Genomic DNA, 72,089 nt, shown 5'->3' on the forward strand with positions numbered 1-72,089 from the left:
TATCCGCGACTGGTCCAAATTTGCCAAATTTTGACCAAAATGATTTTTCCAAATTTGCCCCCGAAACCCCCCCCCCAAATCAGCCGTCTTCGCACCGTGGGGTCTTCTAACATCCAAACGCATCAATATTTAGAAGATAAAGACGACCCGTTGAGATTTAGTTTTTCGCCCTATCCGCGACTGGTCCAAATTTGCCAAATTATGACCAAAATGATTTTCCAAATTTGCTCCGAAACCCCCCCCCCAAATCAGCCGTCTTCGCTCCGTGGGGTCTTCTAACATCCAAACGCATCAATATTCAGAAGATAAAGAAGATCTGTTGAGATTTAGTTTTTCGCCCTATCCGTGACTGGTCCAAATTTGTCAAATTATGATCAAAATGATTTTTCCAAATTTGCCCCCGAACCCCCCCCCAAATCAGCCGTCTTCGCTCCGTGGGGTCTTTTAACATCCAAACGCATCAATATATAGACGATAAAGAAGATCCGTTGAGATTTAGTTTTTCGCCCTATCTGCGACTGGTCCAAATTTTACCAAATTATGACCAAAATTATTTTTCCAAAATTGCCCCTGAAACCCCCCCCAAATCAGCCGTCTTCGGTCCGTGGGGTCTTCTAACATCCAAACGCATCAATATATAGAAGATAAAGAAGATCCGTTGAGATTTAGTTTTTCGCCCTATCCGCGACTGGTCCAAATTTGTCAAATTATGACCAAAATGATTTTTCCAAATTTGCCCCCGAATCCCCCCCCCAAAATCAGCCGTCTTCCCTCCGTGGGGTCTTCTAACATCCAAACGCATCAATATTCAGAAGATAAAGAAAATCCGTTGAGATTTGGTTTTTCGCCCTATCCGCGACTGGTCCAAATTTGCCAAATTTTGACCAAAATGATTTTTCCAAATTTGCCCCCGAAACCCCCCCCCCAAATCAGCCGTCTTTGCACCGTGGGGTCTTCTAACATCCAAACGCATCAATATTTAGAAGATAAAGACGACCCGTTGAGATTTAGTTTTTCGCCCTATCCGCGACTGGTCCAAATTTGCCAAATTATGACCAAAATGATTTTCCAAATTTGCCCCGAAACCCCCCCCCCAAATCAGCCGTCTTTGCTCCGTGGGGTCTTCTAACATCCAAACGCATCAATATTCAGAAGATAAAGAAGATCTGTTGAGATTTAGTTTTTCGCCCTATCCGTGACTGGTCCAAATTTGCCAAATTATGACCAAAATGATTTTTGCAAAATTGCCCCTGAAACCCCCCCCCCCCCAAATCAGCCGTCTTCGGTCCTTGGGGTCTTCTAACATCCAAACACATCAATATATAGAAGATAAAGAAGATCCGTTGAGATTTAGTTTTTCGCCCTATCCGCGACTGGTCCAAATTTGTCAAATTATGACCAAAATGATTTTTCCAAATTTGCCCCCGAACCCCCCCCCAAATCAGCCGTCTTTGCTCCGTAGGATCTTCTAACATCCAAACGCATCAATATATAGAAGATAAAGAAGATCCGTTGAGATTTGGTTTTTCGCCCTATCCGCGACTGGTCCAAATTTGCCAAATTTTGACCAAAATGATTTTTCCAAATTTGCCCCCGAACCCCCCCCCCAAATCAGCCGTCTTTGCTCCGTGGGATCTTCTAACATCCAAACGCATCAATATATAGAAGATAAAGAAGATCCGTTGAGATTTGGTTTTTCGCCCTATCCGCGACTGGTCCAAATTTGCCAAATTTTGACCAAAATGATTTTTCCAAATTTGCCCCCGAAACCCCCCCCCCAAATCAGCCGTCTTCGCACCGTGGGGTCTTCTAACATCCAAACGCCTCAATATTTAGAAGATAAAGACGACCCGTTGAGATTGAGTTTTTCGCCCTATCCGCGACTGGTCCAAATTTGCCAAATTATGACCAAAATGATTTTTCCAAATTTGCCCCCGAAACCCCCCCCCCAAATCAGCCGTCTTCGCACCGTGGGGTCTTCTAACATCCAAACGCATCAATATTTAGAAGATAAAGACGACCCGTTGAGATTTAGTTTTTCGCCCTATCTGCGACTGGTCCAAATTTGCCAAATTATGACTTTTGCAAAATTGCCCCTGAACCCCCCCCCCCAAAATCAGCCGTCTTCGCTCCGTGGGGTCTTCTAACATCCAAACGCATCAATATTCAGAAGATAAAGAAGATCCGTTGAGATTTGGTTTTTCGCCCTATCCGCGACTGGTCCAAATTTGCCAAATTTTGACCAAAATGATTTTTCCAAATTTGCCCCCGAAACCCCCCCCCCCCAAATCAGCCGTCTTCGCACCGTGGGGTCTTCTAACATCCAAACGCATCAATATTTAGAAGATAAAGACGACCCGTTGAGATTTAGTTTTTCGCCCTATCCGCGACTGGTCCAAATTTGCCAAATTATGACCAAAATGATTTTCCAAATTTGCCCCGAAACCCCCCCCCCAAATCAGCCGTCTTCGCTCCGTGGGGTCTTCTAACATCCAAACGCATCAATATTCAGAAGATAAAGAAGATCTGTTGAGATTTAGTTTTTCGCCCTATCCGTGACTGGTCCAAATTTGTCAAATTATGATCAAAATGATTTTTCCAAATTTGCCCCCGAACCCCCCCCCAAATCAGCCGTCTTCGCTCCGTGGGGTCTTCTAACATCCAAACGCATCAATATATAGACGATAAAGAAGATCCGTTGAGATTAAGTTTTTCGCCCTATCTGCGACTGGTCCAAATTTTACCAAATTATGACCAAAATTATTTTTCCAAAATTGCCCCTGAAACCCCCCCCCCCCAAATCAGCCGTCTTCGGTCCGTGGGGTCTTCTAACATCCAAACGCATCAATATATAGAAGATAAAGAAGATCCGTTGAGATTTAGTTTTTCGCCCTATCCGCGACTGGTCCAAATTTGTCAAATTATGACCAAAATGATTTTTCCAAATTTGCCCCCGAACCCCCCCCCCAAATCAGCCGTCTTCGCTCCGTGGGGTCTTCTAACATCCAAACGCATCAATATTCAGAAGATAAAGAAGATCCGTTGAGATTTGGTTTTTCGCCCTATCCGCGACTGGTCCAAATTTGCCAAATTTTGACCAAAATGATTTTTCCAAATTTGCCCCCGAAACCCCCCCCCCAAATCAGCCGTCTTCGCACCGTGGGGTCTTCTAACATCCAAACGCATCAATATTTAGAAGATAAAGACGACCCGTTGAGATTTAGTTTTTCGCCCTATCCGCGACTGGTCCAAATTTGCCAAATTATGACCAAAATGATTTTCCAAATTTGCTCCGAAACCCCCCCCCCCCAAATCAGCCGTCTTCGCTCCGTGGGGTCTTCTAACATCCAAACGCATCAATATTCAGAAGATAAAGAAGATCTGTTGAGATTTAGTTTTTCGCCCTATCCGTGACTGGTCCAAATTTGTCAAATTATGATCAAAATGATTTTTCCAAATTTGCCCCCGAACCCCCCCCCAAATTAGCCGTCTTCGCTCCGTGGGGTCTTTTAACATCCAAACGCATCAATATATAGACGATAAAGAAGATCCGTTGAGATTTAGTTTTTCGCCCTATCTGCGACTGGTCCAAATTTTACCAAATTATGACCAAAATTATTTTTCCAAAATTGCCCCTGAAACCCCCCCCAAATCAGCCGTCTTCGGTCCGTGGGGTCTTCTAACATCCAAACGCATCAATATATAGAAGATAAAGAAGATCCGTTGAGATTTAGTTTTTCGCCCTATCCGCGACTGGTCCAAATTTGTCAAATTATGACCAAAATGATTTTTCCAAATTTGCCCCCGAATCCCCCCCCCCAAAATCAGCCGTCTTCCCTCCGTGGGGTCTTCTAACATCCAAACGCATCAATATTCAGAAGATAAAGAAAATCCGTTGAGATTTGGTTTTTCGCCCTATCCGCGACTGGTCCAAATTTGCCAAATTTTGACCAAAATGATTTTTCCAAATTTGCCCCCGAAACCCCCCCCCAAATCAGCCGTCTTTGCACCGTGGGGTCTTCTAACATCCAAACGCATCAATATTTAGAAGATAAAGACGACCCGTTGAGATTTAGTTTTTCGCCCTATCCGCGACTGGTCCAAATTTGCCAAATTATGACCAAAATGATTTTCCAAATTTGCCCCGAAACCCCCCCCCCAAATCAGCCGTCTTCGCTCCGTGGGGTCTTCTAACATCCAAACGCATCAATATTCAGAAGATAAAGAAGATCTGTTGAGATTTAGTTTTTCGCCCTATCCGTGACTGGTCCAAATTTGCCAAATTATGACCAAAATGATTTTTGCAAAATTGCCCCTGAAACCCCCCCCCCCCAAATCAGCCGTCTTCGGTCCTTGGGGTCTTCTAACATCCAAACACATCAATATATAGAAGATAAAGAAGATCCGTTGAGATTTAGTTTTTCGCCCTATCCGCGACTGGTCCAAATTTGTCAAATTATGACCAAAATGATTTTTCCAAATTTGCCCCCGAACCCCCCCCCAAATCAGCCGTCTTTGCTCCGTGGGATCTTCTAACATCCAAACGCATCAATATATAGAAGATAAAGAAGATCCGTTGAGATTTGGTTTTTCGCCCTATCCGCGACTGGTCCAAATTTGCCAAATTTTGACCAAAATGATTTTTCCAAATTTGCCCCCGAACCCCCCCCCCAAATCAGCCGTCTTTGCTCCGTGGGATCTTCTAACATCCAAACGCATCAATATATAGAAGATAAAGAAGATCCGTTGAGATTTGGTTTTTCGCCCTATCCGCGACTGGTCCAAATTTGCCAAATTTTGACCAAAATGATTTTTCCAAATTTGCCCCCGAAACCCCCCCCCCAAATCAGCCGTCTTCGCACCGTGGGGTCTTCTAACATCCAAACGCCTCAATATTTAGAAGATAAAGACGACCCGTTGAGATTTAGTTTTTCGCCCTATCCGCGACTGGTCCAAATTTGCCGAATTATGACCAAAATGATTTTTCCAAATTTGCCCCCGAAACCCCCCCCCCCAAATCAGCCGTCTTCGCACCGTGGGGTCTTCTAACATCCAAACGCATCAATATTTAGAAGATAAAGACGACCCGTTGAGATTTAGTTTTTCGCCCTATCTGCGACTGGTCCAAATTTGCCAAATTATGACTTTTGCAAAATTGCCCCTGAACCCCCCCCCCAAAATCAGCCGTCTTCGCTCCGTGGGGTCTTCTAACATCCAAACGCATCAATATTCAGAAGATAAAGAAGATCCGTTGAGATTTGGTTTTTCGCCCTATCCGCGACTGGTCCAAATTTGCCAAATTTTGACCAAAATGATTTTTCCAAATTTGCCCCCGAAACCCCCCCCCCAAATCAGCCGTCTTCGCACCGTGGGGTCTTCTAACATCCAAACGCATCAATATTTAGAAGATAAAGACGACCCGTTGAGATTTAGTTTTTCGCCCTATCCGCGACTGGTCCAAATTTGCCAAATTATGACCAAAATGATTTTCCAAATTTGCCCCGAAACCCCCCCCCCAAATCAGCCGTCTTCGCTCCGTGGGGTCTTCTAACATCCAAACGCATCAATATTCAGAAGATAAAGAAGATCTGTTGAGATTTAGTTTTTCGCCCTATCCGTGACTGGTCCAAATTTGTCAAATTATGATCAAAATGATTTTTCCAAATTTGCCCCCGAACCCCCCCCCCAAATCAGCCGTCTTCGCTCCGTGGGGTCTTCTAACATCCAAACGCATCAATATATAGACGATAAAGAAGATCCGTTGAGATTAAGTTTTTCGCCCTATCTGCGACTGGTCCAAATTTTACCGAATTATGACCAAAATTATTTTTCCAAAATTGCCCCTGAAACCCCCCCCCCAAATCAGCCGTCTTCGGTCCGTGGGGTCTTCTAACATCCAAACGCATCAATATATAGAAGATAAAGAAGATCCGTTGAGATTTAGTTTTTCGCCCTATCCGCGACTGGTCCAAATTTGTCAAATTATGACCAAAATGATTTTTCCAAATTTGCCCCCGAACCCCCCCCCCCAAATCAGCCGTCTTCGCTCCGTGGGGTCTTCTAACATCCAAACGCATCAATATTCAGAAGATAAAGAAGATCCGTTGAGATTTGGTTTTTCGCCCTATCCGCGACTGGTCCAAATTTGCCAAATTTTGACCAAAATGATTTTTCCAAATTTGCCCCCGAAACCCCCCCCCAAATCAGCCGTCTTCGCACCGTGGGGTCTTCTAACATCCAAACGCATCAATATTTAGAAGATAAAGACGACCCGTTGAGATTTAGTTTTTCGCCCTATCCGCGACTGGTCCAAATTTGCCAAATTATGACCAAAATGATTTTCCAAATTTGCTCCGAAACCCCCCCCCCCCAAATCAGCCGTCTTCGCTCCGTGGGGTCTTCTAACATCCAAACGCATCAATATTCAGAAGATAAAGAAGATCTGTTGAGATTTAGTTTTTCGCCCTATCCGTGACTGGTCCAAATTTGTCAAATTATGATCAAAATGATTTTTCCAAATTTGCCCCCGAACCCCCCCCAATCAGCCGTCTTCGCTCCGTGGGGTCTTTTAACATCCAAACGCATCAATATATAGACGATAAAGAAGATCCGTTGAGATTTAGTTTTTCGCCCTATCTGCGACTGGTCCAAATTTTACCAAATTATGACCAAAATTATTTTTCCAAAATTGCCCCTGAAACCCCCCCCAAATCAGCCGTCTTCGGTCCGTGGGGTCTTCTAACATCCAAACGCATCAATATATAGAAGATAAAGAAGATCCGTTGAGATTTAGTTTTTCGCCCTATCCGCGACTGGTCCAAATTTGTCAAATTATGACCAAAATGATTTTTCCAAATTTGCCCCCGAACTCCCCCCCCCAAAATCAGCCGTCTTCCCTCCGTGGGGTCTTCTAACATCCAAACGCATCAATATTCAGAAGATAAAGAAAATCCGTTGAGATTTGGTTTTTCGCCCTATCCGCGACTGGTCCAAATTTGCCAAATTTTGACCAAAATGATTTTTCCAAATTTGCCCCCGAAACCCCCCCCCCAAATCAGCCGTCTTTGCACCGTGGGGTCTTCTAACATCCAAACGCATCAATATTTAGAAGATAAAGACGACCCGTTGAGATTTAGTTTTTCGCCCTATCCGCGACTGGTCCAAATTTGCCAAATTATGACCAAAATGATTTTCCAAATTTGCCCCGAAACCCCCCCCCCCAAATCAGCCGTCTTCGCTCCGTGGGGTCTTCTAACATCCAAACGCATCAATATTCAGAAGATAAAGAAGATCTGTTGAGATTTAGTTTTTCGCCCTATCCGTGACTGGTCCAAATTTGCCAAATTATGACCAAAATGATTTTTGCAAAATTGCCCCTGAAACCCCCCCCCCCCAAATCAGCCGTCTTCGGTCCTTGGGGTCTTCTAACATCCAAACACATCAATATATAGAAGATAAAGAAGATCCGTTGAGATTTAGTTTTTCGCCCTATCCGCGACTGGTCCAAATTTGTCAAATTATGACCAAAATGATTTTTCCAAATTTGCCCCCGAACCCCCCCCCAAATCAGCCGTCTTTGCTCCGTGCGATCTTCTAACATCCAAACGCATCAATATATAGAAGATAAAGAAGATCCGTTGAGATTTGGTTTTTCGCCCTATCCGCGACTGGTCCAAATTTGCCAAATTTTGACCAAAATGATTTTTCCAAATTTGCCCCCGAAACCCCCCCCCAAATCAGCCGTCTTCGCACCGTGGGGTCTTCTAACATCCAAACGCCTCAATATTTAGAAGATAAAGACGACCCGTTGAGATTTAGTTTTTCGCCCTATCCGCGACTGGTCCAAATTTGCCAAATTATGACCAAAATGATTTTTCCAAATTTGCCCCCGAAACCCCCCCCCCCAAATCAGCCGTCTTCGCACCGTGGGGTCTTCTAACATCCAAACGCATCAATATTTAGAAGATAAAGACGACCCGTTGAGATTTAGTTTTTCGCCCTATCTGCGACTGGTCCAAATTTGCCAAATTATGACTTTTGCAAAATTGCCCCTGAAACCCCCCCCCAAAATCAGCCGTCTTCGCTCCGTGGGGTCTTCTAACATCCAAACGCATCAATATTCAGAAGATAAAGAAGATCCGTTGAGATTTGGTTTTTCGCCCTATCCGCGACTGGTCCAAATTTGCCAAATTTTGACCAAAATGATTTTTCCAAATTTGCCCCCGAAACCCCCCCCCCCCAAATCAGCCGTCTTCGCACCGTGGGGTCTTCTAACATCCAAACGCATCAATATTTAGAAGATAAAGACGACCCGTTGAGATTTAGTTTTTCGCCCTATCCGCGACTGGTCCAAATTTGCCAAATTATGACCAAAATGATTTTCCAAATTTGCCCCGAAACCCCCCCCCCCCAAATCAGCCGTCTTCGCTCCGTGGGGTCTTCTAACATCCAAACGCATCAATATTCAGAAGATAAAGAAGATCTGTTGAGATTTAGTTTTTCGCCCTATCCGTGACTGGTCCAAATTTGTCAAATTATGATCAAAATGATTTTTCCAAATTTGCCCCCGAACCCCCCCCCAAATCAGCCGTCTTCGCTCCGTGGGGTCTTCTAACATCCAAACGCATCAATATATAGACGATAAAGAAGATCCGTTGAGATTTAGTTTTTCGCCCTATCTGCGACTGGTCCAAATTTTACCAAATTATGACCAAAATTATTTTTCCAAAATTGCCCCTGAAACCCCCCCCCCCAAATCAGCCGTCTTCGGTCCGTGGGGTCTTCTAACATCCAAACGCATCAATATATAGAAGATAAAGAAGATCCGTTGAGATTTAGTTTTTCGCCCTATCCGCGACTGGTCCAAATTTGTCAAATTATGACCAAAATGATTTTTCCAAATTTGCCCCCGAACCCCCCCCCCAAATCAGCCGTCTTCGCTCCGTGGGGTCTTCTAACATCCAAACGCATCAATATTCAGAAGATAAAGAAGATCCGTTGAGATTTAGTTTTTCGCCCTATCCGTGACTGGTCCAAATTTGCCAAATTATGACCAAAATGATTTTTGCAAAATTGCCCCTGAAACCCCCCCCCCCCAAATCAGCCGTCTTCGGTCCTTGGGGTCTTCTAACATCCAAACACATCAATATATAGAAGATAAAGAAGATCCGTTGAGATTTAGTTTTTCGCCCTATCCGCGACTGGTCCAAATTTGTCAAATTATGACCAAAATGATTTTTCCAAATTTGCCCCCGAACCCCCCCCCAAATCAGCCGTCTTCGCACCGTGGGGTCTTCTAACATCCAAACGCCTCAATATTTAGAAGATAAAGACGACCCGTTGAGATTTAGTTTTTCGCCCTATCCGCGACTGGTCCAAATTTGCCAAATTTTGACCAAAATGATTTTTCCAAATTTGCCCCCGAAACCCCCCCCCAAATCAGCCGTCTTCGCACCGTGGGGTCTTCTAACATCCAAACGCCTCAATATTTAGAAGATAAAGACGACCCGTTGAGATTTAGTTTTTCGCCCTATCCGCGACTGGTCCAAATTTGCCAAATTATGACCAAAATGATTTTTCCAAATTTTCCCCCGAAACCCCCCCCAAATCAGCCGTCTTCGCACCGTGGGGTCTTCTAACATCCAAACGCATCAATATTTAGAAGATAAAGACGACCCGTTGAGATTTAGTTTTTCGCCCTATCTGCGACTGGTCCAAATTTGCCAAATTATGACTTTTGCAAAATTGCCCCTGAAACCCCCCCCCCAAAATCAGCCGTCTTCGCTCCGTGGGGTCTTCTAACATCCAAACGCATCAATATTCAGAAGATAAAGAAGATCCGTTGAGATTTGGTTTTTCGCCCTATCCGCGACTGGTCCAAATTTGCCAAATTTTGACCAAAATGATTTTTCCAAATTTGCCCCCGAAACCCCCCCCCCCCAAATCAGCCGTCTTCGCACCGTGGGGTCTTCTAACATCCAAACGCATCAATATTTAGAAGATAAAGACGACCCGTTGAGATTTAGTTTTTCGCCCTATCCGCGACTGGTCCAAATTTGCCAAATTATGACCAAAATGATTTTCCAAATTTGCCCCGAAACCCCCCCCCCCCAAATCAGCCGTCTTCGCTCCGTGGGGTCTTCTAACATCCAAACGCATCAATATTCAGAAGATAAAGAAGATCTGTTGAGATTTAGTTTTTCGCCCTATCCGTGACTGGTCCAAATTTGTCAAATTATGATCAAAATGATTTTTCCAAATTTGCCCCCGAACCCCCCCCCCAAATCAGCCGTCTTCGCTCCGTGGGGTCTTCTAACATCCAAACGCATCAATATATAGACGATAAAGAAGATCCGTTGAGATTTAGTTTTTCGCCCTATCTGCGACTGGTCCAAATTTTACCAAATTATGACCAAAATTATTTTTCCAAAATTGCCCCTGAAACCCCCCCCCCCCAAATCAGCCGTCTTCGGTCCGTGGGGTCTTCTAACATCCAAACGCATCAATATATAGAAGATAAAGAAGATCCGTTGAGATTTAGTTTTTCGCCCTATCCGCGACTGGTCCAAATTTGTCAAATTATGACCAAAATGATTTTTCCAAATTTGCCCCCGAACCCCCCCCCCAAATCAGCCGTCTTCGCTCCGTGGGGTCTTCTAACATCCAAACGCATCAATATATAGAAGATAAAGAAGATCCGTTGAGATTTAGTTTTTCGCCCTATCTGCGACTGGTCCAAATTTGCCAAATTATGACCAAAATGATTTTTCCAAATTTGCCCCTGAAACCCCCCCCCAAAAATCAGCCGTCTTCGCTCCGTGGGGTCTTCTAACATCCAAACGCATCAATATTCAGAAGATAAAGAAGATCCGTTGAGATTTAGTTTTTCGCCCTATCCGCGACTGGTCCAAATTTGCCAAATTATGACCAAAATGATTTTTCCAAATTTGCCCCCGAAACCCCCCCCCCCAAATCAGCCGTCTTCGCTCCGTGGGGTCTTCTAACATTCAAACGCATCAATATTCAGAAGATAAAGAAGATCCGTTGAGATTTAGTTTTTCGCCCTATCCGCGACTGGTCCAAATTTACCAAATTATGACCAAAATGATTTTTCCAAATTTGCCCCCGAAACCCCCCCCCCCAAATCAGCCGTCTTCGCTCCGTGGGGTCTTCTAACATCCAAACACATCAATATTCAGAAGATAAAGAAGATCTGTTGAGATTTAGTTTTTCGCCCTATCCGTGACTGGTCCAAATTTGTCAAATTATGATCAAAATGATTTTTCCAAATTTGCCCCCGAACCCCCCCCCAAATCAGCCGTCTTCGCTCCGTGGGGTCTTCTAACATCCAAACGCATCAATATATAGAAGATAAAGAAGATCCGTTGAGATTTAGTTTTTCGCCCTATCTGCGACTGGTCCAAATTTTACCAAATTATGACCAAAATTATTTTTCCAAAATTGCCCCTGAAACCCCCCCCCAAATCAGCCGTCTTCGGTCCGTGGGGTCTTCTAACATCCAAACGCATCAATATATAGAAGATAAAGAAGATCCGTTGAGATTTAGTTTTTCGCCCTATCCGCGACTGGTCCAAATTTGTCAAATAATGACCAAAATGATTTTTCCAAATTTGCCCCCGAACGCCCCCCCCCCCAAATCAGCCGTCTTCGCTCCGTGGGGTCTTCTAACATCCAAACGCATCAATATATAGAAGATAAAGAAGATCCGTTGAGATTTAGTTTTTCGCCCAATCTGCGACTGGTCCAAATTTGCCAAATTATGACCAAAATGATTTTTCCAAATTTGCCCCTGAAACCCCCCCCCCCCAAAATCAGTTGTCTTCGCTTCGTGGGGTCTTCTAACATCCAAACGCATCAATATTCAGAAGATAAAGAAGATCCGTTGAGATTTAGTTTTACGCCCTATCCGCGACTGGTCCAAATTTGCCAAATTATGACCAAAATTATTTTTCCAAAATTGCCCCCGAAACCCCCCCCCAAATCAGCCGTCTTCGGTCCGTGGGGTCTTCTAACATCCAAACGCATCAATATATAGAAGATAAAGAAGATCGGTTGAGATTTAGTTTTTCGCCCTATCCGCGACTGGTCCAAATTTGTCAAATTATGACCAAAATGATTTTTCCAAATTTGCCCCCGAAACCCCCCCCCCCAAATCAGCCGTCTTCGCTCCGTGGGGTCTTCTAACATCCAAACGCAACAATATATAGAAGATAAAGAAGATCCGTTGAGATTTAGTTTTTCGCCCAATCTGCGACTGGTCCAAATTTGCCAAATTATGACCAAAATGATTTTTACAAAATTGCCCCTGAAACCCCCCCCCCAAAATCAGCCGTCTTCGCTCCGTGGGGTCTTCTAACATCCAAACGCATCAATATTCAGAAGATAAAGAAGATCCGTTGAGATTTAGTTTTTCGCCCTATCCGCGACTGGTCCAAATTTGTCAAATTATGACCAAAATGATTTTTCCAAATTTGCCCCCGAACCCCCCCCCCCCCCAAATCAGCCGTCTTCGCTCCGTGGGGTCTTCTAACATCCAAACGCATCAATATATAGAAGATAAAGAAGATCCGTTGAGATTTAGTTTTTCGCCCTATCTGCGACTGGTCCAAATTTGCCAAATTATGACCAAAATGATTTTTCCAAATTTGCCCCTGAAACCCCCCCCCCCAAAATCAGCCGTCTTCGCTCCGTGGGGTCTTCTAACATCCAAACGCATCAATATTCAGAAGATAAAGAAGATCTGTTGAGATTTAGTTTTTCGCCCTATCCGTGACTGGTCCAAATTTGTCAAATTATGATCAAAATGATTTTTCCAAATTTGCCCCCGAACCCCCCCCCAAATCAGCCGTCTTCGCTCCGTGGGGTCTTCTAACATCCAAACGCATCAATATATAGACGATAAAGAAGATCCGTTGAGATTTAGTTTTTCGCCCTATCTGCGACTGGTCCAAATTTTACCAAATTATGACCAAAATTATTTTTCCAAAATTGCCCCTGAAACCCCCCCCCCCCAAATCAGCCGTCTTCGGTCCGTGGGGTCTTCTAACATCCAAACGCATCAATATATAGAAGATAAAGAAGATCCGTTGAGATTTAGTTTTTCGCCCTATCCGCGACTGGTCCAAATTTGTCAAATTATGACCAAAATGATTTTTCCAAATTTGCCCCCGAACCCCCCCCCCAAATCAGCCGTCTTTGCTCCGTGGGGTCTTCTAACATCCAAACGCATCAATATATAGAAGATAAAGAAGATCCGTTGAGATTTAGTTTTTCGCCCTATCTGCGACTGGTCCAAATTTGCCAAATTATGACCAAAATGATTTTTCCAAATTTGCCCCTGAAACCCCCCCCCAAAAATCAGCCGTCTTCGCTCCGTGGGGTCTTCTAACATCCAAACGCATCAATATTCAGAAGATAAAGAAGATCCGTTGAGATTTAGTTTTTCGCCCTATCCGCGACTGGTCCAAATTTGCCAAATTATGACCAAAATGATTTTTCCAAATTTGCCCCCGAAACCCCCCCCCCCAAATCAGCCGTCTTCGCTCCGTGGGGTCTTCTAACATTCAAACGCATCAATATTCAGAAGATAAAGAAGATCCGTTGAGATTTAGTTTTTCGCCCTATCCGCGACTGGTCCAAATTTACCAAATTATGACCAAAATGATTTTTCCAAATTTGCCCCCGAAACCCCCCCCCCAAATCAGCCGTCTTCGCTCCGTGGGGTCTTCTAACATCCAAACACATCAATATTCAGAAGATAAAGAAGATCTGTTGAGATTTAGTTTTTCGCCCTATCCGTGACTGGTCCAAATTTGTCAAATTATGATCAAAATGATTTTTCCAAATTTGCCCCCGAACCCCCCCCCAAATCAGCCGTCTTCGCTCCGTGGGGTCTTCTAACATCCAAACGCATCAATATATAGAAGATAAAGAAGATCCGTTGAGATTTAGTTTTTCGCCCTATCTGCGACTGGTCCAAATTTTACCAAATTATGACCAAAATTATTTTTCCAAAATTGCCCCTGAAACCCCCCCCCCAAATCAGCCGTCTTCGGTCCGTGGGGTCTTCTAACATCCAAACGCATCAATATATAGAAGATAAAGAAGATCCGTTGAGATTTAGTTTTTCGCCCTATCCGCGACTGGTCCAAATTTGTCAAATAATGACCAAAATGATTTTTCCAAATTTGCCCCCGAACGCCCCCCCCCCCAAATCAGCCGTCTTCGCTCCGTGGGGTCTTCTAACATCCAAACGCATCAATATATAGAAGATAAAGAAGATCCGTTGAGATTTAGTTTTTCGCCCAATCTGCGACTGGTCCAAATTTGCCAAATTATGACCAAAATGATTTTTCCAAATTTGCCCCTGAAACCCCCCCCCCCCAAAATCAGCCGTCTTCGCTTCGTGGGGTCTTCTAACATCCAAACGCATCAATATTCAGAAGATAAAGAAGATCCGTTGAGATTTAGTTTTACGCCCTATCCGCGACTGGTCCAAATTTGCCAAATTATGACCAAAATGATTTTTCCAAATTTGCCCCCGAAACCCCCCCCCAAATCAGCCGTCTTCGCTCCGTGGGGTCTTCTAACATTCAAACGCATCAATATTCAGAAGATAAAGAAGATCCGTTGAGATTTAGTTTTTCGCCCTATCCGCGACTGGTCCAAATTTACCAAATTATGACCAAAATGATTTTTCCAAATTTGCCCCCGAAACCCCCCCCCCCCAAATCAGCCGTCTTTGCTCCGTGGGGTCTTCTAACATCCAAACGCATCAATATTCAGAAGATAAAGAAGATCTGTTGAAATTTAGTTTTTCGCCCTATCCGTGACTGGTCCAAATTTGTCAAATTATGATCAAAATGATTTTTCCAAATTTGCCCCCGAACCCCCCCCCCTAAATCAGTCGTCTTCGCTCCGTGGGGTCTTCTAACATCCAAACGCATCAATATATAGAAGATAAAGAAGATCCGTTAAGATTTAGTTTTTCGCCCTATCTGCGACTGGTCCAAATTTTACCAAATTATGACCAAAATTATTTTTCCAAAATTGCCCCTGACACCCCCCACCCCAAATCAGCCGTCTTCGGTCCGTGGGGTCTTCTAACATCCAAACGCATCAATATATAGAAGATAAAGAAGATCGGTTGAGATTTAGTTTTTCGCCCTATCCGCGACTGGTCCAAATTTGTCAAATTATGACCAAAATGATTTTTCCAAATTTGCCCCCGAAACCCCCCCCCCCAAATCAGCCGTCTTCGCTCCGTGGGGTCTTCTAACATCCAAACGCATCAATATATAGAAGATAAAGAAGATCCGTTGAGATTTAGTTTTTCGCCCAATCTGCGACTGGTCCAAATTTGCCAAATTATGACCAAAATGATTTTTACAAAATTGCCCCTGAAACCCCCCCCCCAAAATCAGCCGTCTTCGCTCCGTGGGGTCTTCTAACATCCAAACGCATCAATATTCAGAAGATAAAGAAGATCCGTTGAGATTTAGTTTTTCGCCCTATCCGCGACTGGTCCAAATTTGTCAAATTATGACCAAAATGATTTTTCCAAATTTGCCCCCGAACCCCCCCCCCCCCAAATCAGCCGTCTTCGCTCCGTGGGGTCTTCTAACATCCAAACGCATCAATATATAGAAGATAAAGAAGATCCGTTGAGATTTAGTTTTTCGCCCTATCTGCGACTGGTCCAAATTTGCCAAATTATGACCAAAATGATTTTTCCAAATTTGCCCCTGAAACCCCCCCCCCCAAAATCAGCCGTCTTCGCTCCGTGGGGTCTTCTAACATCCAAACGCATCAATATTCAGAAGATAAAGAAGATCCGTTGAGATTTAGTTTTTCGCCCTATCCGCGACTGGTCCAAATTTACCAAATTATGACCAAAATGATTTTTCCAAATTTCCCCCGAAACCCCCCCCCCCCCCATCAGCCGTCTTCGCTCCGTGGGGTCTTTTAACATCCAAACGCATCAATATTCAGAAGATAAAGAAGATCCGTTGAGATTTAGTTTTTCGCCCTATCCGCGACTGGTCCAAATTTGCCAAATTATGACCAAAATGATTTTTCCAAATTTGCCCCCGAAACCCCCCCAAATCAACCGTCTTCGCTCCGTGGGGTCTTCTAACATCGAAACGCATCAATATTCAGAAGATAAAGAAGATCCGCTGAGATTTAGTTTTCGCCCTATCCGCGACTGGTCCAAATTTGCCAAATTATGACCAAAATGATTTTTCCAAACTTGCCCCTGAAACCCCCCCCCCAAATCAGCCGTCTTCGCACCGTGGGGTCTTCTAACATCCAAACGCATCAATATTTAGAAGATAAAGACGACCCGTTGAGATTTAGTTTTTCGCCCTATCCGCGACTGGTCCAAATTTGCCAAATTATGACCAAAATGATTTTTTCAAATTTGCCCCCGAACCCCCCCCCCAAATCAGCCGCCTTTGCTCCGTGGGGTCTTCTAACATCCAAACGCATCAATATTCAGAAAATAAAGAAGATCCGCTGAGATTTAGTTTTCGCCCTATCCGCGACTGGTCCAAATTTGCCAAATTATGACCAAAATGATTTTTCCAAACTTGCCCCTGAAACCCCCCCCCCAAATCAGCCGTCTTCGCACCGTGGGGTCTTCTAACATCCAAACGCATCAATATTTAGAAGATAAAGACGACCCGTTGAGATTTAGTTTTTCGCCCTATCCGCGACTGGTCCAAATTTGCCAAATTATGACCAAAATGATTTTTTCAAATTTGCCCCCGAACCCCCCCCCCAAATCAGCCGCCTTTGCTCCGTGGGGTCTTCTAACATCCAAACGCATCAATATTCAGAAAATAAAGAAGATCCGTTGAGATTTAGTTTTTTGCCCTATCCGCGACTGGTCCAAATTTGCCAAATTATGACCAAAACGATTTTTCCAAATTTGCCCCCGAACCCCCCCCCCAAATCAGCCGTCTTTGCTCCGTGGGATCTTCTAACATCCAAACGCATCAATATTCAGAAGATAAAGAAGATCCGTTGAGATTTAGTTTTTCGCCCTATCCGTGACTGGTCCAAATTTGCCAAATTATGACCAAAATGATTTTTCCAAATTTGCCCCTGAAACCCCCCCCCCAAATTAGCCGTCTTCGCTCCGTGGGGTCTTCTAACATCCAAACGCATCAATATTCAGAAGATAAAGAAGATCCGTTGAGATTTAGTTTTTTGCCCTTTCCGCGACTGGTCCAAATTTGCCAAATTATGACCAAAATGATTTTTCGAAATTTGCCCCCGAAACCCCCCCCCCCCCAAATCAGCCGTCTTCGCTCCGTGGGGTCTTCTAACATCCAAACGCATCAATATTCAGAAGATAAAGAAGATCCGTTGAGATTTAGTTTTTCGCCCTATCCGCGACTGGTCCAAATTTACCAAATTATGACCAAAATGATTTTTCCAAATTTGCCCCCGAAACCCCCCCCCCCCATCAGCCGTCTTCGCTCCGTGGGGTCTTCTAACATCCAAACGCATCAATATTCAGAAGATAAAGAAGATCCGTTGAGATTTAGTTTTTCGCCCTATCCGCGACTGGTCCAAATTTGCCAAATTATGACCAAAATGATTTTTCGAAATTTGCCCCCGAAACCCCCCCAAATCAACCGTCTTCGCTCCGTGGGGTCTTCTAACATCGAAACGCATCAATATTCAGAAGATAAAGAAGATCCGCTGAAATTTAGTTTTCGCCCTATCCGCGACTGGTCCAAATTTGCCAAATTATGACCAAAATGATTTTTCCAAACTTGCCCCTGAAACCCCCCCCCCAAATCAGCCGTCTTCGCACCGTGGGGTCTTCTAACATCCAAACGCATCAATATTCAGAAGATAAAGAAGATCCGTTGAGATTTAGTTTTTCGCCCTATCCGCGACTGGTCCAAATTTGCCAAATTATGACCAAAATGATTTTTCCAAATTTGCCCCCGAAACCCCCCCCCAAAATCAGCCGTCTTCGCTCCGTGGGGTCTTCTAACATTCAAACGCATCAATATTCAGAAGATAAAGAAGATCCGTTGAGATTTAGTTTTTCGCCCTATCCGCGACTGGTCCAAATTTGTCAAATTATGACCAAAATGATTTTTCCAAATTTGCCCCCGAACCCCCCCCCCCAAATCAGCCGTCTTCGCTCCGTGGGGTCTTCTAACATCCAAACGCATCAATATATAGAAGATAAAGAAGATCCGTTGAGATTTAGTTTTTCGCCCTATCTGCGACTGGTCCAAATTTGCCAAATTATGACCAAAATGATTTTTCCAAATTTGCCCCTGAAACCCCCCCCCCCAAAATCAGCCGTCTTCGCTCCGTGGGGTCTTCTAACATCCAAACGCATCAATATTCAGAAGATAAAGAAGATCCGTTGAGATTTATTTTTTTGCCCTTTCCGCGACTGGTCCAAATTTGCCAAATTATGATTAAAATGATTTTTTCAAATTTCCCCCAAACCCCCCCCCCAAATCAGCCGTCTTTGCTCCGTGGGGTCTTCTTACATCCAAACGCATCAATATTCAGAAGATAAAGAAGATCCGTTGAGATTTAGTTTTTCGCCCTATCCGTGACTGGTCCAAATTTGCCAAATTATGACCAAAATGATTTTTCCAAATTTGCCCCTGAAACCCCCCCCCCCAAATTAGCCGTCTTCGCTCCGTGGGGTCTTCTAACATCCAAACGCATCAATATTCAGAAGATAAAGAAGATCCGTTGAGATTTAGTTTTTTGCCCTTTCCGCGACCGGTCCAAATTTGCCAAATTATGACCAAAATGATTTTTCGAAATTTGCCCCCGAAACCCCCCCCCCCCAAATCAGCCGTCTTCGCTCCGTGGGGTCTTCTAACATCCAAACGCATCAATATTCAGAAGATAAAGAAGATCCGTTGAGATTTAGTTTTTCGCCCTATCCGCGACTGGTCCAAATTTACCAAATTATGACCAAAATGATTTTTCCAAATTTCCCCCGAAACCCCCCCCCCCCCATCAGCCGTCTTCGCTCCGTGGGGTCTTTTAACATCCAAACGCATCAATATTCAGAAGATAAAGAAGATCCGTTGAGATTTAGTTTTTCGCCCTATCCGCGACTGGTCCAAATTTGCCAAATTATGACCAAAATGATTTTTCCAAATTTGCCCCCGAAACCCCCCCAAATCAACCGTCTTCGCTCCGTGGGGTCTTCTAACATCGAAACGCATCAATATTCAGAAGATAAAGAAGATCCGCTGAGATTTAGTTTTCGCCCTATCCGCGACTGGTCCAAATTTGCCAAATTATGACCAAAATGATTTTTCCAAACTTGCCCCTGAAACCCCCCCCCCAAATCAGCCGTCTTCGCACCGTGGGGTCTTCTAACATCCAAACGCATCAATATTTAGAAGATAAAGACGACCCGTTGAGATTTAGTTTTTCGCCCTATCCGCGACTGGTCCAAATTTGCCAAATTATGACCAAAATGATTTTTTCAAATTTGCCCCCGAACCCCCCCCCCAAATCAGCCGCCTTTGCTCCGTGGGGTCTTCTAACATCCAAACGCATCAATATTCAGAAAATAAAGAAGATCCGTTGAGATTTAGTTTTTTGCCCTATCCGCGACTGGTCCAAATTTGCCAAATTATGACCAAAACGATTTTTCCAAATTTGCCCCCGAACCCCCCCCCCAAATCAGCCGTCTTTGCTCCGTGGGATCTTCTAACATCCAAACGCATCAATATTCAGAAGATAAAGAAGATCCGTTGAGATTTAGTTTTTCGCCCTATCCGCGACTGGTCCAAATTTGCCAAATTACGACCAAAATAATTTTCCAAATTTGCCCCCGAAACCCCCCCCCCCCAAATCACCCGTCTTCGCTCCGTGGGGTCTTCTAACATGCAAACGCATCAATATTCAGAAGATAAAGAAGATCTGTTGAGATTTAGTTTTTCGCCCTATCGGCGACTGGTCCAAATTTGCCAAATTATGACCAAAATGATTTTTCCAAATTTGCCCCCGAACCCCCCCCCCAAATCAGCCGTCTTTGCTCCGTGGGATCTTCTAACATCCAAATGCTTCAATATTCAGAAGATAAAGAAGATCCGTTGAGATTTAGTTGTTCGCCCTATCCGCGACTGGTCCAAATTTGCCAAATTATGACCAAAATGATTTTTCCAAATTTGCCCCTGAAACCCCCCCCCCCAAAATCAGCCGTCTTCGCTCCGTGGGGTCTTCTAACATCCAAACGCATCAATATTCAGAAGATAAAGAAGATCCGTTGAGATTTATTTTTTTGCCCTTTCCGCGACTGGTCCAAATTTGCCAAATTATGATTAAAATGATTTTTTCAAATTTCCCCCAAACCCCCCCCCCAAATCAGCCGTCTTTGCTCCGTGGGGTCTTCTTACATCCAAACGCATCAATATTCAGAAGATAAAGAAGATCCGTTGAGATTTAGTTTTTCGCCCTATCCGTGACTGGTCCAAATTTGCCAAATTATGACCAAAATGATTTTTCCAAATTTGCCCCTGAAACCCCCCCCCCCAAATTAGCCGTCTTCGCTCCGTGGGGTCTTCTAACATCCAAACGCATCAATATTCAGAAGATAAAGAAGATCCGTTGAGATTTAGTTTTTTGCCCTTTCCGCGACCGGTCCAAATTTGCCAAATTATGACCAAAATGATTTTTCGAAATTTGCCCCCGAAACCCCCCCCCCCAAATCAGCCGTCTTCGCTCCGTGGGGTCTTCTAACATCCAAACGCATCAATATTCAGAAGATAAAGAAGATCCGTTGAGATTTAGTTTTTCGCCCTATCCGCGACTGGTCCAAATTTACCAAATTATGACCAAAATGATTTTTCCAAATTTCCCCCGAAACCCCCCCCCCCCATCAGCCGTCTTCGCTCCGTGGGGTCTTTTAACATCCAAACGCATCAATATTCAGAAGATAAAGAAGATCCGTTGAGATTTAGTTTTTCGCCCTATCCGCGACTGGTCCAAATTTGCCAAATTATGACCAAAATGATTTTTCCAAATTTGCCCCCGAAACCCCCCCAAATCAACCGTCTTCGCTCCGTGGGGTCTTCTAACATCGAAACGCATCAATATTCAGAAGATAAAGAAGATCCGCTGAGATTTAGTTTTCGCCCTATCCGCGACTGGTCCAAATTTGCCAAATTATGACCAAAATGATTTTTCCAAACTTGCCCCTGAAACCCCCCCCCCAAATCAGCCGTCTTCGCACCGTGGGGTCTTCTAACATCCAAACGCATCAATATTTAGAAGATAAAGACGACCCGTTGAGATTTAGTTTTTCGCCCTATCCGCGACTGGTCCAAATTTGCCAAATTATGACCAAAATGATTTTTTCAAATTTGCCCCCGAACCCCCCCCCCAAATCAGCCGCCTTTGCTCCGTGGGGTCTTCTAACATCCAAACGCATCAATATTCAGAAAATAAAGAAGATCCGTTGAGATTTAGTTTTTTGCCCTATCCGCGACTGGTCCAAATTTGCCAAATTATGACCAAAACGATTTTTCCAAATTTGCCCCCGAACCCCCCCCCCAAATCAGCCGTCTTTGCTCCGTGGGATCTTCTAACATCCAAACGCATCAATATTCAGAAGATAAAGAAGATCCGTTGAGATTTAGTTTTTCGCCCTATCCGCGACTGGTCCAAATTTGCCAAATTACGACCAAAATAATTTTCCAAATTTGCCCCCGAAACCCCCCCCCCCCAAATCACCCGTCTTCGCTCCGTGGGGTCTTCTAACATGCAAACGCATCAATATTCAGAAGATAAAGAAGATCTGTTGAGATTTAGTTTTTCGCCCTATCGGCGACTGGTCCAAATTTGCCAAATTATGACCAAAATGATTTTTCCAAATTTGCCCCCGAACCCCCCCCCCAAATCAGCCGTCTTTGCTCCGTGGGATCTTCTAACATCCAAATGCTTCAATATTCAGAAGATAAAGAAGATCCGTTGAGATTTAGTTGTTCGCCCTATCCGCGACTGGTCCAAATTTGCCAAATTATGACCAAAATGATTTTCCAAATTTGCCCCCGAACCCCCCCCCAAATCAGCCGTCTTCGCTCCGTTGGGTCTTCTAACATTCAAACGCATCAATATATAGAAGATAAAGAAGATCCGTTGAGATTTAGTTTTTCGCCCTATCTGCGACTGGTCCAAATTTTACCAAATTATGACCAAAATTATTTTTCCAAAATTGCCCCTGAAACCCCCCCCCCAAATCAGCAGTCTTCGGTCCGTGGGGTCTTCTAACATCCAAACGCGTCAATATATAGAAGATAAAGAAGATCCGTTGAGATTTAGTTTTTCGCCCTATCCGCGACTGGTCCAAATTTGTCAAATTATGACCAAAATGATTTTTCCAAATTTGCCCCCGAACCCCCCCCCCCAAATCAGCCGTCTTCGCACTGTGGGGTCTTCTAACATCCAAACGCATCAATATTTAGAAGATAAAGACGACCCGTTGAGATTTAGTTTTTCGCCCTATCTGCGACTGGTCCAAATTTGCCAAATTATGACCAAAATGATTTTTCCAAATTTGCCCCTGAAACCCCCCCCCCCCCAAATCAGCCGTCTTCGCTCCGTGGGGTCTTCTAACATCCAAACGCATCAATATTCAGAAGATAAAGAAGATCCGTTGAGATTTAGTTTTTCGCCCTATCCGCGACTGGTCCGAATTTGCCAAATTATGACCAAAATGATTTTTCCAAATTTGCCCCCGAAACCCCCCCCCCCAAATCAGCCGTCTTCGCTCCGTGGGGTCTTCTAACATTCAAACGCATCAATATTCAGAAGATAAAGAAGATCCGTTGAGATTTAGTTTTTCGCCCTATCCGCGACTGGTCCAAATTTGTCAAATTATGACCAAAATGATTTTTCCAAATTTGCCCCCGAACCCCCCCCCCAAATCAGCCGTCTTCGCTCCGTGGGGTCTTCTAACATCCAAACGCATCAATATATAGAAGATAAAGAAGATCCGTTGAGATTTAGTTTTTCGCCCTATCTGCGACTGGTCCAAATTTGCCAAATTATGACCAAAATGATTTTTCCAAATTTGCCCCTGAAACCCCCCCCCAAAATCAGCCGTCTTCGCTCCGTGGGGTCTTCTAACATCCAAACGCATCAATATTCGGAAGATTAAGAAGATCCGTTGAGATTTAGTTTTTTGCCCTTTCCGCGACTGGTCCAAATTTGCCAAATTATGACCAAAATGATTTTTTCAAATTTCCCCCAAACCCCCCCCCCAAATCAGCCGTCTTTGCTCCGTGGGGTCTTCTTACATCCAAACGCATCAATATTCAGAAGATAAAGAAGATCCGTTGAGATTTAGTTTTTTGCCCTATCCGTGACTGGTCCAAATTTGCCAAATTATGACCAAAATGATTTTTCCAAATTTGCCCCTGAAACCCCCCCCCCAAATTAGCCGTCTTCGCTCCGTGGGGTCTTCTAACATCCAAACGCATCAATATTCAGAAGATAAAGAAGATCCGTTGAGATTTAGTTTTTTGCCCTTTCCGCGACTGGTCCAAATTTGCCAAATTATGACCAAAATGATTTTTCGAAATTTGCCCCCGAAACCCCCCCCCCCAAATCAGCCGTCTTCGCTCCGTGGGGTCTTCTAACATCGAAACGCATCAATATTCAGAAGATAAAGAAGATCCGCTGAAATTTAGTTTTCGCCCTATCCGCGACTGGTCCAAATTTGCCAAATTATGACCAAAATGATTTTTCCAAACTTGCCCCTGAAACCCCCCCCCAAATCAGCCGTCTTCGCACCGTGGGGTCTTCTAACATCCAAACGCATCAATATTCAGAAGATAAAGAAGATCCGTTGAGATTTAGTTTTTCGCCCTATCCGCGACTGGTCCAAATTTGCCAAATTATGACCAAAATGATTTTTCCAAATTTGCCCCCGAAACCCCCCCCCCAAATCAGCCGTCTTCGCTCCGTGGGGTCTTCTAACATTCAAACGCATCAATATTCAGAAGATAAAGAAGATCCGTTGAGATTTAGTTTTTCGCCCTATCCGCGACTGGTCCAAATTTGTCAAATTATGACCAAAATGATTTTTCCAAATTTGCCCCCGAACCCCCCCCCCCCAAATCAGCCGTCTTCGCTCCGTGGGGTCTTCTAACATCCAAACGCATCAATATATAGAAGATAAAGAAGATCCGTTGAGATTTAGTTTTTCGCCCTATCTGCGACTGGTCCAAATTTGCCAAATTATGACCAAAATGATTTTTCCAAATTTGCCCCTGAAACCCCCCCAAAAAATCAGCCGTCTTCGCTCCGTGGGGTCTTCTAACATCCAAACGCATCAATATTCAGAAGATAAAGAAGATCCGTTGAGATTTATTTTTTTGCCCTTTCCGCGACTGGTCCAAATTTGCCAAATTATGACCAAAATGATTTTTTCAAATTTCCCCCCAACCCCCCCCCCAAATCAGCCGTCTTTGCTCCGTGGGGTCTTCTTACATCCAAACGCATCAATATTCAGAAGATAAAGAAGATCCGTTGAGATTTAGTTTTTCGCCCTATCCGTGACTGGTCCAAATTTGCCAAATTATGACCAAAATTATTTTTCCAAATTTGCCCCTGAAACCCCCCCCCCAAATTAGCCGTCTTCGCTCCGTGGGGTCTTCTAACATCCAAACGCATCAATATTCAGAAGATAAAGAAGATCCGTTGAGATTTAGTTTTTCGCCCTATCCGCGACTGGTCCAAATTTGTCAAATTATGACCAAAATGATTTTTCCAAATTTGCCCCCGAACCCCCCCCCCCAAATCAGCCGTCTTCGCTCCGTGGGGTCTTCTAACATCCAAACGCATCAATATATAGAAGATAAAGAAGATCCGTTGAGATTTAGTTTTTCGCCCTATCTGCGACTGGTCCAAATTTGCCAAATTATGACCAAAATGATTTTTCCAAATTTGCCCCTGAAACCCCCCCCCCCAAATCAGCCGTCTTCGCTCCGTGGGGTCTTCTAACATCCAAACGCATCAATATTCAGAAGATAAAGAAGATCCGTTGAGATTTATTTTTTTGCCCTTTCCGCGACTGGTCCAAATTTGCCAAATTATGACCAAAATGATTTTTTCAAATTTCCCCCAAACCCCCCCCCCCAAATCAGCCGTCTTTGCTCCGTGGGGTCTTCTTACATCCAAACGCATCAATATTCAGAAGATAAAGAAGATCCGTTGAGATTTAGTTTTTCGCCCTATCCGTGACTGGTCCAAATTTGCCAAATTATGACCAAAATGATTTTTCCAAATTTGCCCCTGAAACCCCCCCCCAAATTAGCCGTCTTCGCTCCGTGGGGTCTTCTAACATCCAAACGCATCAATATTCAGAAGATAAAGAAGATCCGTTGAGATTTAGTTTTTTGCCCTTTCCGCGACTGGTCCAAATTTGCCAAATTATGACCAAAATGATTTTTCGAAATTTGCCCCCGAAACCCCCCCCCCCCCCGAAATCAGCCGTCTTCGCTCCGTGGGGTCTTCTAACATCCAAACGCATCAATATTCAGAAGATAAAGAAGATCCGTTGAGATTTAGTTTTTCGCCCTATCCGCGACTGGTCCAAATTTACCAAATTATGACCAAAATGATTTTTCCAAATTTGCCCCCGAAACCCCCACCCCCCATCAGCCGTCTTCGCTCCGTGGGGTCTTTTAACATCCAAACGCATCAATATTCAGAAGATAAAGAAGATCCGTTGAGATTTAGTTTTTCGCCCTATCCGCGACTGGTCCAAATTTGCCAAATTATGACCAAAATGATTTTTCCAAATTTGCCCCCGAACCCCCCCCCAAATCAGCCGTCTTTGCTCCGTGGGATCTTCTAACATCCAAACGCATCAATATTCAGAAGATAAAGAAGATCCGTTGAGATTTAGTTTTTCGCCCTATCCGCGACTGGTCCAAATTTGCCAAATTACGACCAAAATGATTTTCCAAATTTGCCCCCGAAACCCCCCCCCCCAAATCACCCGTCTTCGCTCCGTGGGGTCTTCTAACATCCAAACGCATCAATATTTAGAAGATAAAGAAGATCTGTTGAGATTTAGTTTTTCGCCCTATCGGCGACTGGTCCAAATTTGCCAAATTATGACCAAAATGATTTTTCCAAATTTGCCCCCGAACCCCCCCCCCCAAATCAGCCGTCTTTGCTCCGTGGGATCTTCTAACATCCAAATGCATCAATATTCAGAAGATAAAGAAGATCCGTTGAGATTTAGTTGTTCGCCCTATCCGCGACTGGTCCAAATTTGCCAAATTTTGACCAAAATGATTTTTCCAAATTTGCCCCCGAAACCCCCCCCCCAAATCAGCCGTCTTCGCACCGTGGGGTCTTCTAACATCCAAACGCATCAATATTTAGAAGATAAAGACGACCCGTTGAGATTTAGTTTTTCGCCCTATCCGCGACTGGTCCAAATTTGCCAAATTATGACCAAAATGATTTTCCAAATTTGCCCCAAAACCCACCCCCAAATCAGCCGTCTTCGCTCCGTGGGGTCTTCTAACATCCAAACGCATCAATATTCAGAAGATAAAGAAGATCTGTTGAGATTTAGTTTTTCGCCCTATCCGTGACTGGTCCAAATTTGTCAAATTATGATCAAAATGATTTTTCCAAATTTGCCCCCGAACCCCCCCCCCCAAATCAGCCGTCTTCGCTCCGTGGGGTCTTCTAACATCTAAACGCATCAATATATAGAAGATAAAGAAGATCCGTTGAGATTTAGTTTTTCGCCCTATCTGCGACTGGTCCAAATTTTACCAAATTATGACCAAAATTATTTTTCCAAAATTGCCCCTGAAACCCCCCCCCCCAAATCAGCCGTCTTCGGTCCGTGGGGTCTTCTAACATCCAAACGCATCAATATATAGAAGATAAAGAAGATCCGTTGAGATTTAGTTTTTCGCCCTATCCGCGACTGGTCCAAATTTGTCAAATTATGACCAAAATGATTTTTCCAAATTTGCCCCCGAACCCCCCCCCCAAATCAGCCGTCTTTGCTCCGTGGGATCTTCTAACATCCAAACGCATCAATATATAGAAGATAAAGAAGATCCGTTGAGATTTAGTTTTTCGCCCTATCTGCGACTGGTCCAAATTTGCCAAATTATGACCAAAATTATTTTTGCAAATTTGCCCCTGAAACCCCCCCCCCCAAAATCAGCCGTCTTCGCTCCGTGGGGTCTTCTAACATCCAAACGCATCAATATTCAGAAGATAAAGAAGATCCGTTGAGATTTGGTTTTTCGCCCTATCCGCGACTGGTCCAAATTTGCCAAATTTTGACCAAAATGATTTTTCCAAATTTGCCCCCGAAACCCCCCCCCCCCAAATCAGCCGTCTTCGCACTGTGGGGTCTTCTAACATCCAAACGCATCAATATTTAGAAGACAAAGACGACCCGTTGAGATTTAGTTTTTCGCCCTATCCGTGACTGGTCCAAATTTGCCAAATTATGACCAAAATGATTTTCCAAATTTGCCCCGAAACCCCCCCCCCAAATCAGCCGTCTTCGCTCCGTGGGGTCTTCTAACATCCAAACGCATCAATATTCAGAAGATAAAGAAGATCTGTTGAGATTTAGTTTTTCGCCCTATCTGCGACTGGTCCAAATTTTACCAAATTATGACCAAAATTATTTTTCCAAAATTGCCCCTGAAACCCCCCCCCAAATCAGCCGTCTTCGGTCCGTGGGGTCTTCTAACATCCAAACGCGTCAATATATAGAAGATAAAGAAGATCCGTTGAGATTTAGTTTTTCGCCCTATCTGCGACTGGTCCAAATTTTACCAAATTATGACCAAAATTATTTTTCCAAAATTGCCCCTGAAACCCCCCCCCAAATCAGCCGTCTTCGGTCCGTGGGGTCTTCTAACATCCAAACGCGTCAATATATAGAAGATAAAGAAGATCCGTTGAGATTTAGTTTTTCGCCCTATCTGCGACTGGTCCAAATTTGCCAAATTATGACCAAAATGATTTTTGCAAAATTGCCCCGAAACCCCCCCCCCAAAATCAGCCGTCTTCGCTCCGTGGGGTCTTCTAACATCCAAACGCATCAATATTCAGAAGATAAAGAAGATCCGTTGAGATTTGGTTTTTCGCCCTATCCGCGACTGGTCCAAATTTGCCAAATTTTGACCAAAATGATTTTTCCAAATTTGCCCCCGAAACCCCCCCCCCAAATCAGCCGTCTTCGCACCGTGGGGTCTTCTAACATCCAAACGCATCAATATTTAGAAGATAAAGACGACCCGTTGAGATTTAGTTTTTCGCCCTATCCGCGACTGGTCCAAATTTGCCAAATTATGACCAAAATGATTTTCCAAATTTGCCCCAAAACCCCCCCCCAAATCAGCCGTCTTCGCTCCGTGGGGTCTTCTAACATCCAAACGCATCAATATTCAGAAGATAAAGAAGATCTGTTGAGATTTAGTTTTTCGCCCTATCCGTGACTGGTCCAAATTTGTCAAATTATGATCAAAATGATTTTTCCAAATTTGCCCCCGAACCCTCCCCCCCCAAATCAGCCGTCTTCGCTCCGTGGGGTCTTCTAACATCTAAACGCATCAATATATAGAAGATAAAGAAGATCCGTTGAGATTTAGTTTTTCGCCCTATCTGCGACTGGTCCAAATTTTACCAAATTATGACCAAAATTATTTTTCCAAAATTGCCCCAAAACCCCCCCCCCAAATCAGCCGTCTTCGCTCCGTGGGGTCTTCTAACATCCAAACGCATCAATATTCAGAAGATAAAGAAGATCTGTTGAGATTTAGTTTTTCGCCCTATCCGTGACTGGTCCAAATTTGTCAAATTATGATCAAAATGATTTTTCCAAATTTGCCCCCGAACCCCCCCCCCCCAAATCAGCCGTCTTCGCTCCGTGGGGTCTTCTAACATCTAAACGCATCAATATATAGAAGATAAAGAAGATCCGTTGAGATTTAGTTTTTCGCCCTATCTGCGACTGGTCCAAATTTGCCAAATTGTGACCAAAATGATTTTTCCAAATTTGCCCCTGAAACCCCCCCCCCCAAAATCAGCCGTCTTCGCTCCGTGGGGTCTTCTAACATCCAAACGCATCAATATTCAAAAGATAAAGAAGATCCGTTGAGATTTAGTTTTTCGCCCTATCCGCGACTGGTCCAAATTTGCCAAATTATGACCAAAATGATTTTTCCAAATTTGCCCCCGAAACCCCCCCCCCCAAATCAGCCGTCTTCGCTCCGTGGGGTCTTCTAACATTCAAACGCATCAATATTCAGAAGATAAAGAAGATCCGTTGAGATTTAGTTTTTTGCCCTATCCGCGACTGGTCCAAATTTACCAAATTATGACCAAAATGATTTTTCCAAATTTGCCCCCGAAACCCCCCCCCCCCCAAATCAGCCGTCTTCGCTCCGTGGGGTCTTCTAACATCCAAACGCATCAATATTCAGAAGATAAAGAAGATCTGTTGAGATTTAGTTTTTCGCCCTATCCGTGACTGGTCCAAATTTGTCAAATTATGATCAAAATGATTTTTCCAAATTTGCCCCCGAACCCCCCCCCCAAATCAGCCGTCTTCGCTCCGTGGGGTCTTCTAACATCCAAACGCATCAATATATAGAAGATAAAGAAGATCCGTTGAGATTTAGTTTTTCGCCCTATCTGCGACTGGTCCAAATTTTACCAAATTATGACCAAAATGATTTTTCCAAATTTGCCCCCCGAAACCCCCCCCCCAAAATCAGCCGTCTTTGCTCTGTGGGGTCTTGTAACATCCAAACGCATCAATATTCAGAAGATAAAGAAGATCCGTTGAGATTTAGTTTTTCGCCCTATCCGAGACTGGTCCAAATTTGTCAAATTATGACCAAAATGATTTTTCAAAATTTGCCCCCGAAACCCCCCCAAAATCAGCCGTCTTCGCTCCGTGGGGTCTTCTAACATCCAAACGCATCAATATTCAGAAGATAAAAAAGATCCGTTGAGATTTAGTTTTTCTCCCTATCCGCGACTGGTCCAAATTTGCCAAATTATGACCAAAATGATTTTTCCAAATTTGCCCCTGAAACCCCCCCCCCCCAAATCAGCCGTCTTCGCTCCGTGGGGTCTTCTAACATCCAAACGCATCAATATTCAGAAGATAAAGAAGATCCGTTGAGATTTAGTTTTTCTCCCTATCCGCGACTGGTCCAAATTTGCCAAATTATGACCAAAATGATTTTTCCAAATTTGCCCCCCGAATCAGCCGTCTTCGCTCCGTGGGGTCTTCTAACATCCAAACGCATCAATATTCAGAAGACACAGAAGATCCGTTGAGATTTAGTTTTTCGCCCTATCCGCGACTGGTCCAAATTTGCCAAATTATGACCAAAATGATTTTTCCAAATTTGCCCCCGAAACCCCCCCCCCCCCAAATCAGCCGTCTTCGCTCCGTGGGGTCTTCTAACATCCAAACGCATCAATATTCAGAAGATAAAGAAGATCCGTTGAGATTTAGTTTTTCGCCCTATCCGCGACTGGTCCAAATTTACCAAATTATGACCAAAATGATTTTTCCAAATTTGCCCCCCGAAACCCCCCCCCCCAAATCAGCCGTCTTTGCTCTGTGGGGTCTTGTAACATCCAAACGCATCAATATTCAGAAGATAAAGAAGATCCGTTGAGATTTAGTTTTTCGCCCTATCCGAGACTGGTCCAAATTTGTCAAATTATGACCAAAATGATTTTTCCAAATTTGCCCCCGAAACCCCCCCCAAATCAGCCGTCTTCGCTCCGTGGGGTCTTCTAACATCCAAACGCATCAATATTCAGAAGATAAAGAAGATCCGTTGAGATTTAGTTTTTCTCCCTATCCGCGACTGGTCCAAATTTGCCAAATTATGACCAAAATGATTTTTCCAAATTTGCCCCCCGAAACCCCCTCCCCAAAATCTGCCGTCTTTGTTCTGTGGGGTCTTCTAACATCCAAACGCATCAATATTCAGAAGATAAAGAAGATCCGTTGAGATTTAGTTTTTCGCCCTATCCGCGACTGGTCCAAATTTGCCAAATTATGACCAAAATGATTTTTCCAAATTTGCCCCCGAAACCCCCCCCCCCCCCAATCAGCCGTCTTCGCTCCGTGGGGTCTTCTAACATCCAAACGCATCAATATTCAGAAGATAAAAAAGATCCGTTGAGATTTAGTTTTTCGCCCTATCCGCGACTGGTCCAAATTTGCCAAATTATGACCAAAATGATTTTTCCAAATTTGCCCCTGAACCCCCCCCCCCCAAAATCAGCAGTCTTCGCTCCGTGGGGTCTTCTAACATTCAAACGCATCAATATTCAGAAGATAAAAAAGATCCGTTGAGATTTAGTTTTTCGCCCTATCCGCGACTGGTCCAAATTTGCCAAATTATGACCAAAATGATTTTTCCAAATTTGCCCCCAAAACCCCCCCCCCCAAATCGGCCGTCTTCGCTCCGTGGGGTCTTCTAACATCCAAACGCATCAATATTCAGAAGATAAAGAAAATCCGTTGAGATTTAGTTTTTCGCCCTATCCGCGACTGGTCCAAATTTACCAAATTATGACCAAAATGATTTTTCCAAATTTGCCCCCCGAAACCCCCTCCCCAAAATCTGCCGTCTTTGCTCTGTGGGGTCTTCTAACATCCAAACGCATCAATATTCAGAAGATAAAGAAGATCCGTTGAGATTTAGTTTTTCGCCCTATCCGCGACTGGTCCAAATTTGTCAAATTATGACCAAAATGATTTTTCAAAATTTGCCCCCGAACCCCCCCCCCCAAATCAGCCGTCTTCGCTCCGTGGGGTCTTCTAACATCCAAACGCATCAATATTCAGAAGATAAAGAAGATCTGTTGAGATTTAGTTTTTCGCCCTATCCGTGACTGGTCCAAATTTGTCAAATTATGATCAAAATGATTTTTCCAAATTTGCCCCCGAACCCCCCCCCCAAATCAGCCGTCTTTGCTCCGTGGGGTCTTCTAACATCCAAACGCATCAATATATAGAAGATAAAGAAGATCCGTTGAGATTTAGTTTTTCGCCCTATCTGCGACTGGTCCAAATTTTACCAAATTATGACCAAAATGATTTTTCCAAATTTGCCCCCCGAAACCCCCCCCCCCCAAAATCAGCCGTCTTTGCTCTGTGGGGTCTTGTAACATCCAAACGCATCAATATTCAGAAGATAAAGAAGATCCGTTGAGATTTAGTTTTTCGCCCTATCCGAGACTGGTCCAAATTTGTCAAATTATGACCAAAATGATTTTTCAAAATTTGCCCCCGAAACCCCCCCAAAATCAGCCGTCTTCGCTCCGTGGGGTCTTCTAACATCCAAACGCATCAATATTCAGAAGATAAAAAAGATCCGTTGAGATTTAGTTTTTCTCCCTATCCGCGACTGGTCCAAATTTGCCAAATTATGACCAAAATGATTTTTCCAAATTTGCCCCTGAAACCCCCCCCCCCAAATCAGCCGTCTTCGCTCCGTGGGGTCTTCTAACATCCAAACGCATCAATATTCAGAAGATAAAGAAGATCCGTTGAGATTTAGTTTTTCTCCCTATCCGCGACTGGTCCAAATTTGCCAAATTATGACCAAAATGATTTTTCCAAATTTGCCCCCCGAATCAGCCGTCTTCGCTCCGTGGGGTCTTCTAACATCCAAACGCATCAATATTCAGAAGACACAGAAGATCCGTTGAGATTTAGTTTTTCGCCCTATCCGCGACTGGTCCAAATTTGCCAAATTATGACCAAAATGATTTTTCCAAATTTGCCCCCGAAACCCCCCCCCCCCAAATCAGCCGTCTTCGCTCCGTGGGGTCTTCTAACATCCAAACGCATCAATATTCAGAAGATAAAGAAGATCCGTTGAGATTTAGTTTTTCGCCCTATCCGCGACTGGTCCAAATTTACCAAATTATGACCAAAATGATTTTTCCAAATTTGCCCCCCGAAACCCCCCCCCCCCCCAAATCAGCCGTCTTTGCTCTGTGGGGTCTTGTAACATCCAAACGCATCAATATTCAGAAGATAAAGAAGATCCGTTGAGATTTAGTTTTTCGCCCTATCCGAGACTGGTCCAAATTTGTCAAATTATGACCAAAATGATTTTTCCAAATTTGCCCCCGAAACCCCCCCCAAATCAGCCGTCTTCGCTCCGTGGGGTCTTCTAACATCCAAACGCATCAATATTCAGAAGATAAAGAAGATCCGTTGAGATTTAGTTTTTCTCCCTATCCGCGACTGGTCCAAATTTGCCAAATTATGACCAAAATGATTTTTCCAAATTTGCCCCCCGAAACCCCCTCCCCAAAATCTGCCGTCTTTGTTCTGTGGGGTCTTCTAACATCCAAACGCATCAATATTCAGAAGATAAAGAAGATCCGTTGAGATTTAGTTTTTCGCCCTATCCGCGACTGGTCCAAATTTGCCAAATTATGACCAAAATGATTTTTCCAAATTTGCCCCCGAAACCCCCCCCCCCCCAATCAGCCGTCTTCGCTCCGTGGGGTCTTCTAACATCCAAACGCATCAATATTCAGAAGATAAAAAAGATCCGTTGAGATTTAGTTTTTCGCCCTATCCGCGACTGGTCCAAATTTGCCAAATTATGACCAAAATGATTTTTCCAAATTTGCCCCTGAACCCCCCCCCCCAAAATTAGCAGTCTTCGCTCCGTGGGGTCTTCTAACATTCAAACGCATCAATATTCAGAAGATAAAAAAAATCCGTTGAGATTTAGTTTTTCGCCCTATCCGCGACTGGTCCAAATTTGCCAAATTATGACCAAAATGATTTTTCCAAATTTGCCCCCAAAACCCCCCCCCCCAAATCGGCCGTCTTCGCTCCGTGGGGTCTTCTAACATCCAAACGCATCAATATTCAGAAGATAAAGAAAATCCGTTGAGATTTAGTTTTTCGCCCTATCCGCGACTGGTCCAAATTTACCAAATTATGACCAAAATGATTTTTCCAAATTTGCCCCCCGAAACCCCCTCCCCAAAATCTGCCGTCTTTGCTCCGTGGGGTCTTCTAACATCCAAACGCATCAATATTCAGAAGATAAAGAAGATCCGTTGAGATTTAGTTTTTCGCCCTATCCGCGACTGGTCCAAATTTGTCAAATTATGACCAAAATGATTTTTCAAAATTTGCCCCCGAACCCCCCCCCCCCAAATCAGCCGTCTTCGCTCCGTGGGGTCTTCTAACATCCAAACGCATCAATATTCTAAAGATAAAGAAGATCCGTTAAGATTTAGTTTTTCGCCCTATCCGCGACTTGTCCAAATTCGTCAAATTATGACCAAAATGGTTTTTCCAAATTTGCCCCCGAACCCCCTCCCCAAATCAACCGTCTTCGCTCCGTGGGGTCTTCTAACATCCAAACGCATCAATATTCAGAAGATAAAAAAGATCCGTTGAGATTTAGTTTTTCGCCCTATCCGCGACTGGTCCAAATTTGCCAAATTATGACCAAAATGATTTTTCCAAATTTGCCCCTGAAACCCCCCCCCCCCAAATCAGCCGTCTTCGCTCCGTGGGGTCTTCTAACATCCAAACGCATCAATATTCAGAAGATAAAGAAGATCCGTTGAGATTTAGTTTTTCTCCCTATCCGCGACTGGTCCAAATTTGCCAAATTATGACCAAAATGATTTTTCCAAATTTGCCCCCCGAAACCCCCCCCCCCGAATCAGCCGTCTTCGCTCCGTGGGGTCTTCTAACATCCAAACGCATTAATATTCAGAAGACACAGAAGATCCGTTGAGATTTAGTTTTTCGCCCTATCCGCGACTGGTCCAAATTTGCCAAATTATGACCAAAATGATTTTTCAAAATTTGCCCCCGAAACCCCCCCCCCAAAATCAGCCGTCTTCGCTCCGTGGGGTCTTCTAACATCCAAACGCATCAATATTCAGAAGATAAAGAAGATCCGTTGAGATTTAGTTTTTCGCCCTATCCGCGACTGGTCCAAATTTACCAAATTATGACCAAAATGATTTTTCCAAATTTGCCCCCGAAACCCCCACCCCCCATCAGCCGTCTTCGCTCCGTGGGGTCTTTTAACATCCAAACGCATCAATATTCAGAAGATAAAGAAGATCCGTTGAGATTTAGTTTTTCGCCCTATCCGCGACTGGTCCAAATTTGCCAAATTATGACCAAAATGATTTTTCCAAATTTGCCCCCGAACCCCCCCCCAAATCAGCCGTCTTTGCTCCGTGGGATCTTCTAACATCCAAACGCATCAATATTCAGAAGATAAAGAAGATCCGTTGAGATTTAGTTTTTCGCCCTATCCGCGACTGGTCCAAATTTGCCAAATTACGACCAAAATGATTTTCCAAATTTGCCCCCGAAACCCCCCCCCCCAAATCACCCGTCTTCGCTCCGTGGGGTCTTCTAACATCCAAACGCATCAATATTTAGAAGATAAAGAAGATCTGTTGAGATTTAGTTTTTCGCCCTATCGGCGACTGGTCCAAATTTGCCAAATTATGACCAAAATGATTTTTCCAAATTTGCCCCCGAACCCCCCCCCCCAAATCAGCCGTCTTTGCTCCGTGGGATCTTCTAACATCCAAATGCATCAATATTCAGAAGATAAAGAAGATCCGTTGAGATTTAGTTGTTCGCCCTATCCGCGACTGGTCCAAATTTGCCAAATTTTGACCAAAATGATTTTTCCAAATTTGCCCCCGAAACCCCCCCCCCAAATCAGCCGTCTTCGCACCGTGGGGTCTTCTAACATCCAAACGCATCAATATTTAGAAGATAAAGACGACCCGTTGAGATTTAGTTTTTCGCCCTATCCGCGACTGGTCCAAATTTGCCAAATTATGACCAAAATGATTTTCCAAATTTGCCCCAAAACCCACCCCCAAATCAGCCGTCTTCGCTCCGTGGGGTCTTCTAACATCCAAACGCATCAATATTCAGAAGATAAAGAAGATCTGTTGAGATTTAGTTTTTCGCCCTATCCGTGACTGGTCCAAATTTGTCAAATTATGATCAAAATGATTTTTCCAAATTTGCCCCCGAACCCCCCCCCCCAAATCAGCCGTCTTCGCTCCGTGGGGTCTTCTAACATCTAAACGCATCAATATATAGAAGATAAAGAAGATCCGTTGAGATTTAGTTTTTCGCCCTATCTGCGACTGGTCCAAATTTTACCAAATTATGACCAAAATTATTTTTCCAAAATTGCCCCTGAAACCCCCCCCCCCAAATCAGCCGTCTTCGGTCCGTGGGGTCTTCTAACATCCAAACGCATCAATATATAGAAGATAAAGAAGATCCGTTGAGATTTAGTTTTTCGCCCTATCCGCGACTGGTCCAAATTTGTCAAATTATGACCAAAATGATTTTTCCAAATTTGCCCCCGAACCCCCCCCCCAAATCAGCCGTCTTTGCTCCGTGGGATCTTCTAACATCCAAACGCATCAATATATAGAAGATAAAGAAGATCCGTTGAGATTTAGTTTTTCGCCCTATCTGCGACTGGTCCAAATTTGCCAAATTATGACCAAAATTATTTTTGCAAATTTGCCCCTGAAACCCCCCCCCCAAAATCAGCCGTCTTCGCTCCGTGGGGTCTTCTAACATCCAAACGCATCAATATTCAGAAGATAAAGAAGATCCGTTGAGATTTGGTTTTTCGCCCTATCCGCGACTGGTCCAAATTTGCCAAATTTTGACCAAAATGATTTTTCCAAATTTGCCCCCGAAACCCCCCCCCCCCAAATCAGCCGTCTTCGCACTGTGGGGTCTTCTAACATCCAAACGCATCAATATTTAGAAGACAAAGACGACCCGTTGAGATTTAGTTTTTCGCCCTATCCGTGACTGGTCCAAATTTGCCAAATTATGACCAAAATGATTTTCCAAATTTGCCCCGAAACCCCCCCCCCAAATCAGCCGTCTTCGCTCCGTGGGGTCTTCTAACATCCAAACGCATCAATATTCAGAAGATAAAGAAGATCTGTTGAGATTTAGTTTTTCGCCCTATCTGCGACTGGTCCAAATTTTACCAAATTATGACCAAAATTATTTTTCCAAAATTGCCCCTGAAACCCCCCCCCAAATCAGCCGTCTTCGGTCCGTGGGGTCTTCTAACATCCAAACGCGTCAATATATAGAAGATAAAGAAGATCCGTTGAGATTTAGTTTTTCGCCCTATCTGCGACTGGTCCAAATTTTACCAAATTATGACCAAAATTATTTTTCCAAAATTGCCCCTGAAACCCCCCCCCAAATCAGCCGTCTTCGGTCCGTGGGGTCTTCTAACATCCAAACGCGTCAATATATAGAAGATAAAGAAGATCCGTTGAGATTTAGTTTTTCGCCCTATCTGCGACTGGTCCAAATTTGCCAAATTATGACCAAAATGATTTTTGCAAAATTGCCCCGAAACCCCCCCCCCAAAATCAGCCGTCTTCGCTCCGTGGGGTCTTCTAACATCCAAACGCATCAATATTCAGAAGATAAAGAAGATCCGTTGAGATTTGGTTTTTCGCCCTATCCGCGACTGGTCCAAATTTGCCAAATTTTGACCAAAATGATTTTTCCAAATTTGCCCCCGAAACCCCCCCCCCAAATCAGCCGTCTTCGCACCGTGGGGTCTTCTAACATCCAAACGCATCAATATTTAGAAGATAAAGACGACCCGTTGAGATTTAGTTTTTCGCCCTATCCGCGACTGGTCCAAATTTGCCAAATTATGACCAAAATGATTTTCCAAATTTGCCCCAAAACCCCCCCCCAAATCAGCCGTCTTCGCTCCGTGGGGTCTTCTAACATCCAAACGCATCAATATTCAGAAGATAAAGAAGATCTGTTGAGATTTAGTTTTTCGCCCTATCCGTGACTGGTCCAAATTTGTCAAATTATGATCAAAATGATTATTCCAAATTTGCCCCCGAACCCTCCCCCCCCAAATCAGCCGTCTTCGCTCCGTGGGGTCTTCTAACATCTAAACGCATCAATATATAGAAGATAAAGAAGATCCGTTGAGATTTAGTTTTTCGCCCTATCTGCGACTGGTCCAAATTTTACCAAATTATGACCAAAATTATTTTTCCAAAATTGCCCCAAAACCCCCCCCCCAAATCAGCCGTCTTCGCTCCGTGGGGTCTTCTAACATCCAAACGCATCAATATTCAGAAGATAAAGAAGATCTGTTGAGATTTAGTTTTTCGCCCTATCCGTGACTGGTCCAAATTTGTCAAATTATGATCAAAATGATTTTTCCAAATTTGCCCCCGAACCCCCCCCCCCCAAATCAGCCGTCTTCGCTCCGTGGGGTCTTCTAACATCTAAACGCATCAATATATAGAAGATAAAGAAGATCCGTTGAGATTTAGTTTTTCGCCCTATCTGCGACTGGTCCAAATTTGCCAAATTGTGACCAAAATGATTTTTCCAAATTTGCCCCTGAAACCCCCCCCCCCAAAATCAGCCGTCTTCGCTCCGTGGGGTCTTCTAACATCCAAACGCATCAATATTCAAAAGATAAAGAAGATCCGTTGAGATTTAGTTTTTCGCCCTATCCGCGACTGGTCCAAATTTGCCAAATTATGACCAAAATGATTTTTCCAAATTTGCCCCCGAAACCCCCCCCCCAAATCAGCCGTCTTCGCTCCGTGGGGTCTTCTAACATTCAAACGCATCAATATTCAGAAGATAAAGAAGATCCGTTGAGATTTAGTTTTTTGCCCTATCCGCGACTGGTCCAAATTTACCAAATTATGACCAAAATGATTTTTCCAAATTTGCCCCCGAAACCCCCCCCCCCCAAATCAGCCGTCTTCGCTCCGTGGGGTCTTCTAACATCCAAACGCATCAATATTCAGAAGATAAAGAAGATCTGTTGAGATTTAGTTTTTCGCCCTATCCGTGACTGGTCCAAATTTGTCAAATTATGATCAAAATGATTTTTCCAAATTTGCCCCCGAACCCCCCCCCCCAAATCAGCCGTCTTCGCTCCGTGGGGTCTTCTAACATCCAAACGCATCAATATATAGAAGATAAAGAAGATCCGTTGAGATTTAGTTTTTCGCCCTATCTGCGACTGGTCCAAATTTTACCAAATTATGACCAAAATGATTTTTCCAAATTTGCCCCCCGAAACCCCCCCCCCAAAATCAGCCGTCTTTGCTCTGTGGGGTCTTGTAACATCCAAACGCATCAATATTCAGAAGATAAAGAAGATCCGTTGAGATTTAGTTTTTCGCCCTATCCGAGACTGGTCCAAATTTGTCAAATTATGACCAAAATGATTTTTCAAAATTTGCCCCCGAAACCCCCCCAAAATCAGCCGTCTTCGCTCCGTGGGGTCTTCTAACATCCAAACGCATCAATATTCAGAAGATAAAAAAGATCCGTTGAGATTTAGTTTTTCTCCCTATCCGCGACTGGTCCAAATTTGCCAAATTATGACCAAAATGATTTTTCCAAATTTGCCCCTGAAACCCCCCCCCCCCAAATCAGCCGTCTTCGCTCCGTGGGGTCTTCTAACATCCAAACGCATCAATATTCAGAAGATAAAGAAGATCCGTTGAGATTTAGTTTTTCTCCCTATCCGCGACTGGTCCAAATTTGCCAAATTATGACCAAAATGATTTTTCCAAATTTGCCCCCCGAATCAGCCGTCTTCGCTCCGTGGGGTCTTCTAACATCCAAACGCATCAATATTTAGAAGATAAAGACGACCCGTTGAGATTTAGTTTTTCGCCCTATCCGCGACTGGTCCAAATTTGCCAAATTATGACCAAAATGATTTTCCAAATTTGCCCCAAAACCCACCCCCAAATCAGCCGTCTTCGCTCCGTGGGGTCTTCTAACATCCAAACGCATCAATATTCAGAAGATAAAGAAGATCTGTTGAGATTTAGTTTTTCGCCCTATCCGTGACTGGTCCAAATTTGTCAAATTATGATCAAAATGATTTTTCCAAATTTGCCCCCGAACCCCCCCCCCCAAATCAGCCGTCTTCGCTCCGTGGGGTCTTCTAACATCTAAACGCATCAATATATAGAAGATAAAGAAGATCCGTTGAGATTTAGTTTTTCGCCCTATCTGCGACTGGTCCAAATTTTACCAAATTATGACCAAAATTATTTTTCCAAAATTGCCCCTGAAACCCCCCCCCCCAAATCAGCCGTCTTCGGTCCGTGGGGTCTTCTAACATCCAAACGCATCAATATATAGAAGATAAAGAAGATCCGTTGAGATTTAGTTTTTCGCCCTATCCGCGACTGGTCCAAATTTGTCAAATTATGACCAAAATGATTTTTCCAAATTTGCCCCCGAACCCCCCCCCCAAATCAGCCGTCTTTGCTCCGTGGGATCTTCTAACATCCAAACGCATCAATATATAGAAGATAAAGAAGATCCGTTGAGATTTAGTTTTTCGCCCTATCTGCGACTGGTCCAAATTTGCCAAATTATGACCAAAATTATTTTTGCAAATTTGCCCCTGAAACCCCCCCCCCAAAATCAGCCGTCTTCGCTCCGTGGGGTCTTCTAACATCCAAACGCATCAATATTCAGAAGATAAAGAAGATCCGTTGAGATTTGGTTTTTCGCCCTATCCGCGACTGGTCCAAATTTGCCAAATTTTGACCAAAATGATTTTTCCAAATTTGCCCCCGAAACCCCCCCCCCCCAAATCAGCCGTCTTCGCACTGTGGGGTCTTCTAACATCCAAACGCATCAATATTTAGAAGACAAAGACGACCCGTTGAGATTTAGTTTTTCGCCCTATCCGTGACTGGTCCAAATTTGCCAAATTATGACCAAAATGATTTTCCAAATTTGCCCCGAAACCCCCCCCCCAAATCAGCCGTCTTCGCTCCGTGGGGTCTTCTAACATCCAAACGCATCAATATTCAGAAGATAAAGAAGATCTGTTGAGATTTAGTTTTTCGCCCTATCTGCGACTGGTCCAAATTTTACCAAATTATGACCAAAATTATTTTTCCAAAATTGCCCCTGAAACCCCCCCCCAAATCAGCCGTCTTCGGTCCGTGGGGTCTTCTAACATCCAAACGCGTCAATATATAGAAGATAAAGAAGATCCGTTGAGATTTAGTTTTTCGCCCTATCTGCGACTGGTCCAAATTTTACCAAATTATGACCAAAATTATTTTTCCAAAATTGCCCCTGAAACCCCCCCCCAAATCAGCCGTCTTCGGTCCGTGGGGTCTTCTAACATCCAAACGCGTCAATATATAGAAGATAAAGAAGATCCGTTGAGATTTAGTTTTTCGCCCTATCTGCGACTGGTCCAAATTTGCCAAATTATGACCAAAATGATTTTTGCAAAATTGCCCCGAAACCCCCCCCCCAAAATCAGCCGTCTTCGCTCCGTGGGGTCTTCTAACATCCAAACGCATCAATATTCAGAAGATAAAGAAGATCCGTTGAGATTTGGTTTTTCGCCCTATCCGCGACTGGTCCAAATTTGCCAAATTTTGACCAAAATGATTTTTCCAAATTTGCCCCCGAAACCCCCCCCCCAAATCAGCCGTCTTCGCACCGTGGGGTCTTCTAACATCCAAACGCATCAATATTTAGAAGATAAAGACGACCCGTTGAGATTTAGTTTTTCGCCCTATCCGCGACTGGTCCAAATTTGCCAAATTATGACCAAAATGATTTTCCAAATTTGCCCCAAAACCCCCCCCCAAATCAGCCGTCTTCGCTCCGTGGGGTCTTCTAACATCCAAACGCATCAATATTCAGAAGATAAAGAAGATCTGTTGAGATTTAGTTTTTCGCCCTATCCGTGACTGGTCCAAATTTGTCAAATTATGATCAAAATGATTATTCCAAATTTGCCCCCGAACCCTCCCCCCCCAAATCAGCCGTCTTCGCTCCGTGGGGTCTTCTAACATCTAAACGCATCAATATATAGAAGATAAAGAAGATCCGTTGAGATTTAGTTTTTCGCCCTATCTGCGACTGGTCCAAATTTTACCAAATTATGACCAAAATTATTTTTCCAAAATTGCCCCAAAACCCCCCCCCCAAATCAGCCGTCTTCGCTCCGTGGGGTCTTCTAACATCCAAACGCATCAATATTCAGAAGATAAAGAAGATCTGTTGAGATTTAGTTTTTCGCCCTATCCGTGACTGGTCCAAATTTGTCAAATTATGATCAAAATGATTTTTCCAAATTTGCCCCCGAACCCCCCCCCCCCAAATCAGCCGTCTTCGCTCCGTGGGGTCTTCTAACATCTAAACGCATCAATATATAGAAGATAAAGAAGATCCGTTGAGATTTAGTTTTTCGCCCTATCTGCGACTGGTCCAAATTTGCCAAATTGTGACCAAAATGATTTTTCCAAATTTGCCCCTGAAACCCCCCCCCCCAAAATCAGCCGTCTTCGCTCCGTGGGGTCTTCTAACATCCAAACGCATCAATATTCAAAAGATAAAGAAGATCCGTTGAGATTTAGTTTTTCGCCCTATCCGCGACTGGTCCAAATTTGCCAAATTATGACCAAAATGATTTTTCCAAATTTGCCCCCGAAACCCCCCCCCCAAATCAGCCGTCTTCGCTCCGTGGGGTCTTCTAACATTCAAACGCATCAATATTCAGAAGATAAAGAAGATCCGTTGAGATTTAGTTTTTTGCCCTATCCGCGACTGGTCCAAATTTACCAAATTATGACCAAAATGATTTTTCCAAATTTGCCCCCGAAACCCCCCCCCCCCAAATCAGCCGTCTTCGCTCCGTGGGGTCTTCTAACATCCAAACGCATCAATATTCAGAAGATAAAGAAGATCTGTTGAGATTTAGTTTTTCGCCCTATCCGTGACTGGTCCAAATTTGTCAAATTATGATCAAAATGATTTTTCCAAATTTGCCCCCGAACCCCCCCCCCCAAATCAGCCGTCTTCGCTCCGTGGGGTCTTCTAACATCCAAACGCATCAATATATAGAAGATAAAGAAGATCCGTTGAGATTTAGTTTTTCGCCCTATCTGCGACTGGTCCAAATTTTACCAAATTATGACCAAAATGATTTTTCCAAATTTGCCCCCCGAAACCCCCCCCCCAAAATCAGCCGTCTTTGCTCTGTGGGGTCTTGTAACATCCAAACGCATCAATATTCAGAAGATAAAGAAGATCCGTTGAGATTTAGTTTTTCGCCCTATCCGAGACTGGTCCAAATTTGTCAAATTATGACCAAAATGATTTTTCAAAATTTGCCCCCGAAACCCCCCCAAAATCAGCCGTCTTCGCTCCGTGGGGTCTTCTAACATCCAAACGCATCAATATTCAGAAGATAAAAAAGATCCGTTGAGATTTAGTTTTTCTCCCTATCCGCGACTGGTCCAAATTTGCCAAATTATGACCAAAATGATTTTTCCAAATTTGCCCCTGAAACCCCCCCCCCCCAAATCAGCCGTCTTCGCTCCGTGGGGTCTTCTAACATCCAAACGCATCAATATTCAGAAGATAAAGAAGATCCGTTGAGATTTAGTTTTTCTCCCTATCCGCGACTGGTCCAAATTTGCCAAATTATGACCAAAATGATTTTTCCAAATTTGCCCCCCGAATCAGCCGTCTTCGCTCCGTGGGGTCTTCTAACATCCAAACGCATCAATATTCAGAAGACACAGAAGATCCGTTGAGATTTAGTTTTTCGCCCTATCCGCGACTGGTCCAAATTTGCCAAATTATGACCAAAATGATTTTTCCAAATTTGCCCCCGAAACCCCCCCCCCCCCAAATCAGCCGTCTTCGCTCCGTGGGGTCTTCTAACATCCAAACGCATCAATATTCAGAAGATAAAGAAGATCCGTTGAGATTTAGTTTTTCGCCCTATCCGCGACTGGTCCAAATTTACCAAATTATGACCAAAATGATTTTTCCAAATTTGCCCCCCGAAACCCCCCCCCCCAAATCAGCCGTCTTTGCTCTGTGGGGTCTTGTAACATCCAAACGCATCAATATTCAGAAGATAAAGAAGATCCGTTGAGATTTAGTTTTTCGCCCTATCCGAGACTGGTCCAAATTTGTCAAATTATGACCAAAATGATTTTTCCAAATTTGCCCCCGAAACCCCCCCCAAATCAGCCGTCTTCGCTCCGTGGGGTCTTCTAACATCCAAACGCATCAATATTCAGAAGATAAAGAAGATCCGTTGAGATTTAGTTTTTCTCCCTATCCGCGACTGGTCCAAATTTGCCAAATTATGACCAAAATGATTTTTCCAAATTTGCCCCCCGAAACCCCCTCCCCAAAATCTGCCGTCTTTGTTCTGTGGGGTCTTCTAACATCCAAACGCATCAATATTCAGAAGATAAAGAAGATCCGTTGAGATTTAGTTTTTCGCCCTATCCGCGACTGGTCCAAATTTGCCAAATTATGACCAAAATGATTTTTCCAAATTTGCCCCCGAAACCCCCCCCCCCCCCCAATCAGCCGTCTTCGCTCCGTGGGGTCTTCTAACATCCAAACGCATCAATATTCAGAAGATAAAAAAGATCCGTTGAGATTTAGTTTTTCGCCCTATCCGCGACTGGTCCAAATTTGCCAAATTATGACCAAAATGATTTTTCCAAATTTGCCCCTGAACCCCCCCCCCCAAAATCAGCAGTCTTCGCTCCGTGGGGTCTTCTAACATTCAAACGCATCAATATTCAGAAGATAAAAAAGATCCGTTGAGATTTAGTTTTTCGCCCTATCCGCGACTGGTCCAAATTTGCCAAATTATGACCAAAATGATTTTTCCAAATTTGCCCCCAAAACCCCCCCCCCCAAATCGGCCGTCTTCGCTCCGTGGGGTCTTCTAACATCCAAACGCATCAATATTCAGAAGATAAAGAAAATCCGTTGAGATTTAGTTTTTCGCCCTATCCGCGACTGGTCCAAATTTACCAAATTATGACCAAAATGATTTTTCCAAATTTGCCCCCCGAAACCCCCTCCCCAAAATCTGCCGTCTTTGCTCTGTGGGGTCTTCTAACATCCAAACGCATCAATATTCAGAAGATAAAGAAGATCCGTTGAGATTTAGTTTTTCGCCCTATCCGCGACTGGTCCAAATTTGTCAAATTATGACCAAAATGATTTTTCAAAATTTGCCCCCGAACCCCCCCCCCCCAAATCAGCCGTCTTCGCTCCGTGGGGTCTTCTAACATCCAAACGCATCAATATTCAGAAGATAAAGAAGATCTGTTGAGATTTAGTTTTTCGCCCTATCCGTGACTGGTCCAAATTTGTCAAATTATGATCAAAATGATTTTTCCAAATTTGCCCCCGAACCCCCCCCCCAAATCAGCCGTCTTCGCTCCGTGGGGTCTTCTAACATCCAAACGCATCAATATATAGAAGATAAAGAAGATCCGTTGAGATTTAGTTTTTCGCCCTATCTGCGACTGGTCCAAATTTTACCAAATTATGACCAAAATGATTTTTCCAAATTTGCCCCCCGAAACCCCCCCCCCCAAAATCAGCCGTCTTTGCTCTGTGGGGTCTTGTAACATCCAAACGCATCAATATTCAGAAGATAAAGAAGATCCGTTGAGATTTAGTTTTTCGCCCTATCCGAGACTGGTCCAAATTTGTCAAATTATGACCAAAATGATTTTTCAAAATTTGCCCCCGAAACCCCCCCAAAATCAGCCGTCTTCGCTCCGTGGGGTCTTCTAACATCCAAACGCATCAATATTCAGAAGATAAAAAAGATCCGTTGAGATTTAGTTTTTCTCCCTATCCGCGACTGGTCCAAATTTGCCAAATTATGACCAAAATGATTTTTCCAAATTTGCCCCTGAAACCCCCCCCCCCAAATCAGCCGTCTTCGCTCCGTGGGGTCTTCTAACATCCAAACGCATCAATATTCAGAAGATAAAGAAGATCCGTTGAGATTTAGTTTTTCTCCCTATCCGCGACTGGTCCAAATTTGCCAAATTATGACCAAAATGATTTTTCCAAATTTGCCCCCCGAATCAGCCGTCTTCGCTCCGTGGGGTCTTCTAACATCCAAACGCATCAATATTCAGAAGACACAGAAGATCCGTTGAGATTTAGTTTTTCGCCCTATCCGCGACTGGTCCAAATTTGCCAAATTATGACCAAAATGATTTTTCCAAATTTGCCCCCGAAACCCCCCCCCCCCAAATCAGCCGTCTTCGCTCCGTGGGGTCTTCTAACATCCAAACGCATCAATATTCAGAAGATAAAGAAGATCCGTTGAGATTTAGTTTTTCGCCCTATCCGCGACTGGTCCAAATTTACCAAATTATGACCAAAATGATTTTTCCAAATTTGCCCCCCGAAACCCCCCCCCCCCCAAATCAGCCGTCTTTGCTCTGTGGGGTCTTGTAACATCCAAACGCATCAATATTCAGAAGATAAAGAAGATCCGTTGAGATTTAGTTTTTCGCCCTATCCGAGACTGGTCCAAATTTGTCAAATTATGACCAAAATGATTTTTCCAAATTTGCCCCCGAAACCCCCCCCAAATCAGCCGTCTTCGCTCCGTGGGGTCTTCTAACATCCAAACGCATCAATATTCAGAAGATAAAGAAGATCCGTTGAGATTTAGTTTTTCTCCCTATCCGCGACTGGTCCAAATTTGCCAAATTATGACCAAAATGATTTTTCCAAATTTGCCCCCCGAAACCCCCTCCCCAAAATCTGCCGTCTTTGTTCTGTGGGGTCTTCTAACATCCAAACGCATCAATATTCAGAAGATAAAGAAGATCCGTTGAGATTTAGTTTTTCGCCCTATCCGCGACTGGTCCAAATTTGCCAAATTATGACCAAAATGATTTTTCCAAATTTGCCCCCGAAACCCCCCCCCCCCAATCAGCCGTCTTCGCTCCGTGGGGTCTTCTAACATCCAAACGCATCAATATTCAGAAGATAAAAAAGATCCGTTGAGATTTAGTTTTTCGCCCTATCCGCGACTGGTCCAAATTTGCCAAATTATGACCAAAATGATTTTTCCAAATTTGCCCCTGAACCCCCCCCCCCCAAAATTAGCAGTCTTCGCTCCGTGGGGTCTTCTAACATTCAAACGCATCAATATTCAGAAAATAAAAAAGATCCGTTGAGATTTAGTTTTTCGCCCTATCCGCGACTGGTCCAAATTTGCCAAATTATGACCAAAATGATTTTTCCAAATTTGCCCCCAAAACCCCCCCCCCCAAATCGGCCGTCTTCGCTCCGTGGGGTCTTCTAACATCCAAACGCATCAATATTCAGAAGATAAAGAAAATCCGTTGAGATTTAGTTTTTCGCCCTATCCGCGACTGGTCCAAATTTACCAAATTATGACCAAAATGATTTTTCCAAATTTGCCCCCCGAAACCCCCTCCCCAAAATCTGCCGTCTTTGCTCCGTGGGGTCTTCTAACATCCAAACGCATCAATATTCAGAAGATAAAGAAGATCCGTTGAGATTTAGTTTTTCGCCCTATCCGCGACTGGTCCAAATTTGTCAAATTATGACCAAAATGATTTTTCAAAATTTGCCCCCGAACCCCCCCCCCCAAATCAGCTGTCTTCGCTCCGTGGGGTCTTCTAACATCCAAACGCATCAATATTCTAAAGATAAAGAAGATCCGTTAAGATTTAGTTTTTCGCCCTATCCGCGACTTGTCCAAATTCGTCAAATTATGACCAAAATGGTTTTTCCAAATTTGCCCCCGAACCCCCTCCCCAAATCAACCGTCTTCGCTCCGTGGGGTCTTCTAACATCCAAACGCATCAATATTCAGAAGATAAAAAAGATCCGTTGAGATTTAGTTTTTCGCCCTATCCGCGACTGGTCCAAATTTGCCAAATTATGACCAAAATGATTTTTCCAAATTTGCCCCTGAAACCCCCCCCCCCAAATCAGCCGTCTTCGCTCCGTGGGGTCTTCTAACATCCAAACGCATCAATATTCAGAAGATAAAGAAGATCCGTTGAGATTTAGTTTTTCTCCCTATCCGCGACTGGTCCAAATTTGCCAAATTATGACCAAAATGATTTTTCCAAATTTGCCCCCCGAAACCCCCCCCCCCGAATCAGCCGTCTTCGCTCCGTGGGGTCTTCTAACATCCAAACGCATTAATATTCAGAAGACACAGAAGATCCGTTGAGATTTAGTTTTTCGCCCTATCCGCGACTGGTCCAAATTTGCCAAATTATGACCAAAATGATTTTTCAAAATTTGCCCCCGAAACCCCCCCCCCAAAATCAGCCGTCTTCGCTCCGTGGGGTCTTCTAACATCCAAACGCATCAATATTCAGAAGATAATGAAGATCCGTTGAGATTTAGTTTTTCGCCCTATCCGCGACTGGTCCAAATTTGCCAAATTATGACCAAAATGATTTTTCCAAATTTGCCCCTGAAACCCCCACCCCTAAAATCAGCTGTCTTCGCTCCGTGGGGTCTTCTAACATCCAAACGCATCAATATTCAGAAGATAAAGAAGATCTGTTGAGATTTAGTTTTTCGCCCTATCCGTGACTGGTCCAAATTTGTCAAATTATGATCAAAATGATTTTTCCAAATTTGCCCCCGAACCCCCCCCCCCCAAATCAGCCGTCTTCGCTCCGTGGGGTCTTCTAACATCCAAACGCATCAATATATAGAAGATAAAGAAGATCCGTTGAGATTTAGTTTTTCGCCCTATCTGCGACTGGTCCAAATTTTACCAAATTATGACCAAAATGATTTTTCCAAATTTGCCCCCCCAAACCCCCCCCCCCCAAATCAGCCGTCTTTGCTCTGTGGGGTCTTGTAACATCCAAACGCATCAATATTCAGAAGATAAAGAAGATCCGTTGAGATTTAGTTTTTCGCCCTATCCGAGACTGGTCCAAATTTGTCAAATTATGACCAAAATGATTTTTCAAAATTTGCCCCCGAAACCCCCCCAAAATCAGCCGTCTTCGCTCCGTGGGGTCTTCTAACATCCAAACGCATCAATATTCAGAAGATAAAAAAGATCCGTTGAGATTTAGTTTTTCTCCCTATCCGCGACTGGTCCAAATTTGCCAAATTATGACCAAAATGATTTTTCCAAATTTGCCCCTGAAACCCCCCCCCCAAATCAGCCGTCTTCGCTCCGTGGGGTCTTCTAACATCCAAACGCATCAATATTCAGAAGATAAAGAAGATCCGTTGAGATTTAGTTTTTCTCCCTATCCGCGACTGGTCCAAATTTGCCAAATTATGACCAAAATGATTTTTCCAAATTTGCCCCCCGAATCAGCCGTCTTCGCTCCGTGGGGTCTTCTAACATCCAAACGCATCAATATTCAGAAGACACAGAAGATCCGTTGAGATTTAGTTTTTCGCCCTATCCGCGACTGGTCCAAATTTGCCAAATTATGACCAAAATGATTTTTCCAAATTTGCCCCCGAAACCCCCCCCCCCCCAAATCAGCCGTCTTCGCTCCGTGGGGTCTTGTAACATCCAAACGCATCAATATTCAGAAGATAAAGAAGATCCGTTGAGATTTAGTTTTTCGCCCTATCCGAGACTGGTCCAAATTTGTCAAATTATGACCAAAATGATTTTTCCAAATTTGCCCCCGAAACCCCCCCCAAATCAGCCGTCTTCGCTCCGTGGGGTCTTCTAACATCCAAACGCATCAATATTCAGAAGATAAAGAAGATCCGTTGAGATTTAGTTTTTCTCCCTATCCGCGACTGGTCCAAATTTGCCAAATTATGACCAAAATGATTTTTCCAAATTTGCCCCCCGAAACCCCCTCCCCAAAATCTGCCGTCTTTGTTCTGTGGGGTCTTCTAACATCCAAACGCATCAATATTCAGAAGATAAAGAAGATCCGTTGAGATTTAGTTTTTCGCCCTATCCGCGACTGGTCCAAATTTGCCAAATTATGACCAAAATGATTTTTCCAAATTTGCCCCCGAAACCCCCCCCCCCCAATCAGCCGTCTTCGCTCCGTGGGGTCTTTTAACATCCAAACGCATCAATATTCAGAAGATAAAAAAGATCCGTTGAGATTTAGTTTTTCGCCCTATCCGCGACTGGTCCAAATTTGCCAAATTATGACCAAAATGATTTTTCCAAATTTGCCCCTGAACCCCCCCCCCCCAAAATCAGCAGTCTTCGCTCCGTGGGGTCTTCTAACATTCAAACGCATCAATATTCAGAAGATAAAAAAGATCCGTTGAGATTTAGTTTTTCGCCCTATCCGTGACTGGTCCAAATTTGCCAAATTATGACCAAAATGATTTTTCCAAATTTGCCCCCAAAACCCCCCCCCCAAATCGGCCGTCTTCGCTCCGTGGGGTCTTCTAACATCCAAACGCATCAATATTCAGAAGATAAAGAAAATCCGTTGAGATTTAGTTTTTCGCCCTATCCGCGACTGGTCCAAATTTACCAAATTATGACCAAAATGATTTTTCCAAATTTGCCCCCCGAAACCCCCTCCCCAAAATCTGCCGTCTTTGCTCTGTGGGGTCTTCTAACATCCAAACGCATCAATATTCAGAAGATAAAGAAGATCCGTTGAGATTTAGTTTTTCGCCCTATCCGCGACTGGTCCAAATTTGTCAAATTATGACCAAAATGATTTTTCAAAATTTGCCCCCGAACCCCCCCCCCCAAATCAGCCGTCTTCGCTCCGTGGGGTCTTCTAACATCCAAACGCATCAATATTCTAAAGATAAAGAATATCCGTTAAGATTTAGTTTTTCGCCCTATCCGCGACTTGTCCAAATTCGTCAAATTATGACCAAAATGGTTTTTCCAAATTTGCCCCCGAACCCCCTCCCCAAATCAACCGTCTTCGCTCCGTGGGGTCTTCTAACATCCAAACGCATCAATATTCAGAAGATAAAAAAGATCCGTTGAGATTTAGTTTTTCGCCCTATCCGCGACTGGTCCAAATTTGCCAAATTATGACCAAAATGATTTTTCCAAATTTGCCCCTGAAACCCCCCCCCCCCAAATCAGCCGTCTTCGCTCCGTGGGGTCTTCTAACATCCAAACGCATCAATATTCAGAAGATAAAGAAGATCCGTTGAGATTTAGTTTTTCTCCCTATCCGCGACTGGTCCAAATTTGCCAAATTATGACCAAAATGATTTTTCCAAATTTGCCCCCCGAAACCCCCCCCCCCCGAATCAGCCGTCTTCGCTCCGTGGGGTCTTCTAACATCCAAACGCATTAATATTCAGAAGACACAGAAGATCCGTTGAGATTTAGTTTTTCGCCCTATCCGCGACTGGTCCAAATTTGCCAAATTATGACCAAAATGATTTTTCAAAATTTGCCCCCGAAACCCCCCCCCCAAAATCAGCCGTCTTCGCTCCGTGGGGTCTTCTAACATCCAAACGCATCAATATTCAGAAGATAATGAAGATCCGTTGAGATTTAGTTTTTCGCCCTATCCGCGACTGGTCCAAATTTGCCAAATTATGACCAAAATGATTTTTCCAAATTTGCCCCTGAAACCCCCACCCCCCAAATCGGCCGTCTTCGCTCCGTGGGGTCTTCTAACATCCAAACGCATCAATATTCAGAAGATCCGTTGAGATTTAGTTTTTCGCCCTATCCGCGACTGGTCCAAATTTACCAAATTATGACCAAAATGATTTTTCCAAATTTGCCCCCCGAAACCCCCTCCCCGAAATCAGCCGTCTTTGCTCTGTGGGGTCTTCTAACATCCAAACGCATCAATATTCAGAAGATAAAGAAGATCCGTTGAGATTTAGTTTTTCGCCCTATCCTCGACTGGTCCAAATTTGCCAAATTATGACCAAAATGATTTTTCCAAATTTGCCCCCAAAACCCCCCCCCCCCAAATCGGCCGTCTTCGCTCCGTGGGGTCTTCTAACATCCAAACGCATCAATATTCAGAAGATAAAGAAAATCCGTTGAGATTTAGTTTTTCGCCCTATCCGCGACTGGTCCAAATTTACCAAATTATGACCAAAATGATTTTTCCAAATTTGCCCCCCGAAACCCCCTCCCCGAAATCAGCCGTCTTTGCTCTGTGGGGTCTTCTAACATCCAAACGCATCAATATTCAGAAGATAAAGAAGATCCGTTGAGATTTAGTTTTTCGCCCTATCCGCGACTGGTCCAAATTTGTCAAATTATGACCAAAATGATTTTTCAAAATTTGCCCCCGAACCCCCCCCCCCAAAATCAGCCGTCTTCGCTCTGTGGGGTCTTCTAACATCCAAACGCATCAATATTCAGAAGATAAAGAAGATCCGTTGAGATTTAGTTTTTCGCCCTATCCGCGACTGGTCCAAATTTGCCAAATTATGACCAAAATGATTTTTCCAAATTTGCCCCCGAAACCCCCCCCCCAAATCAGCTGTCTTTGCTCCGTGGGGTCTTGTAACATCCAAACGCATCAATATTCAGAAGATAAAGAAGATACGTTGAGATTTAGTTTTTCGCCCTATCCGCGACTGGTCCAAATTTGCCAAATTATGACCAAAATGATTTTTCCAAATTTGCCCCTGAAACCCCCACCCCCCAAATCGGCCGTCTTCGCTCCGTGGGGTCTTCTAACATCCAAACGCATCAATATTCAGAAGATCCGTTGAGATTTAGTTTTTCGCCCTATCCGCGACTGGTCCAAATTTACCAAATTATGACCAAAATGATTTTTCCAAATTTGCCCCCCGAAACCCCCTCCCCGAAATCAGCCGTCTTTGCTCTGTGGGGTCTTCTAACATCCAAACGCATCAATATTCAGAAGATAAAGAAGATCCGTTGAGATTTAGTTTTTCGCCCTATCCGAGACTGGTCCAAATTTGCCAAATTATGACCAAAATGATTTTTCCAAATTTGCCCCCAAAACCCCCCCCCCCCAAATCGGCCGTCTTCGCTCCGTGGGGTCTTCTAACATCCAAACGCATCAATATTCAGAAGATAAAGAAAATCCGTTGAGATTTAGTTTTTCGCCCTATCCGCGACTGGTCCAAATTTACCAAATTATGACCAAAATGATTTTTCCAAATTTGCCCCCCGAAACCCCCTCCCCGAAATCAGCCGTCTTTGCTCTGTGGGGTCTTCTAACATCCAAACGCATCAATATTCAGAAGATAAAGAAGATCCGTTGAGATTTAGTTTTTCGCCCTATCCGCGACTGGTCCAAATTTGTCAAATTATGACCAAAATGATTTTTCAAAATTTGCCCCCGAACCCCCCCCCCCAAAATCAGCCGTCTTCGCTCTGTGGGGTCTTCTAACATCCAAACGCATCAATATTCAGAAGATAAAGAAGATCCGTTGAGATTTAGTTTTTCGCCCTATCCGCGACTGGTCCAAATTTGCCAAATTATGACCAAAATGATTTTTCCAAATTTGCCCCCGAAACCCCCCCCCCAAATCAGCTGTCTTTGCTCCGTGGGGTCTTGTAACATCCAAACGCATCAATATTCAGAAGATAAAGAAGATACGTTGAGATTTAGTTTTTCGCCCTATCCGCGACTGGTCCAAATTTGCCAAATTATGACCAAAATGATTTGTCAAAATTTGACCCCCGAAACCCCCCCCCCCAAATCAGCCGTCTTCGCTCCGTGGGGTCTTCTAACATCGAAACGCATCAATATTCAGAAGATAAAGAAGATCCGTTGAGATTTAGTTTTTCGCCCTATCCGCGACTGGTCCAAATTTGCCAAATTATGACCAAAATGATTTTTCCAAATTTGCCCCCGAAACCCCCCCCCCCAAATCAGCCGTCTTTGCTCCGTGGGGTCTTCTAACATCCAAAAGCATCAATATTCAGAAGATAAAGAAGATCCGTTGAGATTTAGTTTTTCGCCCTATCCGCGACCGGTCCAAATTTGCCAAATTATGACCAAAATGATTTTTCCAAATTTGCCCTCGAAAGCCCCCAAAATCAGCCGTCTTTGCTCCGTGGGGTCTTCTAACATCCAAACGCATCAATATTCAGAAGATAAAGAAGATCCGTTGAGATTTAGTTTTTCGCCCTATCCGCGACTGGTCCAAATTTGCCAAATTATGACCAAAATGATTTTTCCAAATTTCCCCCCGAAACCCCCCCCCCAATCAGCCGTCTTCGCTCCGTGGGGTCTTCTAACATCCAAACGCATCAATATTCAGAAGATAATGAAGATCCGTTGAGATTTAGTTTTTCGCCCTATCCGCGACTGGTCCAAATTTGCCAAATTATGACCAAAATGATTTTTCCAAATTTGCCCCTGAAACCCCCACCCCTAAAATCAGCCGTCTTCGCTCTGTGGGGTCTTCTAACATCCAAACGCATCAATATTCAGAAGATCCGTTGAGATTTAGTTTTTCTCCCTATCCGCGACTGGTCCAAATTTGCCAAATTATGACCAAAATGATTTTTCCAAATTTGCCCCTGAAACCCCCCCCCCCCCCCAAATCAGCAGTCTTAGCTCCTTGGGGTCTTCTAACATTCAAACGCATCAATATTCAGAAGATAAAGAAGATCCGTTGAGATTTAGTTTTTCGCCCTATCCGCGACTGGTCCAAATTTGCCAAATTATGACCAAAATGATTTTTCCAAATTTGCCCCCGAACCCCCCCCCCCCCAATCAGCCGTCTTCGCTCCGTGGGGTCTTCTAACATCCAAACGCATCAATATTCAGAAGATAAAAAAGATCCGTTAAGATTTAGTTTTTCGCCCTATCCGCGACTGGTCCAAATTTGTCAAATTATGACCAAAATGATTTTTCCAATTTTGCTCCCGAACCCCCTCCCCAAATCAACCGTCTTCGCTCCGTGGGGTCTTCTAACATCCAAACGCATCAATATTCAGAAGATAAAGAAGATCCGTTGAGATTTAGTTTTTCGCCCTATCTGCGACTGGTCCAAATTTGCCAAATTATGACAAAAATGATTTTTCCAAATTTGCCCCCGAAACCCCCCCCCCCCAAATCAGCCGTCTTCGCTCCGTGGGGTCTTCTAACATCGAAACGCATCAATATTCAGAAGATAAAAAAGATCCGTTGAGATTTAGTTTTTCGCCCTATCCGCGACTGGTCCAAATTTGCCAAATTATGACCAAAATGATTTTTCCAAATTTGCCCCTGAACCCCCCCCCAAAATCAGCAGTCTTCGCTCCTTGGGGTCTTCTAACATTCAAACGCATCAATATTCAGAAGATAAAAAAGATCCGCTGAGATTTAGTTTTTCGCCCTATCCTCGACTGGTCCAAATTTGCCAAATTATGACCAAAATGATTTTTCCAAATTTGCCCCCAAAACCCCCCCCCCAAATCGGCCGTCTTCGCTCCGTGGGGTCTTCTAACATCCAAACGCATCAATATTCTGAAGATAAAGAAAATCCGTTGAGATTTAGTTTTTCGCCCTATCCGCGACCGGTCCAAATTTACCAAATTATGACCAAAATGATTTTTCCAAATTTGCCCCCCGAAACCCCCTCCCCGAAATCAGCCGTCTTTGCTCTGTGGGGTCTTCTAACATCCAAACGCATCAATATTCAGAAGATAAAGAAGATCCGTTGAGATTTAGTTTTTCGCCCTATCCGCGACTGGTCCAAATTTGTCAAATTATGACCAAAATGATTTTTCAAAATTTGCCCCCGAACCCCCCCCCCCAAAATCAGCCGTCTTCGCTCTGTGGGGTCTTCTAACATCCAAACGCATCAATATTCAGAAGATAAAGAAGATCCGTTGAGATTTAGTTTTTCGCCCTATCCGCGACTGGTCCAAATTTGCCAAATTATGACCAAAATGATTTGTCAAAATTTGACCCCCGAAACCCCCCCCCCCAAATCAGCCGTCTTCGCTCCGTGGGGTCTTCTAACATCGAAACGCATCAATATTCAGAAGATAAAGAAGATCTGTTGAGATTTAGTTTTTCGCCCTATCCGCGACTGGTCCAAATTTGCCAAATTATGACCAAAATGATTTTTCCAAATTTGCCCCCGAAACCCCCCCCCCCCAAATCAGCCGTCTTTGCTCCATGGGGTCTTCTAACATCCAAAAGCATCAATATTCAGAAGATAAAGAAGATCCGTTGAGATTTAGTTTTTCGCCCTATCCGCGACCGGTCCAAATTTGCCAAATTATGACCAAAATGATTTTTCCAAATTTGCCCTCGAAAGCCCCCAAAATCAGCCGTCTTTGCTCCGTGGGGTCTTCTAACATCCAAACGCATCAATATTCAGAAGATAAAGAAGATCCGTTGAGATTTAGTTTTTCGCCCTATCCGCGACTGGTCCAAATTTGCCAAATTATGACCAAAATGATTTTTCCAAATTTCCCCCCGAAACCCCCCCCCCAATCAGCCGTCTTCGCTCCGTGGGGTCTTCTAACATCCAAACGCATCAATATTCAGAAGATAATGAAGATCCGTTGAGATTTAGTTTTTCGCCCTATCCGCGACTGGTCCAAATTTGCCAAATTATGACCAAAATGATTTTTCCAAATTTGCCCCTGAAACCCCCACCCCTAAAATCAGCCGTCTTCGCTCTGTGGGGTCTTCTAACATCCAAACGCATCAATATTCAGAAGATCCGTTGAGATTTAGTTTTTCTCCCTATCCGCGACTGGTCCAAATTTGCCAAATTATGACCAAAATGATTTTTCCAAATTTGCCCCTGAAACCCCCCCCCCCCAAATCAGCAGTCTTAGCTCCTTGGGGTCTTCTAACATTCAAACGCATCAATATTCAGAAGATAAAGAAGATCCGTTGAGATTTAGTTTTTCGCCCTATCCGCGACTGGTCCAAATTTGCCAAATTATGACCAAAATGATTTTTCCAAATTTGCCCCCGAACCCCCCCCCCCCCAATCAGCCGTCTTCGCTCCGTGGGGTCTTCTAACATCCAAACGCATCAATATTCAGAAGATAAAAAAGATCCGTTAAGATTTAGTTTTTCGCCCTATCCGCGACTGGTCCAAATTTGTCAAATTATGACCAAAATGATTTTTCCAATTTTGCTCCCGAACCCCCTCCCCAAATCAACCGTCTTCGCTCCGTGGGGTCTTCTAACATCCAAACGCATCAATATTCAGAAGATAAAGAAGATCCGTTGAGATTTAGTTTTTCGCCCTATCTGCGACTGGTCCAAATTTGCCAAATTATGACAAAAATGATTTTTCCAAATTTGCCCCCGAAACCCCCCCCCCCAAATCAGCCGTCTTCGCTCCGTGGGGTCTTCTAACATCGAAACGCATCAATATTCAGAAGATAAAAAAGATCCGTTGAGATTTAGTTTTTCGCCCTATCCGCGACTGGTCCAAATTTGCCAAATTATGACCAAAATGATTTTTCCAAATTTGCCCCTGAACCCCCCCCCAAAATCAGCAGTCTTCGCTCCTTGGGGTCTTCTAACATTCAAACGCATCAATATTCAGAAGATAAAAAAGATCCGCTGAGATTTAGTTTTTCGCCCTATCCTCGACTGGTCCAAATTTGCCAAATTATGACCAAAATGATTTTTCCAAATTTGCCCCCAAAACCCCCCCCCCAAATCGGCCGTCTTCGCTCCGTGGGGTCTTCTAACATCCAAACGCATCAATATTCTGAAGATAAAGAAAATCCGTTGAGATTTAGTTTTTCGCCCTATCCGCGACTGGTCCAAATTTACCAAATTATGACCAAAATGATTTTTCCAAATTTGCCCCCCGAAACCCCCTCCCCGAAATCAGCCGTCTTTGCTCTGTGGGGTCTTCTAACATCCAAACGCATCAATATTCAGAAGATAAAGAAGATCCGTTGAGATTTAGTTTTTCGCCCTATCCGCGACTGGTCCAAATTTGTCAAATTATGACCAAAATGATTTTTCAAAATTTGCCCCCGAACCCCCCCCAAAAAAATCAGCCGTCTTCGCTCTGTGGGGTCTTCTAACATCCAAACGCATCAATATTCAGAAGATAAAGAAGATCCGTTGAGATTTAGTTTTTCGCCCTATCCGCGACTGGTCCAAATTTGCCAAATTATGACCAAAATGATTTTTCCAAATTTGCCCCCGAAACCCCCCCCCCCAATCAGCTGTCTTTGCTCCGTGGGGTCTTGTAACATCCAAACGCATCAATATTCAGAAGATAAAGAAGATACGTTGAGATTTAGTTTTTCGCCCTATCCGCGACTGGTCCAAATTTGCCAAATTATGACCAAAATGATTTGTCAAAATTTGACCCCCGAAACCCCCCCCCCCCAAATCAGCCGTCTTCGCTCCGTGGGGTCTTCTAACATCCAAACGCATCAATATTCAGAAGATAAAGAAGATCCGTTGAGATTTAGTTTTTCGCCCTATCCGCGACTGGTCCAAATTTGCCAAATTATGACCATAATGATTTTTCCAAATTTGCCCCCGAAACCCCCCCCCCCCAAATCAGCTGTCTTTGCTCCGTGGGGTCTTCTAACATCCAAAAGCATCAATATTCAGAAGATAAAGAAGATCCGTTGAGATTTAGTTTTTCGCCCTATCCGCGACTGGTCCAAATTTGCCAAATTATGACCAAAATGATTTTTCCAAATTTGCCCCCGAAACCCCCCCCCCCAAATGAGCCGTCTTCGCTCCGTGGGGTCTTCTCACATCCAAACGCATCAATATTCAGAAGATAAAGAAGATCCGTTGAGATTTAGTTTTTCGCCCTATCCGCGACTGGTCCAAATTTGCCAAATTATGACCAAAATGATTTTTCCAAATTTGCCCCCGAAACCCCCCCCCCCCAATTCAGCCGTCTTTGCTCCGTGCGGTCTTCTAACATCCAAAAGCATCAATATTCAGAAGATAAAGAAGATCCGTTGAGATTTAGTTTTTCGCCCTATCCGCGACTGGTCCAAATTTGCCAAATTATGACCAAAATGATTTTTCCAAATTTGCCCCCGAAACCCCCCCCCCCAAATGAGCCGTCTTCGCTCCGTGGGGTCTTCTCACATCCAAACGCATCAATATTCAGAAGATAAAGAAGATCCGTTGAGATTTAGTTTTTCGCCCTATCCGCGACCGGTCCAAATTTGCCAAATTATGACCAAAATGATTTTTCCAAATTTGCCCTCGAAAGCCCCCAAAATCAGCCGTCTTTGCTCCGTGGGGTCTTCTAACATCCAAACGCATCAATATTCAGAAGATAAAGAAGATCCGTTGAAATTTAGTTTTTCGCCCTATCCGCGACTGGTCCAAATTTGCCAAATTATGACCAAAATGATTTTTCCAAATTTCCCCCCGAAACCCCCCCCCCCCCAATCAGCCGTCTTCGCTCCGTGGGGTCTTCTAACATCCAAACGCATCAATATTCAGAAGATAATGAAGATCCGTTGAGATTTAGTTTTTCGCCCTATCCGCGACTGGTCCAAATTTGCCAAATTATGACCAAAATGATTTTTCCAAATTTGCCCCTGAAACCCCCACCCCTAAAATCAGCCGTCTTCGCTCCGTGGGGTCTTCTAACATCCAAACGCATCAATATTCAGAAGATCCGTTGAGATTTAGTTTTTCTCCCTATCCGCGACTGGTCCAAATTTGCCAAATTATGACCAAAATGATTTTTCCAAATTTGCCCCTGAAACCCCCCCCCCAAAATCAGCAGTCTTAGCTCCTTGGGGTCTTCTAACATTCAAACGCATCAATATTCAGAAGATAAAGAAGATCCGTTGAGATTTAGTTTTTCGCCCTATCCGCGACTGGTCCAAATTTGCCAAATTATGACCAAAATGATTTTTCCAAATTTGCCCCCGAACCCCCCCCCCCCCAATCAGCCGTCTTCGCTCCGTGGGGTCTTCTAACATCCAAACGCATCAATATTCAGAAGATAAAGAAGATCCGTTAAGATTTAGTTTTTCGCCCTATCCGCGACTGGTCCAAATTTGTCAAATTATGACCAAAATGATTTTTCCAATTTTGCTCCCGAACCCCCCCCCCAAATCAACCGTCTTCGCTCCGTGGGGTCTTCTAACATCCAAACGCATCAATATTCAGAAGATAAAGAAGATCCGTTGAGATTTAGTTTTTCGCCCTATCCGCGACTGGTCCAAATTTACCAAATTATGACCAAAATGATTTTTCCAAATTTGCCCCCGAACCCCCCCCCCCCGAAATCAGCCGTCTTCGCTCCTTGGGGTCTTCTAACATCCAAAAGCATCAATATTCAGAAGATAAAGAAGATCCGTTGAGATTTAGTTTTTCGCCCTATCTGCGACTGGTCCAAATTTGCCAAATTATGACAAAAATGATTTTTCCAAATTTGCCCCCGAAACCCCCCCCCCCAAATCAGCCGTCTTCGCTCCGTGGGGTCTTCTAACATCGAAACGCATCAATATTCAGAAGATAAAAAAGATCCGTTGAGATTTAGTTTTTCGCCCTATCCGCGACTGGTCCAAATTTGCCAAATTATGACCAAAATGATTTTTCCAAATTTGCCCCTGAACCCCCCCCAAAATCAGCAGTCTTCGCTCCTTGGGGTCTTCTAACATTCAAACGCATCAATATTCAGAAGATAAAAAAGATCCGCTGAGATTTAGTTTTTCGCCCTATCCTCGACTGGTCCAAATTTGCCAAATTATGACCAAAATGATTTTTCCAAATTTGCCCCCAAAACCCCCCCCCCCAAATCGGCCGTCTTCGCTCCGTGGGGTCTTCTAACATCCAAACGCATCAATATTCAGAAGATAAAGAAAATCCGTTGAGATTTAGTTTTTCGCCCTATCCGCGACTGGTCCAAATTTACCAAATTATGACCAAAATGATTTTTCCAAATTTGCCCCCCGAAACCCCCTCCCCGAAATCAGCCGTCTTTGCTCTGTGGGGTCTTCTAACATCCAAACGCATCAATATTCAGAAGATAAAGAAGATCCGTTGAGATTTAGTTTTTCGCCCTATCCGCGACTGGTCCAAATTTGTCAAATTATGACCAAAATGATTTTTCAAAATTTGCCCCCGAACCCCCCCCCCAAAATCAGCCGTCTTCGCTCTGTGGGGTCTTCTAACATCCAAACGCATCAATATTCAGAAGATAAAGAAGATCCGTTGAGATTTAGTTTTTCGCCCTATCCGCGACTGGTCCAAATTTGCCAAATTATGACCAAAATGATTTTTCCAAATTTGCCCCCGAAACCCCCCCCCCCCCAAATCAGCTGTCTTTGCTCCGTGGGGTCTTGTAACATCCAAACGCATCAATATTCAGAAGATAAAGAAGATACGTTGAGATTTAGTTTTTCGCCCTATCCGCGACTGGTCCAAATTTGCCAAATTATGACCAAAATGATTTGTCAAAATTTGACCCCCGAAACCCCCCCCCCCCCAAATCAGCCGTCTTCGCTCCGTGGGGTCTTCTAACATCCAAACGCATCAATATTCAGAAGATAAAGAAGATCCGTTGAGATTTAGTTTTTCGCCCTATCCGCGACTGGTCCAAATTTGCCAAATTATGACCAAAATGATTTTTCCAAATTTGCCCCCGAAACCCCCCCCCCAAATCAGCCGTCTTTGCTCCGTGGGGTCTTCTAACATCCAAAAGCATCAATATTCAGAAGATAAAGAAGATCCGTTGAGATTTAGTTTTTCGCCCTATCCGCGACTGGTCCAAATTTGCCAAATTATGACCAAAATGATTTTTCCAAATTTGCCCCCGAAACCCCCCCCCCCCCCAAATGAGCCGTCTTTGCTCCGTGGGGTCTTCTCACATCCAAACGCATCAATATTCAGAAGATAAAGAAGATCCGTTGAGATTTAGTTTTTCGCCCTATCCGCGACCGGTCCAAATTTGCCAAATTATGACCAAAATGATTTTTCCAAATTTGCCCTCGAAAGCCCCCAAAATCAGCCGTCTTTGCTCCGTGGGGTCTTCTAACATCCAAACGCATCAATATTCAGAAGATAAAGAAGATCCGTTGAGATTTAGTTTTTCGCCCTATCCGCGACTGGTCCAAATTTGCCAAATTATGACCAAAATGATTTTTCCAAATTTCCCCCCGAAACCCCCCCCCCCCAATCAGCCGTCTTCGCTCCGTTAGGTCTTCTAACATCCAAACGCATCAATATTCAGAAGATAAAGAAGATCCGTTGAGATTTAGTTTTTCGCCCTATCCGCGACTGGTCCAAATTTGCCAAATTATGACCAAAATCAGTTTTCCAAATTTGCCCCCGAAACCCCCCCAAATCAGCCGTCTTTGCTCCGTTGGGTCTTCTAACATCCAAACGCATCAATATTCAGAAGATAAAGAAGATCCGTTGAGATTTAGTTTTTCGCCCTATCCGCGACTGGTCCAAATTTGCCAAATTATGACCAAAATGATTTTTCCAAATTTGCCCCCGAAACCCCCCCAAATCAGCCGTCTTCGCTCCGTTGGGTCTTCTAACATCCAAACGCATCAATATTCAGAAGATAAAGAAGATCCGTTGAGATTTAGTTTTTCGCCCTATCCGCGACTGGTCCAAATTTGCCAAATTATGACCAAAATGATTTTTCAAAATTTGCCCCCGAAACCCCCCCCCCCAAATCAGCCGTCTTCGCTCCGTGAGGTCTTCTAACATCGAAACGCATCAATATTCAGAAGATAAAAAAGATCCGTTGAGATTTAGTTTTTCGCCCTATCCGCGACTGGTCCAAATTTGCCAAATTATGACCAAAATGATTTTTCCAAATTTCCCCCCGAAACCCCCCCCCCCAATCAGCCGTCTTCGCTCCGTGGGGTCTTCTAACATCCAAACGCATCAATATTCAGAAGATAAAGAAGATCCGTTGAGATTTATTTTTTCGCCCTATCCGCGACTGGTCCAAATTTGCCAAATTATGACCAAAATGATTTGTCCAAATTTGCCCCTGTTGCACCCACAAATGTAATAACGCCCACAAATGTAATAACGCCCACAAATGTAATAACACTTTACCCACAAATGTAATAACGCCCACAAATGTAATAACACTTTACCCACAAATGTAATAATTTCACCCACAAATGTAATAATGCACTTTACCCACAAATGTAATAATTTTTGATCGCCCACAAATGTAATAATGACTTTACCCACAAATGTTATAAATTTGAAGGGATTTTTGGCGAATCCGTTCTAAACTAAAATCCTATAGTAATGCGTTAATATAGCCATGGACCTATTGTAATAGGTCCATGATATATCACAAAAGTGCAAAGTCTTTTTTCCAGACCCGGTTAATTCAAAAATTATAATATAAGTCCAAAGTCTTTTTTCCAGACCCGGTTGTTAAAAAAAATATAACATAAGTCCAAAGTCTTTTTTCCATACTCGGTTGTTTAAAAAATTATAATATAAGTCCAAACTAAGATACGATAATGATATTCCAGTGGAATAAAAATGAAAATCGAGATTAGTCTTTTCTCCAGACCCAGTTAATTAAAACTTGTGGAATTAATGTCTTTTTTTTTTTTTGTTTAAACTTATACGGCGCGTATTGTGAAAGTATGCGCTAAGAGTAAATTGAGAATCAAGCGTAGTCTTTTCTCCAGACCCAGTTACTTAAAACTAAAAACTGAAACCCTATAGTAATGCGTTCATATAACACAAAAGTGCAAAGTCTTTTTTCCAGACCCAGTTGTTTCAAAAATTATAATATTATAAGTCCAAATTCTTTTTTCCAGACCCAGTTGTTTCAAAAATTATAATATAAGTCCATAGTCTTTTTCCAGACCAGGTTTTTTTTTTAATTATAATATAAGTCCAAACTAAGATACGATAATGATCTTCCAGTGGAATAAAAATGAGAATCGAGCTTAGTCTTTTCTCCAGACCTAGTAAATTAAAACTGGTGGAATAAATGTCTTTGTTGTTGTTTCAACTTATACGGCGCGTATTGTGAATGTATGCGCTAAGAGTGAATTGAGAACCAAGCGTAGTCTTTTCTCCAGACCCAGTTACTTAAAACTAAAAACTTAAACCCTATAGTAATGCATTCATATAGCACAAAAGTGCAAAGTCTTTTTTTCAGACCTGGTTAATTAAAAAACTATAATATAAGTCAAATTCTTTTTTCGAGACCCGGTTGATTCAAAAAATTATAATATAAGTCCAAAGCCTTTTTTCCAGACCTGGTTGTTTCAAAATTTATAATATAAGTCCAAACTAAGATACCATAATGATATTCCAGTGGAATAAAAATGAAAATCGAGCTTAGTCTTTTCTCCAAACCCTGTTATTCCAAAATTATAAATAACAATACAACAACAAAAACAGTATAAAGGCACCATAATCTTATTAATGCTGGATAACATGGACATATAGCGTAGTCTTTCAGCCAGACCAATTTTTTTTTTTAATAACGCAAATAGTAATAATAAACAAACTACAAATCTAAAACCAAACAATCCTTCAACCTAAGAACCTGTTTTAAAAGAGGTAAAGAGTGTTGTCTTAATTCCAGACCTAATCATTAAAAAAATTATAAAAAAAATCTTCTAACGTAAGACCCTATCATATTCTTATTCTTGTGGAATAACACGAGTTTTAAAACGTACTCTTTCCTCCAGACCCGGTTATTTAAAAAATGAATTTAAAAAACTTCAAATCTAAGACCAGTCTTCAAAAGTTACACCCAGTAAAAAATATGTCTTTACCCCACACCTAGTTTTTTTTTTTTTTATAATACTAAGACCCCTACAAAACATTGTAATAATGCATGGGTAAAGAAAACATCTTTTCTCCAGACTTGGTTAGTATTTGAAAAAAATGAAATAGTTTTTACAAATATTCTAAAATGAATACCCAATAATCTAATTACTGTGGAATAACTTCTTCTTCTTCTTCTTTCCTTGGTTGGCAACCAGTCAGGATTTACTATTTTTGCCACAGCTTTTGTTCATTTTCAATAGCTTATTATAATTTTTTTCCTTTTCCATTCCTTTTTTCTTCTCTCTCTTTTTTTTTTCTTTTATTTTTCTTTCTTTCTTTTTCCTTCCTTTTCCTTTCTTTTATTTCCTTTTTTTCTTTTTTTTTCCTTTTCTTTTCTTGTTATTTTTCTTTTCTTTTCTTCTCATTTTTCTTTTTTTCTTTTTCCCTCTTATTTTTTCTTTTTTTCTATTCTTTTTCTTTTGTATGCGTTATGTTTCTTGCAGTGCGTGTGACTTTCTTCTGCTACTAACATTAAGCTGCAACAGAGAAAACAAAAGTAAACTAGATTTGTGGCCTGATAAAACTTCAGGTTTCGGGACACCGAAAACTAAAGTATTGGATGAAAGTGCAAAAAACAAACAAAAACAAAAACAAAACAAAACAAAAACAAAACAAAACAAACCAACAAATAAACAACGAAACTTCTCTCTTCATCCTTATCTCCTTTCTGTCCCCCCTTACAAATCACCAAATTAAAAAACATGAAGATCGATTGTAGACTTTCCTCCAGACACAGTTATTTTAAGAAAAAAAATCAATAAAACCCAACCCCCAACAACGAATCTAAGAACAAACAATCCTCGAAATTAAGACCATGTAGAAAAGCACATGTTTAGAGCGTTGTCTTTATTCCAGACCTAGTTATTTAAAAATAATTTAAACAATCTTGAAAACATAAAACTTTGTCATATTCTTATTCCTGTGGAATAACACAAGTATTATGCTTAGTCTTTCGTCTAGACCCGGTTATTTAAAAGATAAACAAATATTGAAAAAAAATCAAAGCTATAAGACAATATTCAAAATTAAACCCAGTTAAAATGCTTGGGTTTAGAGTGTTGTCTTTACCCCACACCCAGTTCTCTTAAAAATACAAATTAAGCGAAACATTAATCTTAAAACTTAGACCCCAGCATCTTCAAAACTATAAAAACCATGTGATAACGCATACCACAAAGACGACAAATTAATCATAGGCGTAAATATTCATATGATATGCGCATTAAAACCCAAGATAACAACAACAACGTTATTCTACATCAATGATATTGTGGGGTCTTTGCTGATACTGTTTGTTTGTTTTTATTGTTTCTTATAATTTTCTATTTTGAAATAACTGTGTCTGGAACAAAGACTACACCATATTTCGATGCTAACTGGGCGTTGTGGCGTGCGCCTGTAATCCAAGCTATGTGGGGAAGTTACATATTGAAGCAGAGGTTCGAGCCCTGGTCACGTCTTTCGGATGGTGACGTTAAAGGTCGGTCTCAGACGTGAATAATCATATCTGATTGATACACGTCTGACAAAACTCAAATACACACACACACACACGCTATTCAATGTTGAAAAGATTGCGGGGTCTGTTTTTGGCTGTTGTTGTTGTTGTTGTTTTGTTTTTGAATGACTTTTTTATAACTTGGTCTGGAGGAAAGACTATGCTATATTTACATTTTGTTCAACATTAATAAGATCGGGGGGTCTTTTTTTTATTATTATTATTTATTATTTTTTATTTGCTATTTGAAATATTTGGGTCTGGAGGAAAGACTACTCTAAACTTCTATGTTATTCAACATTAAGAATTAATTTTGGGATCTTTATTTGGAAGATTGTTTAAATGTTTTGTATAACCGGGTCTGGAAAAAAAAGACTGTGACTTTGAGCTATATGAACGCATTACTATAGGGTCTTAGTTTAGAACAGATTCGCAAAAAATCCCTTCAAATTTATAACATTTGTGGGTAAAGTCATTATTACATTTGTGGGCGATCAAAAATTATTACATATATGGGTAAAGTGCATTATTACATTTGTGGGTAAAGGGTTTTAGTTTTTAGTTTTAAGTAACTGGGTCTGGAAAAAAGACTACGCTTGATTCTCAATTTACTCTTAGCGCATATATTCACAATACGCGCCGTATAAGTTAAAACAACAACAAAGACATTTATTCCACCAGTTTTAATTATCTGGGTCTGGAGAAAAGACTAAGCTATATTCTTATTTTTATTGGCGCAAATATTCACCACTGAATGATACGCGCCGTATAAGCTAAAACAACAACATTTTATTCCACTGGAATATCATTATATCGTATCTTAGTTTGGACTTATATTATAATTTTTTTAACAACCGGGTCTGGAAAAAAGACTTTGGACTTATATTATAATTTTTGAAACAACCGGGTCTGGAAAAAAGACTTTGACTTATATTATCATTTTTGATTAACGGGGTCTGGAAAAAGACTTTGCACTTTTGTGCTATATGAACGCATTACTATAGGGTTTTAGTTTTTAGTTACTGGGTTTGGAGAAAAGACTATGCTTGATTCTCAATTTACTCTTAGTGCATATATTCACAATACGTGCCGTATAAGTTAACACAACGACATTAATTCCACCAGTTTTTATTTAACTGGGTCTGGAGAAAAGACTAAGCTCGATTCTTATTTCAATTCAACTGGAATATCATTATCGTATCTTAGTTTGGACTTATATTATAATTTTTTAAATAACCGGATCTGGAAAAAAGACTGGACTGGGTATTGTAATTTTTTAAACAACCGAGTCTGGAAAAAAGACTTTGGACATATGTTATAATTTTTGAAATAACCGGGTCTGGAAAAAAGACTTTGCTTTTTTGTGCTATATGTACGTATTACTATAGGATTTTAGTTTAGAACGGATTCGCCAAAAATCCCTTCAAATTTATTACATTTGTGGGTAAAGTCATTATTACATTTGTGGGCGATCAAAAATTATTACATTTGTGGGTAAAGTGCATTATTACATTTGTGGGTGAAATTATTACATTTGTGGGTAAAGTGTTATTACATTTGTGGGCGTTATTACATTTGTGGGTAAAGTGTTATTACATTTGTGGGCGTTATTACATTTGTGGGCGATTATTACATTTGTGGGTGTAACAGCCCCCCGAAACCCCCCCCCCAAATCAGCCGTCTTCGCTCCGTGGGGTCTTCTAACATCCAAACGCATTAATATTCAGAAGATAAAGAAGATCCGTTGAGATTTAGTTTTTCGCCCTATCCGCGACTGGTCCAAATTTGCCAAATTATGACCAAAATGATTTTTCCAAATTTGCCCCCAAACCCCCCCCCCCCCCAAATCAGCCGTCTTTGCTCCGTGGGGTCTTCTAACATCCAAAAGCATCAATATTCAGAAGATAAAGAAGATCCGTTGAGATTTAGTTTTTCGCCAGGCCTATCCGCGACTGGTCCAAATTTGCCAAATTATGACCAAAATGATTTTTCCAAATTTGCCCTCGAAACCCCCCCCCCCCCGAAATCAGCCGTCTTTGCTCCGTGAGGTCTTCTAACATTCAAACGCATCAATATTCAGAAGATAAAGAAGATCCGTTGAGATTTAGTTTTTCGCCCTATCCGCGACTGGTCCAAATTTGCCAAATTATGACCAAAATGATTTGTCAAAATTTGCCCCCCGAAACCCCCCCCCCAAATCAGCCGTCTTCGCTCCGTGGGGTCTTCTAACATCCAAACGCATCAATATTCAGAAGATAAAGAAGATCCGTTGAGATTTAGTTTTTCGCCCTATCCGCGACTGGTCCAAATTTGGCAAATTATAACCAAAATGATTTTTCCAAATTTGCCCCCGTAACCCCCCCCCCCAAATCAGCCGTCTTCGCTCCGTGGGGTCTTCTAACATCCAAACGCATCAATATTCAGAAGATAAAGAAGATCCGTTAAGATTTAGTTTTTCGCCCTATCCGCGACTGGTCCAAATTTGCGAAATTATGACCAAAATGATTTTTCCAAATTTGCCCCGAAACCCCCCCAAATCAGCCGTCTTCGCTCCGTGGGGTCTTCTAACATCCAAACGCATCAATATTCAGAAGATAAAGAAGATCAGTTGAGATTTAGTTTTTCGCCCTATCCGCGACTGGTCCAAATTTGCCAAATTATAACCAAAATGATTTTTCCAAATTTGCCACCGAAACCCCCCCCCCCAAATCAGCTGTCTTCGCTCCGTGGGGTCTTCTAACATCCAAACGCATCAATATTCAGAAGATAAAGAAGATCCGTTGAGATTTAGTTTTTCGCCCTATCCGCGACTGGTCCAAATTTGCCAAATTATGACCAAAATGATTTTTCCAAATTTGCCCCTGAAACCCCCCCAAATCAGCCGTCTTCGCTCCGTGGGGTCTTCTAACATCCAAACGCATTAATATTTAGAAGAGAAAGAAGATCCGTTGAGATTTAGTTTTTCGCCCTATCCACGACTGGTCCAAATTTGCCTAATTATGACCAAAATGATTTTTCCAAATTTCCCCCCGAAACCCCCCCCCCCCCAATCAGCCGTCTTCGCTCCGTGGGGTCTTCTAACATCCAAACGCATCAATATTCAGAAGATAAAGAAGATCCGTTGAGATTTAGTTTTTCGCCCTATCCGCGACTGGTCCAAATTTTCCAAATTATGACCAAAATCAGTTTTCCAAATTTGCCCCCGAAACCCCCCCCCCAAATCAGCCGTCTTTGCTCCGTTGGGTCTTCTAACATCCAAACGCATCAATATTCAGAAGATAAAGAAGATCCGTTGAGATTTAGTTTTTCGCCCTATCCGCGACTGGTCCAAATTTGCCAAATTATGACCAAAATGATTTTTCCAAATTTGCCCCCGAAACCCCCCAAAAATCAGCCGTCTTCGCTCCGTTGGGTCTTCTAACATCCAAACGCATCAATATTCAGAAGATAAAGAAGATCCGTTGAGATTTTGTTTTTCGCCCTATCCGCGACTGGTCCAAATTTGCCAAATTATGACCAAAATGATTTTTCCAAATTTCCCCCCGAAACCCCCCCCCCCAATCAGCCGTCTTCGCTCCGTGGGGTCTTCTAACATCCAAACGCATCAATATTCAGAAGATAAAGAAGATCCGTTGAGATTTAGTTTTTCGCCCTATCCGCGACTGGTCCAAATTTGCCAAATTATGACCAAAATGATTTGTCCAAATTTGCCCCCCGAACCCCCCCCCCCCAATCAGCCGTCTTCGCTCCGTGGGGTCTTCTAACATCCAAACGCATTAATATTCAGAAGATAAAGAAGATCCGTTGAGATTTAGTTTTTCGCCCTATCCGCGACTGGTCCAAATTTGCCAAATTATGACCAAAATGATTTTTCCAAATTTGCCCCCGAAACCCCCCCCCCCAAATCAGCCGTCTTTGCTCCGTGGGGTCTTCTAACATCCAAAAGCATCAATATTCAGAAGATAAAGAAGATCCGTTGAGATTTAGTTTTTCGCCCTATCCGCGACTGGTCCAAATTTGCCAAATTATGACAAAAATGATTTTTCCAAATTTGCCCCCGAAACCCCCCCCCCCCAAATCAGCCGTCTTCGCTCCGTGAGGTCTTCTAACATCGAAACGCATCAATATTCAGAAGATAAAAAAGATCCGTTGAGATTTAGTTTTTCGCCCTATCCGCGACTGGTCCAAATTTGCCAAATTATGACCAAAATGATTTTTCCAAATTTGCCCCTGAACCCCCCCCAAAATCAGCAGTCTTCGCTCCTTGGGGTCTTCTAACATTCAAACGCATCAATATTCAGAAGATAAAAAAGATCCGCTGAGATTTAGTTTTTCGCCCTATCCTCGACTGGTCCAAATTTGCCAAATTATGACCAAAATGATTTTTCCAAATTTGCCCCCAAAACCCCCCCCCCCCAAATCGGCCGTCTTCGCTCCGTGGGGTCTTCTAACATCCAAACGCATCAATATTCAGAAGATAAAGAAAATCCGTTGAGATTTAGTTTTTCGCCCTATCCGCGACTGGTCCAAATTTACCAAATTATGACCAAAATGATTTTTCCAAATTTGCCCCCCGAAACCCCCTCCCCGAAATCAGCCGTCTTTGCTCTGTGGGGTCTTCTAACATCCAAACGCATCAATATTCAGAAGATAAAGAAGATCCGTTGAGATTTAGTTTTTCGCCCTATCCGCGACTGGTCCAAATTTGTCAAATTATGACCAAAATGATTTTTCAAAATTTGCCCCCGAACCCCCCCCCCCCCAAAATCAGCCGTCTTCGCTCTGTGGGGTCTTCTAACATCCAAACGCATCAATATTCAGAAGATAAAGAAGATCCGTTGAGATTTAGTTTTTCGCCCTATCCGCGACTGGTCCAAATTTGCCAAATTATGACCAAAATGATTTTTCCAAATTTGCCCCCGAAACCCCCCCCCCCAAATCAGCTGTCTTTGCTCCGTGGGGTCTTGTAACATCCAAACGCATCAATATTCAGAAGATAAAGAAGATACGTTGAGATTTAGTTTTTCGCCCTATCCGCGACTGGTCCAAATTTGCCAAATTATGACCAAAATGATTTGTCAAAATTTGACCCCCGAAACCCCCCCCCCCAAATCAGCCGTCTTCGCTCCGTGGGGTCTTCTAACATCCAAACGCATCAATATTCAGAAGATAAAGAAGATCCGTTGAGATTTAGTTTTTCGCCCTATCCGCGACTGGTCCAAATTTGCCAAATTATGACCAAAATGATTTTTCCAAATTTGCCCCCGAAACCCCCCCCCCCCCAAATCAGCCGTCTTTGCTCCGTGGGGTCTTCTAACATCCAAAAGCATCAATATTCAGAAGATAAAGAAGATCCGTTGAGATTTAGTTTTTCGCCCTATCCGCGACTGGTCCAAATTTGCCAAATTATGACCAAAATGATTTTTCCAAATTTGCCCCCGAAACCCCCCCCCCCCCAAATGAGCCGTCTTTGCTCCGTGGGGTCTTCTCACGTCCAAACGCATCAATATTCAGAAGATAAAGAAGATCCGTTGAGATTTAGTTTTTCGCCCTATCCGCGACCGGTCCAAATTTGCCAAATTATGACCAAAATGATTTTTCCAAATTTGCCCTCGAAAGCCCCCAAAATCAGCCGTCTTTGCTCCGTGGGGTCTTCTAACATCCAAACGCATCAATATTCAGAAGATAAAGAAGATCCGTTGAGATTTAGTTTTTCGCCCTATCCGCGACTGGTCCAAATTTGCCAAATTATGACCAAAATGATTTTTCCAAATTTCCCCCCGAAACCCCCCCCCCCCAATCAGCCGTCTTCGCTCCGTTAGGTCTTCTAACATCCAAACGCATCAATATTCAGAAGATAAAGAAGATCCGTTGAGATTTAGTTTTTCGCCCTATCCGCGACTGGTGCAAATTTGCCAAATTATGACCAAAATCAGTTTTCCAAATTTGCCCCCGAAACCCCCCC

Source organism: Lytechinus pictus, chromosome 4 (assembly GCF_037042905.1).
Source record: "Lytechinus pictus isolate F3 Inbred chromosome 4, Lp3.0, whole genome shotgun sequence".
NCBI lineage: Eukaryota > Metazoa > Echinodermata > Echinoidea > Temnopleuroida > Toxopneustidae > Lytechinus > Lytechinus pictus.